General features: G+C 38.1%; 7 protein-coding genes across 10 annotated transcripts; 2 read left to right on the forward strand and 5 right to left on the reverse strand.

The window, feature by feature from the left end:
- Positions 1-265: 265 nt before the first annotated feature.
- On the reverse strand, positions 266-3,538 carry LOC111893712 (protein NPGR2). Its single transcript, XM_023889780.3, has 5 exons — positions 3,213-3,538; positions 2,710-2,945; positions 2,366-2,615; positions 927-2,252; positions 266-842 (listed from the first exon to the last, which is right to left on the reverse strand). Exons 2-5 carry the CDS (start codon positions 2,863-2,865, stop codon positions 535-537), a joined length of 2,040 nt encoding a protein of 679 aa, XP_023745548.1. The 5' UTR covers positions 2,866-2,945; positions 3,213-3,538; the 3' UTR covers positions 266-534.
- A 6,716-nt stretch (positions 3,539-10,254) lies between these two features.
- Positions 10,255-13,603, forward strand: LOC111893702 (succinate--CoA ligase [ADP-forming] subunit beta, mitochondrial). Of its 2 annotated transcripts, none has more exons than XM_023889769.3 (11): positions 10,255-10,400; positions 10,541-10,682; positions 11,513-11,623; positions 11,684-11,795; positions 11,885-11,949; positions 12,048-12,125; positions 12,244-12,318; positions 12,400-12,552; positions 12,630-13,052; positions 13,134-13,205; positions 13,289-13,603. In XM_023889769.3, the coding sequence occupies exons 2-11, from the start codon at positions 10,581-10,583 to the stop codon at positions 13,367-13,369; spliced, it is 1,272 nt and encodes a 423-aa protein (XP_023745537.1). In that variant the 5' UTR covers positions 10,255-10,400; positions 10,541-10,580; the 3' UTR covers positions 13,370-13,603. The 2 variants fall into 2 exon arrangements, with proteins under 2 accessions (XP_023745537.1, XP_023745538.1); XM_023889770.3 differs by having other exon boundaries at positions 10,257-10,400; positions 10,549-10,682.
- A 3,381-nt stretch (positions 13,604-16,984) lies between these two features.
- On the reverse strand, positions 16,985-20,073 carry LOC111893694 (glutathione gamma-glutamylcysteinyltransferase 1). 2 transcript variants are annotated; one of them, XM_023889758.3, is made up of 9 exons: positions 19,864-20,073; positions 19,356-19,512; positions 19,037-19,275; positions 18,797-18,960; positions 18,660-18,711; positions 18,283-18,510; positions 17,744-18,214; positions 17,600-17,653; positions 16,985-17,356 (listed from the first exon to the last, which is right to left on the reverse strand). In XM_023889758.3, the coding sequence occupies exons 1-9, from the start codon at positions 19,936-19,938 to the stop codon at positions 17,078-17,080; spliced, it is 1,719 nt and encodes a 572-aa protein (XP_023745526.1). In that variant the 5' UTR covers positions 19,939-20,073; the 3' UTR covers positions 16,985-17,077. The 2 variants fall into 2 exon arrangements, with proteins under 2 accessions (XP_023745526.1, XP_052622869.1); XM_052766909.1 differs by having other exon boundaries at positions 18,797-18,956; positions 19,033-19,275.
- Positions 20,074-25,593: 5,520 nt separating this feature from the next.
- LOC111893691 (CRIB domain-containing protein RIC6) lies at positions 25,594-27,053 on the reverse strand. Its single transcript, XM_052766923.1, has 4 exons — positions 26,860-27,053; positions 26,664-26,767; positions 26,399-26,465; positions 25,594-26,295 (listed from the first exon to the last, which is right to left on the reverse strand). Exons 1-4 carry the CDS (start codon positions 26,915-26,917, stop codon positions 25,985-25,987), a joined length of 540 nt encoding a protein of 179 aa, XP_052622883.1. The 5' UTR covers positions 26,918-27,053; the 3' UTR covers positions 25,594-25,984.
- Positions 27,054-27,735: 682 nt separating this feature from the next.
- LOC111893709 (60S ribosomal protein L14-2) lies at positions 27,736-29,190 on the reverse strand. The gene is made up of 5 exons (XM_023889778.3): positions 29,036-29,190; positions 28,840-28,941; positions 28,254-28,383; positions 28,064-28,176; positions 27,736-27,955 (listed from the first exon to the last, which is right to left on the reverse strand). Exons 1-5 carry the CDS (start codon positions 29,036-29,038, stop codon positions 27,899-27,901), a joined length of 405 nt encoding a protein of 134 aa, XP_023745546.1. The 5' UTR covers positions 29,039-29,190; the 3' UTR covers positions 27,736-27,898.
- Positions 29,191-58,185: 28,995 nt separating this feature from the next.
- On the forward strand, positions 58,186-61,492 carry LOC111893717 (vacuolar protein sorting-associated protein 2 homolog 3). The gene is made up of 11 exons (XM_052766941.1): positions 58,186-58,422; positions 58,720-58,764; positions 59,290-59,324; positions 59,507-59,557; positions 59,683-59,787; positions 59,881-59,952; positions 60,136-60,207; positions 60,630-60,710; positions 60,992-61,027; positions 61,111-61,166; positions 61,309-61,492. Exons 1-11 carry the CDS (start codon positions 58,389-58,391, stop codon positions 61,355-61,357), a joined length of 636 nt encoding a protein of 211 aa, XP_052622901.1. The 5' UTR covers positions 58,186-58,388; the 3' UTR covers positions 61,358-61,492.
- Positions 61,493-61,590: 98 nt separating this feature from the next.
- LOC111893716 (casein kinase 1-like protein 10) lies at positions 61,591-65,276 on the reverse strand. Of its 2 annotated transcripts, none has more exons than XM_023889788.3 (14): positions 64,599-65,276; positions 64,460-64,500; positions 64,310-64,379; positions 64,065-64,213; positions 63,885-63,980; positions 63,294-63,364; positions 63,114-63,175; positions 62,954-63,017; positions 62,780-62,864; positions 62,558-62,684; positions 62,401-62,474; positions 62,245-62,305; positions 62,076-62,173; positions 61,591-61,993 (listed from the first exon to the last, which is right to left on the reverse strand). In XM_023889788.3, exons 1-14 carry the CDS (start codon positions 64,672-64,674, stop codon positions 61,763-61,765), a joined length of 1,305 nt encoding a protein of 434 aa, XP_023745556.1. In that variant the 5' UTR covers positions 64,675-65,276; the 3' UTR covers positions 61,591-61,762. The 2 variants fall into 2 exon arrangements, with proteins under 2 accessions (XP_023745556.1, XP_023745555.1); XM_023889787.3 differs by having other exon boundaries at positions 61,591-61,996; positions 64,599-65,275.
- Between the last annotated feature and the right edge of the window lie 4,703 nt (positions 65,277-69,979).

A 69,979-nucleotide genomic window follows, 5' to 3' on the forward strand; every position in this document is an offset into this window, starting at 1 on the left:
GGGTTAAAGGGTGATGGGGTGAAGGTGGGTCCTAATTGTGGCGTTGCAAGTTATAGATTTTTTTTTTCGGTTTTGGGTGGCGGTTGGCGATGGCCGATGACCGGTGGTGGGAGCAGTCTTGAGTGCGAGCTGGGCTGCTGGGGTGGGATCATGAGTGGGAGTGCAAGTGGGCGTTAAATAAAAAATATTAAAAAGTAATAAAAAAAACTAAAAAAATAATATATTAAGGGCGTTAAATTCATTTAGATATGACAGGGATGAACCATGCAATAAAACGAAACCATAGGAGGTGTGCAAAAAAAAGATGTTAGGGACTATCTTTGTTAAAGTAAAAAAATTATATACAATTTTAAAACAAATTACATCTGTTATCTACAAATCTTACCCACTATTTCTTATGTATTACTTCTTCACTTGTTATTAACTTATTATATACCAAAAAGATCAAATTGTCGAAACAAATAAAATCGACCTACCTATATTTTGAAGTAACAAATATAAATATATATTAAATTATAACATAAGATTGTTTATTTATCTGAAGGGTTCGATGGGTTCTGTTTCTTTTAATACACCAGCAGCCTCAAAACAATCAGCAGCTTCCATCGGACTCTCATCTCTAAGATACAACCCCAAATTATACCAAACCGAAGACTTCATCCTGTCCACCCGCAGAGCTTCATTCAAAAAGCCCCGCCCCACCGCTCCAGCCCCGCCACCGACCTTCCTCAACACCACCGCCATGGAAACAAGACTCTCCACATCACCAGGATCCACATCTAACGCATGTTTATATGCTTTTAATGCTTGTCTGTTCAGACCCTGAGCTTCATACAACAATCCTGCAACAAAATCCATCTCAGATCTCAATTCGAGTAAGAATATGAGTAAAATTCAATTTAGGGTTTTTGTTTTGTAATCTGTACCAGTGGTATGTCGTGTAGAAGCCGAGTAGTTACAAATAGCCTTCGATTTCATCAAACACGCCTCAGCATCTTGCCATTGAGACAATCTTATGTACACCTTAGCAAGATCATTCCATGTTTCTAACTCCAACTTCCGATCATGGTTCTTCTTTGAGAATCCGAAGCTTTTAAACTGAACTTGAAGAACAGCAAGTAGCTGAGTATACGTCTGAATAGCACGTTTCACTTGACCCCGTGCGAGTTGTAACTTGGCTTTAGTTCTTAATAACTCGCCTTGATCCCATTTCACAGTCTGATCCAAAGCGGCATTGATCACACTTTCGCCATCTTTAAACCGTTTTTGAGCTGACAGGATTCGCGCCAATAGCATCCACCCTCTGACGTGGGACCCACCTTCCAAATGGATCAAACGATTCGCGTAACCAAAAGCAACGTCCAGCTTTCTTTGTTCAGCGCTTTCTAAACCTAGAAGATAAACGATTTGAGAGTCAACCATTTTGGTCAACCTCCCTGCTGTTTCTAAACACTGGAGTGATTCAGATTCAGATTTCGAATGAGATGAAACTGAAAGAGAAACACCCAAAAACGAATACGCGACACCCATCATTTCCTCACATTTGTCTTTCACTAAATGAATCGCTCTCTTTGAAGTCCTTACTCCTTGTGTAGAATTCGAGCTTTCTGAATGAATTTTTGAAGCGATTAATAAAGGCAACACGATATGTCGATCATCGGTTTCTTGTATAATTTTTATCAAATTCAAAGCGGATGAACAGTCGTTTTGTGCATAGTAACATAGGGCTAAAAGTAAACACCTTTCGTTGTTTTCAATTATCCCCGGAAGTAATTCTTCCAATTGTTTACCCAAAGAAACGAATCCACCGGATATGGATAACGCGTAAGAAAGATGATCTAAAATATCCGGGTCCCACTCGATTTTCTTTAAACAAACTTTTCTTAGTAGAATCATTAAAATTAGAATAGCTTCTTCTATGTTGTTTTTGGGTATGAATGACCCATCTGTTTGGAAACGGAAATTAGGAGGGTTTGCTTCTTCTGATCCACTGTAGAGAAGAAAAATTGCAAATTGTTTTTGAATTTTTGCTGTTGTTTCTTTGTCGAGGTTCCAGTGATGGAGTAGGGCTCTTCGGAATGATATGATTGCTTCCTGGTGTGACTCAGCGAGTTGATATAACTCAGGAAGTAACCCGACTGAGTTGGTTAGAGTCTCTTGTAATTTATGATCGGTTCCAAGGTTTTGAGGTAAGCCTAATGGGAATGATGATTCAATAACATCCAGAACAACTTTGCATGATTCAGCAGCTTCTGCAAAAGCGATAAGATATTTTCATTTGATTAATAAACAAATTAACGAAAGTATCTTCTATTTCTTACATATATGACAATGTTGTTGTGATCCTAACTTACAAAAGGAATACCTTTATACCTCCCAAAATTCTGCAAAGATTTTGACTTTAAATAAGCTGCTTCAAGGAGTAAACCAACAGTGTTTATAGAGAAAGGTGGAGCACCATAAGTAGATGAATGTCTTTGAGGTTTCCTTAATTCATTAAGGCTAATTTTCATCTTTGGAGTAGCTGCAGCCAGATCTATCCCTTCAAACACATGAAGAGCAGCTTCTATGTTTCCTTTTTGATATTCATATCTTCCTAGTAATGCTCTTGCTTCCTGTATAAATAAACATCATTTACAGTTTAAAAAAGTAGGGGAAAAACATGATTAGATGCATTTAATTTCATTGAAAAATGGTTAGATAATCCACCTCATAATTCAAAGAATTACTCTCCCGAAGAGATGATTCTGCTTCTTCAATATTACGGGTATCAGGTTTCTGATCAACTTCACTGATGGCTTGAGATGAAGAATCAGGATTTGCTGAAAAATATTTTGTAACTTGGGAATCTGATGATTCGATCATATTGGTCTAATCAGTGGGACCAGTTACTTTTCACAACCACAAGCTTAAATCATTCATGTTGTAAACCAATTCTCGAAGATCTTCAACCCACAAAAAAGGAATCAATCAGAAAACTTATATAACTACGAAGATATTGCTTGCATTTTGAAGGAATTAAGTAAGAAATTCGTATATGTCCAGAAGAAAATTTTCAGATTCACATTAGTAACGTATAAAATGAATCGGTGTGCCTTCAAAGTAATAACAAAATCGACCCAAAATAGGACAACAAAACCCACTCCAATCGTATAATTTATAACAATCACGATGAATTACTAGAAACGTAGATTTAAATGGAATTACATTACCTTTCTTCATGACAACTGAAATTAATGACAACTTGTATGCCGATCAAAACTCTACTCAAATTCCTCTGATCGACAGGGAATGAAACACATTATCATGTTTCAACGTTATCTGGCAAGGCTACATGAATCATTGCCTTTGCTTTAGTTGAGGAAATCGATGTCAAATAATAACTACACCCATTCGGCAAAGGAATTCTCGTGGTCGTTTAAAAGCTGAAACATGGAAAATGGGAAAAAAATCTTGAACCGGTTTTTAATGAAAATGGACTGAAAATTAATACAGTTATGCATTGGGGATAATTAGAGTGAATTGACTGAATTCAAAAATACAAAGGAATAAAACACTATATTGTATATAACTATTTATAATAATGTATGTGTAAAAAAAAGGACAAAATTATATTTTATTTATATTTAGAAAAACTCTTACATTTTTAGTTATATTTTACATTAATTCAAATATCATGGTTTTTAAAGAAATTGCCGATTTTTTTGCGACATGACATTTATCATTTTTGTTTTTAAATTAATAAGAAAACAAACATAAACAACGTTGCCTCTTGTCCAAAGTAAAATGCGAGAAATAGATTATTTACTCAACGACCATTTATTTAAGCAAAAATAAATGGCTTCGTTTATTTTTTTTCCACGTCAGCCTAAAAACGAACAAGATAAATGTTATGTCATAAAAAAAAAGTCCAGTAACTTCTTTAAATAATGAATATTTGGGTAAATATGAAAGATAAGTGAAACTGTAAGGTTTTTTCTGTATATAAACAAAATATAAAGGTTTTTCTAAATGTTGGTAGATAAAATGTTGTATTTTTCTGTAATTTGCCATGTAAAATATATCAATTTTCAACTTATGTAAATCATAAATATATTCTCAAAATTCATATCTAAGGTACAAACAAATTGAGTTATATTACAAGGTTAATAACAAATATGATCCCATGAATTTATAGAATTATAAATAACTAAGTTTTGTTCATTTAAGCTCCCTTATTTGAACCGAGTCATTTTGGAATTAATATATATATGATGGATACCCACTCGTTTATATCGATTTTCTATTTTTTTTTTAAATTTGACACTGCTTAATTTTCATTTAAATGCAACTGATTTCTCTGATTCTCGTCTTCTCGTCTTCTGCTTATGTGTTTTTCTGCTACTATCAATGTAATATTTGGTTTGGTTAAGTTTGAGTGGTCTCGAAGACTGTTTTAGATGTTGTGTCATAGTAAACAAACGTTCGATTGCAGTTGAATTTGTTTCAATGCAAACATTAACAACATTACGAGACTTTCTTTGTTTGTTCTTTCGTGCATTACCATATCTATCTTCCTACAATTTCAATGATATAATTGGTTGCAATTGAAAATCCCACGAGTTAAAAACATTATCTGTATTTTTGAATTTAAGGACAAAATTGTGAATTTGACTAAACTACAGGGATTGTTTATGTAATTTACTTTTAAATAAAAGAACAATACTAAGTTCTAAATCCACAACAATTATTTCTCATTGTATGTTTTTTATAATAAAGTAGTTTGCTTTTAGAAAGATGTATCTTACAGAGAGATATTCACTTATGATGTTTGGCTTTTAGAAGATATTTGGGTGGTGTGGTCATCCTAGAGAACACAAAACACGCTCCATCCATGACCATGAGGTCTACATGATGATGATTGATGATGATACTACAACTTCATTTGTTTATTTTTATAAAATGTCTTGATTTTCGTTTATTTTTTTATTATCTTATCTTTATAAATCCAAATTAGTTATTTTTAGAGGTGAGCATATTAACCGAAAAACTGAATCAAAACCAAATAAACCGAAATAACTAAATCACTTTAACTGAACCATTACTAAAAAAAGATGATGCGGTTCCTATTTTTAATTAACCAAATATATATGGTTTGGTTATGGTTTTCATCCAAAACCAAATCATTAAAAACCGAACCAAACCAATAATATGAATAAATATTTTAAATATAATACAATATTAAATATATAGTTTATAATTATATTTAGAATTGAAAATTTAAAAGATAATTGTTTGGAATTAAATGGATATCTAATCTTCTATCATACTGATTAGGTTAAAAACACCGAATTGTTAATTTTCTTAATAACATTGTACTTTATGTTTTTTTGTCATTTTTATAACAAAATGTTTTTTATTTTTATCTCATTTTCGACCATTATGATTAACCAATATTCACTATTGATCATAATTATTAACAGATAAAAACCGTTAACCAAAATCAATATTAAGTTATTAACCAATACCCAATGGCTACCAAATTGCATTAATCACTTATAATGGTTATGGTTCGGTTTTAGCTAAAAATTAAACCAAACCGTCTCATACACACTCATATTTATAAGATTCAACAGGGCTTAAAGTTAAAACCACCGGTGAAATTAAAGTTTGAGTTTGTCTTGTTGCGTAGACTAAGTTTGAATTTGATTTGACAGTTCAAAAATATTCATCAAATGCAATGAAACAAACTCAACTTGAGTTTCGCAGAAAATATTAACACATTATTTGTTATGAAACACTTCAAAATTGAATTGATTTATGTTTAATCGGACTGTTTATAGTTTTTGTTGAAGATTTATTGGAGTGGTAAAAGAAATTGTTGAGTGATCCGTAAATTGCTTTCAAGTTGAATTTTTGATCGATTAAGAACAAAGCAGCAAGAGTTGTTCATTCGCACTTAGGTGAGTTTTTTTAGAATTTTTTTTTGAGGAATTTGTCAATTTCACATTGAAGTAACAAAGGCAATCATTTTTTTTTATTTGTTAAATTGTGTTTTTACGGAGATTTGAATTGAAAATGGGATCCATATAAAAGAACGTTTGGATTGAAGTGGAGTTTCAAAGTAAGCACACCAAGTATTCAATAAAAGTTCTTCAAGAGGTTAAGTTGGTGCTTGTGAGGTTCAAGAACAAATGTTGGCTACCATTTAAAAATAGATTGGCTTCAGTTGGGTGGTGACCAGTTTGATTTTAATGTGTGTATTTTGATCACGAAAGTGATGTTTAGTTTATTATTAGGTAACGAATTTTTATGATTGACCGAAGGGGTGAATTGGAGGCAATTGGGTGTTGTTTTAATCGATTTTATTTACAAGGTTTGATTGTTTAAGACATAGACATTAAAGAACGAAATCACTAGATCTTAGGAGGAAATAAGTTGAGTTGTTTAGTGGAAGAATGTTGTAATATTCTTGTTGGTGATAACACAAAAGGTGGTTCTTCAAGTCGACATGTTATGGGGAAGATGGTTTATGAGGTGTCAAGATTTGGTTCAATGCATGTGCACTCCTAAAAGAGGCTTTGTGACATCCTACATTTTGTTTGGTTATCTTTAAAAGCAATTTATACTATAATTTTAAAACAATTCTCTTTATTTAAATAATTATCATTTCATACTCATGGGATGTCAACTCGTGTATATAAATTCATAAGTAAAAGCTTACCCGAACCAATCACAAGGGCTAAAAACCGAAACTCTCAAGCATTGCTTACTAATAGCCACTTGGGATACACATAAAAGTAATACGTTAAAATAGAAAGCCTGATAAGACACATAAGGCAAGGACTAATACACATATATAAGTTTCAACACAAAACATTATAATCATCACATCAAGAAAACAGTAAAATAAAACACAATTAAGCACAAACAAATTTTATTACATTAGTTGCCATTAGTCCTTAACACAAATTTACCGCCTTATGTCAATATTAAAGGCACAACTTGTTAGAAAAACGGGATATAGATAAACGTATTTGATTTTACTCTAATGTATTTATAATACTTTTATTATGATTTCCTTTTGGGATAATGTATTAAGGGTTTTGACTTATTTAACATGAAATTTTTACTTGAAAATTTTAGGACGCTAAAGAAACTTTTGCATTCCAAAAATGAATCCAAACAACTCTCAATATATAGCTCATAACAAATCACGTGCAAATGTTCGTCCGTTGGAGTCGTCGGTTTACCGACCACATATTGATCCGTCTACGATTTCTCCCTGACCCCAAACCCAACCCCAACCCCAACAATTTTACTACCAACAAATACCACACCAATATTACATGAAACCTCTTAGCCTAACCTCATTTCAAAAAAATTCACCCCCACCGAAAGTCAAATTTGTCCAAGAAACTCAACCCGATCCCGAAACCGGTAGTCGAGCCCGAACCCCAAATTGTTCGGGAAACCCAAACCAAACCATCCAACCCCAAAAGACGATGAAAAGGAAAAACACCGTTTCGAATAAAGAAGATAACCTCTCAACAATGACAACCAGATGAAGATATGGTTTTAGCGCAAGCATGGGTAGATATTTCGGAAGATTCCATAAAAGGTAACGTGTAAAAAGATGACCACTTTTGGCGACACATTAAAGAGTGATTTCTTATGGTAATGGATTGTGGCAAGTAACATGCTAAAGATCAGTGTATTTGCAAGTTTCACGAGATGAACAAATATGTCACAAAATTCAACGACAATTACAACAATTTGGTAACTCAATGGAAAAACGGGGAAGACAATGAACAAATTTAGAGACAACCCTTAAATTTTTTGTTGTTGATAATAATAATAAGTCGTTCAAATTTCTCTATATTTTGAGGTTTTTATCCAAGTCCCTCAAATGGATATAAGATATTGGTAGCGAAGAAGGTAGTTTGAAAAGAACCAAAGTTTCCGAGACGAGTTACACTACTTCATCGGATAAGTATTTTGGGGTTGATTTGAACAAAGTGGATGAGCTCGAGTTTGAAGAGGTAGTTCGACCGATGGGTCGGGATGGGGAGAAAAAAAGCCCATCATCGAATACATCGGGAACAGGAAGAAAAGATGAAATATAAAGTTGCTGGTAATTTGGAGATTTATAATTTGAATTTTAAAAGTCGTTTGAGTTTTGAAAATGAGAAGTTGGAGGAGAACAAAAAAGCAAGATAGGAGAAGTAATGAGCTCGAGAGGAGAAACAAATAAGTCGGGATATGAAATTTTTAACAAAACCTTTCGATCATTTCACTGGAAACAAGCTCGATATAGTTTCGATGGCTAGAATGGATATCATGAAAAAATATTAGAGGTAGTATTTTTATTTAAAAATTGTTGCTTTTTATGTAGTTTTATTTATTTATTTATCATTTTTAGGTATGTAATCGTTTTAATTAAATTAACTAAATGTTTTTCCTTTTATTAAATTATATTTTCTTTAATTAAAAAAAACATGGTTAAATGTGATATGATACCCACCGATTTTATGCGTTGAGAGAAAAAAAAATAACAAAGACTACATAAATATCATATGTGTGATATGAAACCCACCGGCACAAATATTGGATGGCTCGTTGTGACGACGATGATGGTAATGTACTTTATTGGTCATCACTGGTGGCTGCAATAGGGCTACGAGTCAAGTTTGTAAGTTATAAATAATCTTAAATCTATAAAAAAGAAAACAAATTGATTGCTATCGTTTATAAAAAGACAAAATTGCAAGAATGGTCCCTGTGGTGTGTCAAAACTAGCAAGTTTAGTCCAAAATGGGTTTGGCTCGCAAGGATGGTCCAATAGTTTTGTTTTGTTGCGAGTTTGGTCCAATTTGGTTTGAACTTTTTTATAAATACGATTTTACCCCTTATTATTTTATTTTTCATATTTATTTTATTACCAACATTTAAAAAATAATTAAAAATAAAACAAAAACAAATCTCTCTCTCTCTCTCACTCTCAGAAAAACAGAAAAAATCCTAAAAGTAGATAAACACACATTTAGATTCACAATAATCTTTTGTAAACTCACATACAATCGATTCACAATCACATTCATCTCCACTCTTGTTATGAATCTGCTTTATCCTCATGATCTTACCAACTATCTGATTGTAAATCCTAGCCCCAAATCGCTAATATGTTATTCTAAACACCAATTTCTTTAAATCCCTAATTATCATATGGAAGAACACCTGTTCGTTTAATTTCATCACCTCATAGACGCTGGTCACTCATGGAAGAACACCTTTATTGCTCCATCTAGTCATCGTCTTCTTCACCCACCTCCATAAAGTTCAATAATCGACATCCCATGTCGTTGTTTACTACACCAACAAAAAAAGAAGAATAAGAAGTCATATTCTTGTTTCACTGCATATCGATCAAGGAGAAGGATATGCATATCGGTCAGAGTTAAAATTGAGCAAGCTTTTAGCTCAGCCCTAGCCGCCGCCTCTCAAATCCACCAGAAAATCTATTCAGCAAAAAATCGATTCAAGACACACATACACACATGTTCTAGAGGTGAAGCAGATGATGGTTTCGGGATGAGATGGTGATGGTTTGAGTGTTGCGATGTTGATGATTATGTTAGGACGAGGGATAATGAACACATGTTCTTGAGGTGAAACAAGTCAAATCTGTTCTCCCAAACTCCTCAATCCATCACGTAACGATCGAAAATGCGATCCACGACAGAGCTCTGAACTCGATTCGTTTATCCTCTGTCTCCTTCATCGGTAAAATCGGAGGCGTTGGGGCGGGATCGAGAATCGCATGGATGAATTCACATCAAGTTTTGAATCATAAGAAACATATTGCCAAACCCTCCGCGATCTGATGACACAAATTGATGAAATTTTAGAACTTTTATTCTTAACTCTTGAATCCATGATCTGGAAGATCGTGGATGCGGGATTTGGGATGGGGATCATCATTAAGAGAGAGAGAGAGAGAGAGATTTTAAGAGAGAGAGAGAGAGAGATTTTATTTTTGTTTTATTTTTAATTGTTGGTAATAAAATAAAAATCAAAAATAAAATAATAAGGGGTAAAATCGTCTTTACAAAAAAGTTCAAGCCAAATTGGACCACACTCACAACAAAACGAAACTATTGGACCATTCTTGCGAGCTAAACCAATTTTGGACCAAACTTGCTAGTTTTGACATACCACAGGGACCATTCTTGCAATTTTGTCTTTATAAAAAACTATGCTTATTTTGATAAATAAAAAATATACAATTCATAATATTCTTCATTTAGGGCTTGTTTTTACCCTTTGCACTTTGCAATATTGCAAAAATATAAAACTAAAAACTAAAGGAAAAACATAAACTGCAAGAACGGGTTAATTGCTTTCCCAATTCCGGCGTGTAGGTCAGTACTATTCGCTTCCGGCTGCCCTTTTTGCATCTTTGATTTCATACACTATGATTCGCTCTCATCATTAGGTTATTTTGATTTATGCTCTATTGTCGTGAATCTTGATTCGATCTGTTGTCCCTGTTTAATTTAAGTGTTACAGATCGGGGGTATATTTGATCATTAGAAAAAAAAATGGTGAGAGGATTGTTGAACAAGCTCGCAACTAAATCGATCAATGTTGCCGGAAAATGGCAACAGCAGCAGCTCCGTCGCCTCAACATCCACGAGTATCAGGTTGTAGTCATTCTCCCTTCACCTGCAGTCTTATAAGTTTTACGAATACTATTTAGATGTGTGTTGTTTATTTATGAATATCATCTAGGTTCTGTTTTGGTCGCATCACAGATTGTTAAATTCATCCGTTGAATATGTCAGAAGGGAAAAGAAGAAGGAGATTTTGAACTTTGACTTTAATTTGGTCATACTATAGTTATTATGTTGTTTGAATTTTGACAAAGAACGCTGCATTGCTATACAAAACAAGGGCTTCAATCCTTAACTTTTGCAGTATCGAAAGTGAAATGAGAATCTACATCATAAATTCTGTGTATCTCAACTTCAAAAAACCATCAGTAATCAACTCTATGATGAAGTGATATTCTAGCTAAATCTGTTATTGTCCTCCATGGAACACCATATTCATTTTTAAAGAACACTATATGCATGTTTTTGACATCATAAAGATTGAATTTCTCCAATACCTCCTTGATGTTTTTCTTCTAGGAGTAACTTTAAAGTACCTTCCTTTGAGTATGTGGTGATGATCATACCAAGCATCAGCTTTGCATCACCCAAGTCTTTCATACCGAATTTTGTAGACATTTGTTTGTTTAATTTTGTAGACATTCCTTTGACCCTGAACACCCACTTATTTTGCAAGGCTTTCTTTCCTGCTACTCAATCTCATTTATCTTAGCAATTCATTTCTTCATTCATAGAATGTTCTAATTGTATGTACAATTCATCTTTTTGTTGCATATGCTACTTTAGTATGACAAATGCAAATACTCTAACTTTGTTATGCATTTTCTTTACTCATTGACTCATATGCATTCTGAAATCAGGGAGCTGAACTGATGGGCAAATATGGTATTAACGTTCCAAAAGGTGTTGCTGTTTCTTCTGTTGAGGAAGTTCGAAAGGCCATACAAACAACATTTCCTAACGAAAAGGAGGTAAGTTTTCACATAAATTCCTTTTGTTTATGTAATCAGCATTAATTTCTTGTTATCCAGTTGGTTGTTAAGAGCCAAATTCTTGCTGGTGGACGAGGTCTAGGAAAATTCACAAGTGGTCTTCAGGGTGGAGTTCACATTGTCAAAATCGACCAGGCTGAAGAGATAGCTGGTATGAGTTCACTAATTTTTTACTACTTTTTAATACAAAAAAAAGAAAAAGAAAAAAAAAATGTAATTTCTGTTTTATTGTTCCCATAGGAAAGATGCTTGGGCAGACTCTTGTCACTAAACAAACTGGCCCCCAAGGCAAAGTTGTCAGCAAGGTTTGCTTGCACCTTTATTAAATTGTTATCTGCTTTATGAAATATTAAATATTTTTTTTGTATGAAAAGTTATTAAACCTTGTTCTTTATTGATGCAGGTTTATTTATGTGAAAAAGTGTCACTTGTGAACGAAATGTACTTTGCAATCACTCTTGATCGTACAACTGCTGGTCCTGTAAGTTGTTGAAAATAATAATAATAATAATAATAATAAAAATACAAATCATATGATGATTGCAATCAATCTTTAATTCTTTATTTAAAATTAAATATTGAATCTTGTGTTGTTTAAGCTTATCATTGCATGCCGAGAGGGAGGAACCAGCATTGAAGACCTTGCAGAGAAATTCCCTGACATGATCATTAAAGTATGTCTTTTTTTATTTATTTGTTTATATCCTTAGGCATTGTTGGATGCAAAATGACAAATTTAACCTTTTCACACACAGGTGCCTATTGATGTTTTCAAAGGAATTACAGATGAAGATGCTGCCAAGGTTGTAGATGGTCTTGCTCCTAAGGTGGCTGACAGAGATGCTTCAATAGAACAGGTGAAGAAGCTGTACAACCTTTTCCATGAATCCGATTGCACACAGTTGGAGGTGAGAATTAATTACTTTTTTTTTCTTTTTTCTTGTTTTAAAAAATTTGGTTTTTAAGTTGAAACTTGGTTGTTCAGATCAATCCGATCGCAGAGACTTCTGATAACAAGCTGGTAGCTGCTGATGCGAAGCTAAACTTTGATGATAATGCTGCTTACCGTCAAAAAGACATATTTGCCCTTCGTGATCCGACACAGGAGGATCCTCGTGAGGTTGCAGCTGCAAAAGCGGATTTGAATTATATTGGTTTGGATGGAGAAATTGGATGCATGGTGAATGGTGCTGGATTGGCAATGGCAACCATGGATATCATAAAGTTACATGGAGGCACCCCTGCCAACTTTCTGGATGTAGGTGGGAATGCTTCCGAAGGACAGGTGGTTGAAGCATTCAAGATCTTGACATCAGATGAGAAAGTCAAAGCAATATTGGTCAACATTTTTGGAGGAATAATGAAATGCGATGTCATAGCCAGTGGAATTGTTAATGCTGCTAAACATGTCAGTATCCATCTGTGAGAATTGTATCATTTTGTAGCAGTGAAAAGATTTTTGATTTAATTAAATTTAATTTTTTTTCAGGTTTCATTGAAGGTGCCGGTTGTAGTTCGTCTTGAAGGCACAAATGTTGACCAAGGGAAGAGAATTCTCAAGGTATATTTTCTTTTTCATTTATTATTCTTAGAAAAGTTTGAAGAATATTTAAAAAAAAAAATGATTTATAATTATAAATACAGGAAAGCGGGATGGCATTGATTACAGCAGAGGATCTTGATGACGCAGCTGAAAAGGCGGTTAAAGCGCTTGGATCATCATAAAATATATTATAATATACAACCCAAGCCCAAGCCCAAACCCAATTTGAATTTGAATTTGTATGGAGGTGGGTTTCTACTCTACTTTCTAGTTTCTAAAATAAATACAGCAGGCATATTGGTTGGAAATGTAATCAAAATTTTCATTTGTTAGAATCACTTCTTTTCACAACATCATAACAAATGTTTCGACCATTGGTTAATTGAAAAGCTAAAACCATTTTGATTCTTTCTTCACTTAAGTTATGTGTCTAGGACCTAATGCTTAAATATTTGATTACTGCCAATGACATATAATCAAGAGTAAATTGCAAAAATGGTCCCTATGGTATGCAAAATTTTGGGGTTTTAGTCCAAACCACGAGTTTTTTGGATCCATGGTCCTTTTGGAGTGGTTTCTATGTGATTTTGGTCCCTGGACTTAACTGCCGTTAAATATGATCTGTTAATCCCCCTCATGTGCCTCACACGTGAGGGTAAATTCGTCATTTTATATGCAAGGGACCATTTTTGCATAATCCATTTTTTTGGCTTATTTGACCTTTGCCTCTCTCTCTCTCTCTCTCTCTCTCTCTCTCTCTCTCTCTCTCTCTCTCTCTCTCTGAATTTTCTTCCTGAAAATTAAAACACACGCACACAACTTCATCATCTTTTTCTTTGGTCACATTTCTTTCCCGTATCATCACCCTCCTCTATTGCCAAATCCATCTTTAATTTTAGAAACCCTAACTCCAATTTACCCCCACCCCCAAATTTATTCGTGTCAATCTGTACCTCCCGTTCGTCGGTGAAGCACTATGGTCCAATGGCCGCTGAAGATCTTGATCTAAATCTGGAAGATGGTGGTTGCATCTGAAAGAGGAGCAACACCTGAGAAGCTAAAAGGATTTTGTTAGTCGGGGTTCACATCAGACACAACAAGGCGAAAATAGGTTTGGAAGGAAACGACTGTGACGACAACGACGGTGGAAGGAAAGGGTGTTTGTTCGTCGGAGTTCACATCGGAAATAGCAAGGCAATTGTGGCGTTGAAAAGGAAAGATTGTGGCGACGAAGACAGTGGAAGGAAACAATATGATGTTGCGATGGTTGCTGGTACTTATCTAGGGCTTGATAGTGTATGAAATTGATGTGGTGAGAAATCTGATGGTCGATTGGTAGTTGGGTGTCCTATCACAGCTCTAATTTCTACCTACCTAATGGCTTCCGATAGTGAATGTGGTATCTGATGGTGGTTTAAACGGATGAGAGAGAGAGAGGGGGGGGGGGGGGGGGGGGAAAATAAATATACGACTTTCAGTTTTATTCTAATATGTAGCTACCTCAAAATCTATTTAATTTTTTGATTTATAGTTTGCATCTTGCAGTGGCACACTGTGAAGATCATCGCCTGCTTCCCAGATTTGTTCGCAAAGGGGTTTTTAGATGGTAACTCAAGAATTGGAACCCTAAATTTGAATCTAAACTGAAGTTATGCGTGTTTGTATGTATGAATCCCCACAAATGGAATCAGATATTGAGTTTTTGTTTTGTTTGTGTTTTTTTCATTTTCGAAATCGATTTGTGCATGTAATTTTGTTTTTGGAGAATGTGTGTGTTCTCATTTCTAGAAATCAATTTATTTGTGTGTGTTCTCACCATAGCAACTTTTCCACAAAAACATAGCACCATTTTTGTTGTAGCAGAGCTCAAGAAGAAGAAGGGTAGAAGAAAAGAGATGTTGGGGAACGGTGGGGAAGAAGATCACAGGAAGTGGGGGTATTTAAAAGGAATTAATCCAAAAAAACGTTTATGCAAAAATGGTCCCTAATATATGAAATGACGAAATTACCCTCACGTGTGAGGCACGTGAGGGGGCTTAACAGATCCAACTTAACGGGAGTTAAGTCCAGGGACCAAAACCACATAGAAACCACTCCAAAAGGACCATGGATCCAAAAAACTCGTGGTTTGGACTAAAACCCCAAAATTTTGCATACCACAGGGACCATTTTTGCAATTTTGTCTATAATCAATGGTATTTACAACAATAGCAACACACCCCGTGAATACCATTAAAATGGGGTGGGGCCGGGGAGGTAATTGTTGTCAGTAGTCATGCTTCTATAGAGGGAGGGTAGAGCGACTGTGTCACATAGATGACCAGAGGCATGGACCTGAGGCAAACAAGGGAAGAGAAAATCAAAGTCAATATAAAGCCATATAGAAGAGTAAATCATAACAAAAACATATATAAATCCAAAATTATGCTAATGATTAGCAGACGATGACTAGTAGGTGGATATGTGTGGTATACAAGAGAAAAAAAAAATCAGAATATAAGCATATGAGTAGGAAACAATAAAGTTCAGAAAACAAAACATACAGTAAGGCCTGACTACTCATCTACCTTGATATTTAGCCGCAACAACACCTTTTTATTCGAGGTCATGTTCTTGGAAAGAGCAAACTCTTTCATGCCTATCCGACTATCCTCACATTATATTCCTACATCCAGCTAGGAAGTCATTGATGTCTTTTTCTAGGCATGTCCATAAAACCTAAATTTCCATTCCCTTAATCTTGGTGGCCCGTGTCACTAAGAACAAATTTCTTTTAGCCATATTTGGTATCCTATCTAGCAAAGTTCTGTTGCAAATCCATCTCAACATCCTTCTTTTGGTCTAAACAATCGGGTGATTAGATAATCCAAATAAGATTTATATATTCTTATTTTATTGTATTGTAAGTGTTGTAGTATAGATAATAAACTATTCTATAAATGTCGTAGAATTATACGGGTTGCTTGTTCACCCACTACAACATCCTCAATTTGCAACGGGAGAAGGAACGGCTCGCCATAGGCGATAAGCTAATCAACTCGTGGGCACCTTGTTTGAAACCCTCATGATATGATTCAAACTCAGGTCATCTATAGGTAGCCGCTTAGAGAGGCTTACAAACTAAACCAACAAGTGATGGTTATAAGTGTCAATAGAATTAATTGTATACAAATTCCATGTCCCAAACAAATGACTATGGGCTAATATTTCAGTTTAGAGCAAAACAAATGTTGAACATTTTTTCCAATATATAATTAAAAAAATAAAGTAGCAAAATAATAATATGATCCTTTTAAATAAAAAAGATGTAGATGTTTGTAAGTATTTAAATACACCTTGAGTTGAGTCACATTTTTAGCCAAGTTTTTGCATCTTGCCCCATCCTAATTAAATATAACACTAAGTTTGTTTGATAGTAGTTGATTATTGATTAAGTCAGACTCGGCCTCTAATCAGGCCTGGTAAGAGACATAACAAATGCCATAAGACCAAATCACATGCTTTTAACGCCATGGTATCAAATTTGAATATGACCAAGCCAAAGCCAACCTCTTACTAATTACTAAATACAATAAGAGGCATATCAAACAACCCAGCAGTCAACAATTTTGCGTCCTCAATCCCATACCATACATATGAAATTGAAAAAGCGGACCCAAAAGGATTTAGTGGCTTGCTAAAAACATAAAGAAGTGTTGCAAGAATGAATGAATATATATATATATATATATATATATATATATATATATATATATATATATATATATATATATATTCTATTTACATGAGCTTAAGCATGAATGGGAGCTTTGGATGTAGCAAGTATATTGGCACAAAAGTGGCTAGGATCATATTCATAGGCCAATAACAATTAACTCTAACCCCCCTACCTAGCGATATAAATAATTAACAGAAAATATAGACCTTGAACCTATGTATGATGTATAAGCAATGGGTTTAGGCCATGTAATTATGCGCCTAATCCCACCCCCACCTGAAAGCCTATCTGTCCTTTCATATTTGTCTGCAAGCCTGCTACAACAATCAATGGCTCGTTGTTTTTGTTGTCCCAATAATGACAACTCACCTTCATTATGTAATTTTGACCCTTGTAACAACAATCTTGTCTCTCGTCTCCTCAACACATCACTCCTTTCTTCATACCTCACCTAAAACAGACAGGGGAGTAGATATAATAGTTCTATTTATTTATTTATTTATAAAATAAGTCATCATAACATAAGTTGTAACATTTATTTATTTCTTTATGTCAGCCTTTCTTTTAGTAGTTTAAGGAGTGAATAGCATACATTTATTGTATATTACAGGAAAGCAAAAATGGAGATACAAATGAAAGGGTGAAGTGAGGGTGGTAGAATTTAGACAGAGGGTGCAGAAAGATCTTCCTCTACCTCATCATCTTTGCATCGCTTCAGAACATGGAGCTGACCACGCAAGTGCATAATCTGTGCATTAATCATATTTTTAAATTATATTATTATATAATAAACAAAAAGAAAAGATAAGGTATGAGTGAGTGAGTGAGTTTATAGTACCTCTTCTTGAAGCAAAATTGGAAGGGTTTCTGTAGAAACAAGGCCATTGATTTGGTGCAAGAGGGCTTCATCTTTGATACCAGACCAGGTGTGTGGTGGCAAAGCCAGTAAAAGTGTGGTGAGGACATCATTGCTGGCTGGGTGCATTCCAATGGAAGGGATCAACATATCCACATGCTGTTCACTCATCCCATTCATCACCTTTCCAGACACTACTGTAACACCCATCTCTCCTTCATTCGATTTCAGACAATGTACTTTTGTTTCCCCACAACAAAATCCATTAGAAGAAGACTCCCTCTTTCCTTCCAAAATCCCTGCTCCTTGGCAACAAACACTCGCTGCAATATCACTCAAACTGCTCTCTTTACCCAAACACAGTGGCCCATTGCAACCTGATTTCTCACTTAACAGAAATTCGGTCACATGTCTATATAGTTCACTCTCCTGAACTTGTTTCAATATCTCCCCCTACATGTTAAAAAGTTACACACATTATTTAATCCAGATAACATTTAATGGGAAAGAAAAAAGGATACCTTGATGGCAAGTCTTTCTTGTTCTTCTGGACTTAAACTCTGATCACCTTCCTCTGTTCTCCTAACTTCTGCAACCCACTTGATGAATTCAAGAAACTTTGATGGAAGAGAATTGAAGACAATGGAGAGAACATCCTTCACGTCTTTCACATTTCTAGAACCCAATAATACTGGAACATCTTCCATCAAATACTTTGCAATATTCACCCAGCTCTCATGCTTGCAGCTCTGGAAACAAACATTATTGACAATCTCACATAAAAATAAAACCCAACAAATTCTTCTTGATTCTACAAAGAGATCAATTGAATCACTAAGTTTAGCTTTCAGGAAGTTAGTTATGTGTATGAAACAAGAAATGAACTACTTGAGGTTACCAGGGTATAAAGTAGTGCTGGTGGCCGTTGAAGCCTGGATATTAGCATGAAACTGAAGAAAAGGTGGAAAATAAATCAATCTATTTGAGGGTAGAACAAAATTTGAGAGAAAAAAAAAACAAAAAAACAAAACTTACCCTCTGCGAAATCCACTAGCATCATCTAATGTATCCATGGCTTCCCAAAGTAGTTTAAGTGGGACCCAATGAGGAGGATACTTGAAACGAGCAACATCTAAAATCAATGCCATGTCCCTTCCAGCATGATAACCACCAATAGGCGAAAAGTGGCCACTACCTGTCTGTAATAGAAAAACAACACAGACCACTCTGATAAGCTCCTTTGATCACCAAACCACCAAATGGCTTAAAACTTGCCTGTTTAAAAGTTGCTCTGTTATATGATGAGATCACATGACAATCATCAGAAGTAGAACATGCGATCACATGCTTACGAAACTCGTCAATATTACTTTGATTTGTGCGAAAAGCTTCAACTTTTGCTCCAGCACAATGAGCCAAACACACAACCTTCCCAAATGAAATGCCTTTGGCTTTAACCTTTTCCAAAGGCTCGCAACAGTCAAGCATAGATTCATCAAACCACCTCCAGGGACCTGAAAAGAATTAATGGCTTATGTAATCCTGAAGTTAAAACCTACTGGTAGATCTCATTGTAAGGGATTGTGAAAGATACCTTTCCATTTTCTACCCGGATCAATAGAAAGTGCATTCAGGACCATGGCTAGGGTAGCTAATCCACAATAGGCAGGTTCCGATTGTGTTTGGAAGTAAGAGATCAGCTTAAAGAAGCCTTCCATGGTTCCACCTTGAGTAGCTTCCATGAACAATTGCTGCAAATTCAGCACATATACATTACTACGTTGCAAGAAGCAGACAAAAACGTTGGTACAATGAATACGTATTTTACTTGGTTTGTGGTGATTTATATTACTCCCTCAACTACAGACAAATCGATATGGATATTGTTGCAGATTTAACACATATACACATATTTTGAGCATCATACAATGTACACAAACATCAACACAAAACCCACAAATCGATTCAACGGCAGTGATATAACAAAATCAAATTTTAACAAAACTTAATCCTAGTAAATCCAACCATAATTAGACAATTACTAAACTCAAGAAAAAGAAAACTAATTTCAAACACATCGAGATTCTGTGCAAAGAACTGACCTTCCCTTCCGAAGAAGCGAAATCAATAGCAGGAGGAGATGGAAGAACTCTTCTGTATATACTTGCCATCGCCATCGCAATTAAATTTTAGAGTTGAACTGGATTCAATTTTACTTTCCTGCGTTTCTAGGGTTCGTTGGAACAAAAGAACCCGCGGAAGCAAACGGTTTCAAAGTAACACAGCGTTGTGCGTACTGAAGGTCAACTGCATTGCCGACTTGGCGAGAGTCTTTAAATACCTTTTTTTTTTAAGTTGTAAATTCTAATAATTTTATTACAAAAACTATAAAAATTATTCTAATAATGTTATTTTTTACCTATTAAACAAATAAAATATAACATTCATATGGCTTATTAAATATATATTTGAAATTGTCAAACAAAATATATCTTTAAACTTTGTTAGAAAAGTTGTTAGATAAATAATAAAATATTAAATTTGGTTAATAGTATTTGTAACACCAAGTCTCATGTAAATATTTCTTTTATGTTTATGGTAATTAAAGACTTCAAGTGTAGATTTTGAGATGGCCACGACGTGGTAGTGGAAACACCACGACGTGACATTAGCTAAGAAAGGAACATGTGTCTTTTGGAAGCCACAACATGGCAAGGTCCGTGTCACGACGGCACAACGACTAACATAAAAACCTAATTGTTCGGGTCTTAAGTCATATTTAAGGGACGTGATGGCTAGGTTTTGCTCACCCTCAGCCTCCATTACCTCCCTTTCGACCTAAAGCAATCCTAGCCTCCATTGTCGACTTCTTGAAACTTTTTCGTGCTTTTTGGTGGTATTGAAGAAGAAGATGTTCTTGGTGCTTAGATCCAACAAACAAAACTCTCCGTCTCCTTCTTGCATACATTCTGGACTTTTGTAAGTCCTCAAGTTTCCACCTTTATGTGCACGATCATGCCTTCGCTTTCCCCCGTTCCTCAGAAGTACTTGAAATATTGAAATCCACAACTATAAGCCAAATCTCAGTGAGTTCCCCAAAGTACCACACACATAACAAATACAATTACAAAGCATGCAAGCATGAGCCTTCAGTCTGCCTGGACCACCTCGCAAGACCTAAAGTCCAAACTCACAAGTTGACTAAAAGTTAACTAAGTCAACAAGTCAACCCTCATGGTCAACGGTCAAGTCAACAACCCTAGAATCCTAATCAGCGAGTCGCCAGGTCGTGACAGTGTAAGGAAAAAACAGTCAGGTCCTTACCCAGTAGCCATGTCGTGGCAACGTAAAGGTCACACAGTAGGGACTAGTCTGAACAGCTTAACATATTAAGTTGTTTTCCAATAATTCCAAGAGCTCCAAAGCTCAGATCTGGTCTTTCCCACGGTCTTGATAGATAAAGTTTCCAACTTTATACATTAAGACATCTCAATAAGTTAAGATCTCAAACCCTAAGTCCTTAAAGGCAACTCAATTTATGCAAAACACCCATTAAGCACTTAATTATTAGAGTTAATCATCCAAGTTTCCAGAAGGCTTTCTTACACCCATCGGGCCATAAAAGTCGTAGCTTTATGGACACGCATGTCCAATGCATATCCCTTCCATTTTAGGTCAAAAACATGGCAAATATGTACTAAAAGCTTGTGCATAGGATCAAAACTCCAAGAATCCTCATATCTGGAGCATATAACACTAAGATGACCACAAGGATCCATAAAGTTAAAGTTGCCAATGTTATGGAATCCAACTTTCCAAACTTCCAAACCACGAAGATTAAGGGATAAAAGGACTAGATCTAGAAGAAAGTAACTAAAAGATTAGATCTTGGACACTTACAAAGATCTAGAGAATGCACAAGGGAAAGATGATGAGTCTTGCTTGCTAAATCCACACTCTAAAGCACCTTTTTCTTCTTCTCCAAGCTACCAAGAGCACCAAAATGACCCAGAATCACCAAGAGAGGCTAGGGTTAGGGTTTCTGAGTCTAGAGAGTGATGGAGGTTGGGGATGAGCAAACCCTAGTCACTTTCCTTTAAATATGGCTCAAACCCGAAAAATTAGGGTTTTAGTCATTAGGCAGTCGCCACGCCGTTGCCAAAATATCGCCACGTCGTAGGAACGAAAACAAGACACAGTTTAATATTGCTTGGGCATGTTGTGGTGGTGCCTCCACCATGTCGTGGCAACCCCAAAATCATAATTTACTTAATTAAAATATACATCAAAGTCTGGATGTTACACAATGAGGTCCCTTTGAGGTTTCATGTTTCATATTTGGAGTTTTATAGAGTTTTTGGTCCCATGCATGATGTTTTGATCTTATTTTCTCCATCTTTAGCCTAACTAGAGCCGAAGGCATGTATTGGACATGCATGTCCATAAAGAAAGGATTTTTATGAGATAATTGGGTGTAAGGAAGCCTTCTGGAAGAGATGAGTGAGTGGCTTAATGGATTAAGGGCTTAATCCATTAAGTTATCCAAAATAAGTTCACACGACGTGGCTTCATGCTCACCACGTTGTGGTCAGGGGGTTGATCGTGACTATTTTGTCATGAGGTTGTTACGACGTAGCATATGTTTGGCTATGACGTGGTGGTCAGCTGATTTGGTTTTTGACCAAGTTGACTTTTGGTCAACCTAAGGGTTTTAGATTGTAGGTTGAGGATATACCATTGATTTTTGTATATGTGGCTCATAGCACCCATCTTTGCTTTATGAGAGCTGTGTTGTTGTCTGCTAGTCTGCGATGTGAGTTTTCTCTCTATACTTTGTACTGAAATATGTATCATTTGTGTAGGGTGTTGATATGTTGTAGTGGTCTGTTAGATTGGTAGATCTGTAATGATTACTTGGGTTACTGGTTATTATTTTTTTGTTTATTCTTTTGCATACGTCGACATATTATGGTTGGGGTGACGCGATCATGCTCTATGTTATAGGCCAAGATACCCAGGCGGTCCATACCCGGGCGGTCCATGTAATATTGTAGGCCCAATGAGAGTGGTCCAACCCTATGTTGTAGGCTTAGGTGAGCGGTCTAGCGATATGTTGTAGGCTCAGGAGAGCGGTCCAGGTGTATTGTAGGTATTGGGAGGCAGTCCGATCAGATTGTAGGTTAACGTGTGTATGCATTGTATGTGTATTGTTGTGGGGTATTTTGGGAACTCACTAAGCTTTGACTTAAAATTGTAGATTTAAATGTTTCAGGTACTTCAGATGATCGGAGGAAGGCGAATGCTTGATTGTACACTTCATCCAGTGGTTGACATGTTTTTTAGAGATACTATGTTTTGATGCTCTGATTTTATGATATGGTTGTGAAATAATATTTTTATGATTTATGTTCTATGGGAAATGGTTTATCCCTTTTTTGAAATAAAGTCGATAACAAGGCAGAAAGCTCTCTTATCGAAATAAAGACGGTACAACATATCGAGAATAGTAACTCATTAACATCAGACAGAGGATGGATGACTACCCCCTTGCGTAATTGCATAACAAGTAATGACATATTAATGTGTGACATTATACACATTTGTACATTGACTCATAGACCAAAACATAACACCCTAAAAAGTATCCTTCGAGTCGGGGTAGGCTACTTACCTATTATTTCCCTACTTAATTTAGCTTTGTAGATTGTAGTGACAACCACTTCGTGTGTGTGTGTGTATATATATATATATATATATATATATATATATATATATATATATATATATATATATATAATAGTGACAACCACTTCGTATATATCCTCATGCTACAAAAATGGATATTACCCTGGATTCTATAATGCTCTACGTGTTCCAAACAAGTTCTACAAATTCCATACTCGTTCTTCGCATTTTGGAGTATTCCGGAAGAGGTTTGTCTAGGGTTATACTTATACTAATTGTTAGTAATACTAATATTAATCATACAAAACCCTAAGTGCCACCAAAATATAGTTGACACAAATAATTTCAAATAAAAAAAATTATTATCAACAAACAAAACTTTCTAATCAGATGCCACAGATCTATGAAGGACACATACTCACAGATGTCCAACCTCTCATCCTTTGATAATCCATTAGTCTGAAATGCGTGACCCTGCAAGTCCGAAACACTGTTTGGAGAGAAGGTGTAATCCAAAATGCCCATTCTAGAGAGTGGCCGAAATGATATAAATTGGACTCGGATGAACAACGTGGGTGGGTGACCCAATTAAAAATGGTTTTGGAATGCAGCATTCCATACTACGTTGTTATTTACAAAAATTAAAAATAGTTATTTTCTTTAAAAAAAATTAAGGATTAGTTTAATCAATTTTCATTTTTTTTTGTTATATGTTATAATATAGATTTCTTCGATATTATTGTTTGATGCTTAAATGAAAATTACATATGAATATATAGATAAACTCTAAACCCTAAAAGGCTTTGGGCCTAAACCCTAAAGCCCTCTAACATCCCCGCATTTTGATCAAGAGGACGATGAAACTAAAAAACAAAGAAAATAAAAACACATGAGTAGGAGACAAAAATAAAGGTAGGAGCTAGAGCTCTAGCAGGCAATGTGGCAATGGTGACTTTGGCGAAGATAACCTGATGTAGCGACGAGGGGAAGAACTGAATTCCGGTGAACTTGACGGCAGAGGTTGCTATGGTTCCGGTGAGATGGGGAGCTCCGACGAAGTCGTCGCCACAAACATGTTTCAATTTGCGTAGAAAACACTGGAAAACGTTTAAACTAATGCAGAAAAATCAACAATATTGACCTCATCTTGAATGGTAAAAACTTGATCTTGAAAGTCTTTCTATATAATTTTGATCTTGGAATGAACTCTTTGAATTTTGAACTTTGATCTATGTGTTGAAGTGTTGAAGAAAGGTAACGAAAAAAAAACATAAAGGACTTAAAAAAATATGAACTAAAAAAAAGTAGAATATAGAATGGGTAAGCAAGGAGACCATTTAGATCAAGAATAAGGGAGAGAGAATGAGAAGAATTATAATGGGAGATGAAATTTTCTCATAGTGAGGAAAATAGATAAATAATTCCAAGAAAATACATAAAATTGGTTTCTTTTGAGTAGGTAATAAGCATGAGATGAGGATGGATATTAGATTACATGAGAGACATTTATATGAAAGATTTGTGGTGAATATTTTGAGAGAGGTGATGAAAGAGCACGTAATGTTGTACTCTTTGTGTGGAATAGCTGAATAGGTGTTCTTGGGAGAGGAAAAGACAGAAAATTGTGGTTGTAATGTGGTCATATGAGTATGAGAAGGAGAAAAAAAATGATATGGATTTTAGAAGAGAGGAAATGGCAAAAATGTGTAATAGTCAGGGATGCGTAATAGTCACGGATGCAAAAGAGGGGCAAAGAAATGAAAAATGAGAGAATGCACCTCTGACGACGACTAGAAAGGAGGTGGTGGTCGGCGACAAATGGTTGTTGTGGTCAATAGAGTTTAACATAAAGCCTTGATACCATGTTGTTATATAGATTGTTTTGATATTATTGTTTATGTTCAAATGAAGATTACATACGAAAATAATAGATAAACTCTAAATCCTAAAATATAAATAAACTCTAAATCCTAAAAGGCTTTGGGCCTAAACCCTAAACCCGTAACATTATCTTTTGTCGGAAAGGTATCATGACAATATTAACAATCAAATTTGAACCAAAACTTTCAATAAAGACAAACAAAACAACAATATTATATTATTTATGGGTATGTATATGGATGAAATTGAAATAAGACACAAGAAGATGACTTCCAACCCGAATAAACCATCGAATTTATCATAGATTCATATTACAACAATAAAATTTGACCCCAAATCCTTGAAGAACACAAAAAAATGACCCTCAAAGAATCAATCTCTCATGGACATTACATGAAGTTGAAGTGCATACTTAGATAGGAAAAAAGAGGGGAACCGGAAATGAAACACAAATATTACCAAATCTTGGAGTCTTCGACTACTCCAAAAGTGACCCCACGTCTTACATCTACTTCTTCAGAAACTTAGTTTCAAGGGTGTTTTTGTAATTAGCCAACGCAGAAAAGCAAAAGGACTATGATACCCTTCAAAGTTCAAAGTGCCCTTATTTCCTCCCACTTTCCTTTGTTGTAGGATATGATCCTATCTAGTTTCGGTTTAAAGATCGGAAGGCGGTTCACTGCAGGAAGATACGGTATCCTGAGATTGTGTTGATTTCACCGACGCATCATCATCCTTTGGTTTCTTCCGTCGAGTCTTCTTGGGGATGTCCGGCAACCTTGACGACTCCTCCCCAGCTTTGTCCTTTGACCTTCGGATTCTGTGTCTCCTCGTCTGTTTTGTAGTCGATGATGATGATGCCGAATCAGAATCAGAATCTATTGACCGATGATGACGGTGTCTATGTGCTTTTGGCTTCTCCGGAATACTTAGTTCCTCGCTTCGAGAAATCCTATGGTTGTTTGTACCTATATATTAATTACACATCCATTAATAGATTCATCAATCTCAAGTCTCAACCAATTATCTTTTTCTTTAAAAGCTTTAGAATTTGAAAACATCGACAACCACCTTTTTTAACATGAGGCCTCTCTTCCAGTGGTCCTGACTGACTTTTCCCGCCATCAAACTCCTTCATCTGCATATATATGCATCCCCACACCAAAACAAATCAAAAAAACCAATTGTGAATTGTATATATACATATATATATATATATATATATATATATATATATATATATATATATATATATATATATATATATATATATATATATATATATATATATATATATATATATATATATAAAGAGATATGAGTTATGAATACCCACCCAGCTGGGAGATTCCATGGCGGGTCCATCAGCACCAATATGAGCAACATGCTTCACGTCCGTGGGCATACCGATCTGTATTTCTTCTTCTTTTTCTCCTTCATCTGATGACCCAGAATTAAAGTTGAGAAGAATTAATGCGTACATACATACATAAATATAACTAAATGAATTAAGACAGAGGGTAAAAAAGTACCGAAAATATTTGAGATGTTTTTGAGGCCTTTGAAAAAGCCTTTGACCTTGGTACCCATCGTCAAAAAATCAGTATGCTCCGCCGGACAATGAATGGCCGGGGTCAGTTGACCCCGTAATATAAAGTAACAACTCTAAAGAGAATAAATTAATTCCAACCAAACGGATTGATCAACCAGAAGACATCAGGTGGAGGTATACGGAGAAATGGATATAATAGATGAAACAGGAATGAAGAAAGACGTATCCTGTATCATGTATGTGAGGAAGAGAGATAATAGGAGGAATTAAGATGGTGATCACCATAATTAAACAGATTAAACCATCACCTTTGATTTCAGTTTCAGTTTTTACCAATTCAAACTAGTTGCTAAATATAAACCAGCGGTGTCAAATTACTTATTAGCGTCTTAACACTTTCACTTGTATTTGATGCATTACAAGACGTGCCTTCTATTTAAGGTAACTCGCAGTTGGTTTTTACCAATACTAACTTATATCAAAAAGGCCCTTTGACATTAGACGTTTAAACCTTCTTTTACCAAAATTCTTATATACTTGGCAAATCTTACCAAACTCTCTTAATCTTGATTGTTTTTACTTTCAACCTTAATAAAAATTCTCAAAAAAAAACCTCAAATTTTTAGGAGAAACTGTAAATTTGATATTACTCGGTGATTTTTGACAGCTTGTTAATAACATTAAAAACCATATTTTCAGGTTTTATCAGAAAATCACTTGTTTATTTTACGAAAGAAAGGGAGCAATTACTCTTTCGACTTCACATGTCTATGTTATGCCAAACAAACAAAAATAAATATTCACGGGGCATATTTTTAAAATTTTACCCACCTAAAATAGTTCAGACAGTTGGTAATTGCAGCGAAAACAAATGCTAAAATCTTGCAATAAGGTTTCTTTTAATAAAATACATTGAGAAAAAAAGGGGGAAAAAAACCACAAAGCTTTCTAAGCAACCAACAATGGCTTCCTCATACGTTCAACAAAATCTTTGATAATTAATAACAAAATCAAGATAATTAGGCAGTGGTTTCCTTCTTAAGCTTTGCTAGCTCTTGCCTTACAACTCCAGCTTTCTGCAAGATCACAATTTACAACACTCGGAATGAGTAAAATTGTCTGAACTAGTGCAAAAAATCATTAAGACTAAAATAATTAAATGTGCAAAATACAAGTTAAATTACCTTTATCTTTGCCAACATGATCTTAAACCTGTCAAAATCATTAAGTGAGGCTCTCTTCTTCTGGACAATAAGTTTTCTTCCCCAAGAACTGCTCTCCCACTTGTTCTTAACATCTGCAAATAATTAATACTCAAGATCATCTCACAAGCCAAAACAACAAAAAAGCACAACAAACAAAATGATAACTTACCAGCTGCCTCTAAAGCAGCAACAAGAGTTTTCTTCTTTGGGACTCTGTTGATGTCAATTTTGATGTCTGTGAGTGTTAATCTCTTGAAGTTCATTTGACCCCTAACCATGTCAGGTGCATCCACAAGAGCCTATCAATCAAAAATTCCAAAATGATTACAAGATTCATATTAACTAGATCAATTGTATTGAATATGTGTCTAGCAACATTAGTTGTTCCAACTTTAAAAACTTCTAGAAGTACATTCTAGATTTCTGCTGTTTTAGCCATGTTCTAATTTTTAAAAGAATACAACAAAATGATACCACTATTACGTGGCACTCAAAGATCATTGTTATAAGGCTGATGATTTACGAAATCCAAGATGAAGAAAACACCTAAGAACACTACAAGACTTCATTCATTTCAAATCCAATCCACAAGTACAACTAAACAAATACCTAATCGTATCTTGTTTTGAATAAAGCAGAGCATATTTACATGTTCAAATACATCGCCTAGCGATAAGGTATCAGCACATAATAGCACCAAATCAGAGAAAATATATCAAAGTCATAGCTAGAAAATCAACGCAGAAAGTAAGTACCCTGTTTTGATCAATGACATCGACGATAACAACGAGCCTTCCATAATCCTTTCCGTAGTTGACAAGGGCGATTCTTCCTATCTCAACGTACCTCTTGAACGGCTACAAAGACCAAAATTTGCACAGACATTTGTTAAGGTACACATGACACATTAGCATATACGTAAAGGGAGTGGAAATTAGGGTTTCCTTATACCATTGTTGCAGTTCTGGATGTGGAGCGCCGAGAAGAAGGGTTGAGGCAGTAGTGGTGCAGATAGTGGAAGTTAGGGTTTGCAACACGGGAGGCTTTTATAGTAAAGGTATCAGTTGGGCTTAGCTTTTAAGGTGAAATTCAACTTGGGCCTCTATCAAGTCTCATCTCTCGACTCTCGAGTCTCAATTCCAAAAGTTTTTGTTTGTGATTGGAAATTAAAATCAAGAGTTGTATATTTTCAGTTGATTTTTACTTTAATAATGTGATCTAAAACGAATATATATATATATATATATATATATATATATATATATATATATATATATATATATATATATATATATAGGCTATTAAATTTATAGAGGCTATTAGTTTTTTTAAAATTTACTCTAAACCTAATACTAATGTTCATAACCATATGAAAACCACCACAATCAAACATGATTTAGAAGTAACAATAATTTTCATGTTAAAAATTTAATTAACCTTTTTAGATTATATAATTAGTTACTGTTGTTCCAAATTATCCAAATCTTTAAATCTCGTAGGAAATTTATTTGAATTTTTGTAGGGGAAAAGACAAATCTAGCCAAAATCTTTAACTACTTATCAAAAAATAGCCAAAAAAACCACTTAGCCAAAAATAGTCCACAAAAGAGTAATCAACATACAGTTAATTACTCTTTTCCGCAATTAACTACTCTTTTCCCCTAAGATTACTCTTTTCTCCTAATGGGCTACTGTTTCATGGGTTCGTTTACTTTTTCGTGACCCATTAGCCCAAAGTATATAATGTAAAAAATTTCAGATTAGGTCATTTTTTCTTATTGTTTTGTTGGTTTGGCTATTTTTTTCTCTCAATGGAGCACCCGAAGAACAATCAGTTTTGTCTACTTTTCATCAAAAATTTACCGTGTTCATGATTAGAAGTAGGTTTTTGTATATATGGTTAACTTTTTTTTGAAAAAAATTGAAAAAAAATAAAAATAAAATCATAGGTTTCATATGAAACCTATGGTGTACAAGTAAACAATGCACAGATTGTGCATTGTCGACTTGTACACCTACGGTTTCGTATGAACCGTACGAAAATATATATTTTTTCGTTTTTTTTTTTTTTAATTTGATACTACATGATCGGAATTGTATATATGTAATATATTGATGATTTCTTTTCTTCATAAAACGCAAAAAAAAATAGCAAAACCGTAGGTTTTCTGGAAACCTATGGTATACAACAATTTAATGCATAGTTTGTGCATTAAAGGGTTGTACACCGTAGGTTTCCAAAAAACCTACGGATTTTTTGTCGGGTTTTTAATAAAAAAAAATTATAATTAACGATTCCGTGATTCTTTTTAGAAAAAATATATATAAACACTCTTTTTAATACTCTATATCACCAAAAAAAAAAAAAAAAAAAAAAAAAAAAAAAAAAAAAAAAACTTTTTTGACAAAACAGTAGACTTTAAAATATATATATATATATATATATATATATATATATATATATATATATATATATATATATATATATATATATATATTTCCCAAAACTGTAGGCTACAGTTTGGAAAACCGTAGTTAAACCGAAAGGAAATTGTATGTTTTAAAAAAACTTACGGTTTTGTATCTTAGAAATGAAAAAAAAAAAAAATCATACAAAACACGAAATAATAGACGGATTGACGAAACAGTAGACGAATATAGAAACCGTACCTATGGTTTCATGGGCTATATTTGGACATTTACTAATTTTTGGCTAAATATTGCTAATCACTTTCTTAATTTAACTAGATTAATAATTGACCCATTTTTCTAATATGCATAGTTTGGTTCTAATCATTTTTACTACATCAAAAACCAAACTAAAAAAAATTTACTTTTTTTCATTTATTGTAAGAACTAAATTACGGTTTCAATTTTTTGGTTTCTAGGTTTTTTTATTTTATTTTAATAATATTTATGACTATATGTGGTATCACTTTTTATTTGTATTTTTACCTTTACATATTACCAAAGTAAAATTCAAGAAAATTTGTAAAATGTTAGGAATAATAAACCGGTTAGTAAATTTTGGTTATAGATAAATTATAAAATGTAAATATGATTGACATTTACACATAACAAAACTATGTTTTTTATTTAGAATTTAATTCTATGAAAAATGTATGTTTCTAGTGATAGTTTTTTTTTGATAGTTGCTACTAATTATTTAAAATTTCAGAGTAAATTACACGAATGGTCCCTATGGTTTGGGGTAATTTGCACATTTGGTCCCTAACTTATTTTTTTAACCCGAAAGGTCCCTACTGTTTGTTTTTGTTACGCGTTTGGTCCCTTCTATTTGTTTTTGTTACGCGCTTGGTCCATGTCTTACCTAAAAAGATTATTATTTGAATAGAGAAAAATGATAGGATAGGTAGGGTAAGGTGAGGGGAGTGGGGTTGGGAGTGTGTTTATTTAAATAAATTAAAAAATCAAGGGCAAAATAGTCTTTTTAGGTAAGACAGAGACCAAGCGTGTAACAAAAACAAACAGTAAAGACCTTCTGAGTTAAAAAAACAAGTTAGGGATCAAACGTGCAAATTACCCTAAACCATAGGGACCATTCGTGTAATTTACTCATAATTTTATAAACAGGAAGACGCCTAATATGGAATCGAAGCATTCTTAATGTGTAGCATCCAAAAATTTCAAGCTAAATTTGAACTTTTAAAAACATTTCAAACCATTAAAATCATTACAACTTTGTTTTCCAAAATGTATAATATCAGAGTTTTCACAGAAACATAAACAACATGAGGAGTTGTACGATCATGCATTCGCCTTGTCGCAATCCCCTGATGTACCTGAAACAATAAACTGAAACTGTAAGTCCGAAAGCTTAATGAGTTCCCCCAAAATACTCATACCCACAACAATACATAAAGAATCATAAACATCGTATTACAGGTTCAGTCAACCATCGGGTTGGAATAACCCAGGCCCACAACCAACAAGTTGGAATGCCCAGGTCTATTGGCCTCCACACAAAGCAGATAAGCCTCAACCGCCAAACAAACATGTGCACATATATATAACAGATAATCACATAACAATCTATAGACAACAACTGATCTAACGGATCATACCACATAGCACATAATACCATCCTATCTACCATGATACAGATCTAACATATCATACCACATACTACATAATATTATCCTACCCTTTAGGATACCGATCTAACAGATCATACCACATACCACATAATATTATCCTACCCTCTAGGATACCGATCTAACAAATCATACTAGCATAACATAACCAGATAATAATTCAAAGGGCTGGCCTTGGTGCATTAGACCCTTGAGTATTGTGAGGATAACTCACCTCACAAGTAGTACTGAAGTACTGCAAGTCTCTAACTGTTGTCTCACCGGAAATCTCACACTATCACACAATAAATACTAAGTTAATACCCCTCATGACCTTCTTGACTAAATGTCCCCACCATGCTCATAAATTCCCAAATTGCCCCAGAAGTCCAATAGTCAACCATTGGTCAAAGTCAAAGTCAATTATCAAGGTCAACAGTCCATGTTGACTTCAACTTGTCGAGTACCCTCAGCTATCCGTCGAGTTCCCTACATAACTCGCCAACTCGCTGAGTCACTTGAGTGACTCATCGAGTTCCTAGTGTCAGTGGCCGCAAACTCCTTGGCCAACTCGTCGAGTTTTCCCTTTACAACTCGCCGAGTTCATACATGTCCAAAGGTTGGGAAAACCCTAGCCGACTCACCGAGTCGCTCATCCGACTCGCTGAGCCCACGGCAATCTCCATCGGACTTACCGAGTCGACTATGCGACTCACCGAGTCCCTTCAGTCCCTCATCCATACAGACGCTTTTTAAGCCATGCTATGGCTACAAATTGCAAATCCAACTCCCTAAGTCATGTTTATCACGTAAAGTTGCAAACTTTACATGCATGCAAAGCCCTAAAGTCTTAAAATGACAAAACTAAGGTTGTAAAGAAGTCTCACACTCGAGGGAAGGTTCATGCTTGACAAAGCTAGTAACTTTATGGATTTAGAGGCCAAAGAGAGTCCATATATGAAGTTGTAACTTCAGATCTTGGCTCAAACACAAGAAACCTTTCCTAAAACTCACCCAAAAGAGATTTAAGATGAAATGAGCCAAGGTAACAGCCTAATACCTTCAAGAGGGTGTCAACTAAAATAGATCTTTGATTCCCACGAGTTCCTTGCTTCAATTTACTTATTTTCCCCAAGTTTTTCCTCACCAAGATCCCTCTTCCAAGCTTAAACACACCAAAGAGCACACACACACACACGAATTAGGGTTTAAGAGAGTCAAGGAGATGTAAATGGGAGGCCAATGATCCTTTAAATAGGGTGCAAAACCCCAAAATTTAGGGTTTCATCTGCCAGCTCCTACTCGTCGAGTCCCTTCTTGGACCCGACAAGTAGGTCACTAAAGCACGTGGACCAACCCGCTGCTACTCAACGAGTAGGGAAACCAACTCGTCGAGTAGACCTTGAAATCAAGAAAATTATTATATAAAAATCAATAACTAAGAATCGGGGCATTACAATTCTCCCCCACTTGAACTAGACTTCGTCCTCGAAGTCTGCCGCGGCGAACAACTTCGGATAGTCCTCCCACGTCTCTGCCTCCAGCTCCCACGTCCACTCGGACCCCTTCCGATGCTCCCATTGTACCTTCACCAAAGGTATCTCCTTGTTCCGCAGAACTTTCACTTCCCCTCCGGTATGGCCACAAGCCTTTCCACGTAATTCAGGCGCTCATCAACCTGAATATAATCCAACGAAACCACTGTCTCCTGATCCATAACGCACTTTCGAAACTGCGAGACGTGGAAAGTGATGTGGATCCGACTAAGCTCCTCCGGTAGCTCTAGCCTGTATGCCACCTTGCCAACCCTTGCAATAATCCTGAATGGCCCAATGTAACGGGGACCCAATTTTCCCCTCTTCCTGAAGCGGATCACACTCTTCCAGGGTGAGAACTTAAGGAGTACCATATCACCCACCTGAAACTCTAACTCAGATAGGTGTCTGTCGGTGTAACTCTTCTGCCAACTTTGAGCAGTCTGCAGTCACTACCTAATCTGTTGAATCTTATCGGTAGTCTACAAGACTACCTCCATCCGTCCTATCACCATGTGTCCACCCTCACCCCAACAAACCGGGGTGCGACATCTCCGCCCATACAACAACTCGAAAGGTGGGACGCCAATGCTGGAATGATAGTTGTTGTTGTAGGCGAACTCTGCAAGCGGTAGGCGGGAATCCCAGCTCCCACCGAATTCAATGACACATGCCCTCAACATGTCTTTGAGGGTCTGAATGGTCCGCTCGCTCTAACCGTCTGTCTAGGGATGAAATGTTGTGCTGAAGTGCAACCCCGTGCCCAGTTCCTCGTGGAACTTTTGCCATAAACGGGAGGTAAACCTAACATCCCGGTCAGAGACAATGGAGACCGGAACCCCATGGCGAGCCACGATCTCGCAGACGTACATTTCGGCCAACTTCTCGGCCGACGAACTCTCCCGAATTGCCAATAAATGGGCATTCTTGGTCAATCGATCTACGATAACCCATATAGCATTAAATCCCTTCACCGTCCTCGACAACTTGGTAATGAAGTGCATCATGATTTGTTCCCATTTCAACATAGGAATCTTTACAGGCTGCAACATACCATGCAACCTCTGATGCTCGACCTTGACCATCCTGCAGGTCAAACACCTCTCGACATACCACGCGATTTCTTGCTTCATACATGGCCACTAATAACTCAAACTCAGGTCTCGGTACCCATATCCATATCCGATCGCATCGGGTCAATAATCCCCCATGACTCTCTTTCTGACCCCACCAGACATCGGAACCAATATCCGACCGCATCGGGTCAATAATCTCCGAGTTTCATGCACAAAACGGGTGTTCTCACCCTTGATCCTCTTTATCTTCCAGTTCTCTAGTCAAATGCCCTCAACCTGAGCATCCTTGATCAAGCTCACAAGCGGAGAATCCACCGATATCCTCATACATACCGCTGGGGTGGAAGACCCAACTGATTTGCAGCTCAAAGCATCTGCCACTACGTTCACTTTACCTGGGTGGTAAAGGATCTCACAATCGTAGTCCTTGACCACACCCAGCCACTTGCGTTGCCTCATGTTCAGGTTCGGTTGATCCATGATGTGTCTCAAGCTCTTGTGATCCGTGTATATGGTACAACAGATCCCATTTAGGTAATGTAACAGCCCGGAATTGCCAGGTATTTATTTAAATTATTTTTGGGTATTTTTAAAGGGGGACTCGGCGAGTAGGTGCATGACTCGCCGAGTAGGGTCATAGTCTTGGTCGCAGTCGCAGATACGCGACTGGACTCGACGAGTCCAAATAAGGACTCGGCGAGTCGACGCCGTTTCAGCTGAACCCTAGCCGTTTCACTCTGGTCGTATATAACGACCTTATGGCCGTCAGGTCACCTCTTTTGGCCGGTTGAAGAACTGCTGCGATTGTGTTAACGTCAGAGGCAAGAGAGAAGACTTGGAGAGGATTGAAGAAGGGTTAGACGAGAAGAAGCAAGTTAGTGATCAAGGGAATTCAGTACTGGAGGCTTGGGGACACAAGGAACACGTTCCAGGTATTATTCGGATCGAAAATCTGTAGTTTTACGTGGAATACATGATTAGGGTTAGGAAACCCATTTAAGGGTTTGATATATTATGTTGTTGTTTAGGCGTTTAAAGAACCCTGTAATAGTATGTATGAAAGCCAGGAAGTCCCATACCTATATGCTGCGTAATCATGTGAAGTGCAGGAGGCGGTGGATTGACTGCATGGCTAGAACTCGCCGAGTTGTTCTTCAGACTCGGCGAGTAGCTTGAAGATGTACTAGAACTCGCCGAGTTGTTCTTCAGACTCGGCGAGTATCTTGAAGGTTCACTAGAGCTCGTCGAGTCGTTCTTCAGACTCGGCGAGTAGTGTCAGGGTGCCTATACTCGTCGAGTCACCCTTTGTACTCGACGAGTCCGGTCAAGATTGACCGTTGACCTGTATACAAATTAGTAGGGTCAGTTGTCCTGTTTGATGAGTCATTAATAAAGGATGTGGTATTATAGGGAACCTGCGGAGTAGCGGATCGTGTGCGAGTAGCTCGAAGCGTTTATAGAGTTCATATTACAAGGTGAGTCTTCTCACTATACTTCACCCGGAAGGGTTTGATTGTTAGACTGGAAGGTCGTATGTGTCATATTCATGATATGTCTAGAGATGGCAAATGCTTTACGTGTGATGTGTGCTTATATGTGATGTGTGCTTATACGGGCCGGAAGGCGAGACTTAATGTGATAGAAAGGTTGATGTGATGTATGATTTATGTGCTATGTGTATTATGTTACTTGGGTTATGTTTATTCTATCATGGGCCGGAAGGCAAAGTACTATGGGCCGGAAGGCAATCTATTATGGGCCGGAAGGCGATATATATTATGGGCCGGAAGGCGATTATATTACGGGCCGGAAGGCAATGTTTGTGGACCGAATGGTCCGGGCCGGAAGGCGTATGTGGGTAAGTCGTATACTGGGGAACTCACTAAGCATTTATGCTTACCAGTTGTGTTTTATATTTTTACAGGTACTAGTGATGACCGTGGGAAGGCGCCGGCATGACACGTACACACTGCCACTGTTGAAGATCCTGGAGTTTTATTATTTATATTTTTAAAATGACTTGGAATAAACCCCTTTTGTCGTATAAAGATGTTTTACTTTTAATGAAAAAGTTGTTTGAAAATTTGAGCTGTTACAATTGGTATCAGAGCTTTGGTTTGAGGGATTCGGGTGTACTTTCGGGTGCAACTGAACTCAGACCGAGGATTTGAGGAAAAACTTTTCTTAAAATAATAAGGACAAAGCGGTAAAAACAAGGGTGGAACAGTGTGTACGAGCAGCCAGCGTCCGAACGGTGAAGATCCCCAGAATACCTTACCATGTTTATGTTATGCACTGGATTATGATTTGTTATGCATGCTAGGAGACTAGGTATACATGATAGGACTAGAATTTGCCTGTTTTGTGATGCCTTAGTCTAGAGGATTGCTTATATGAGATATTTGGTAGCATGCAAGTAGATAGTGCATAATAGAGGTAGAGTACCCACTATTCGGGATTTGGGGAGGAAGATTTGGGACGGATGCTGATACGGTGTGGTCGGTAGTATTGGGCCCGTACTACCGAAGACACCGGATCAGGGGAAGGCTCAAATAAGAATCCCTGGAAATCGAAGACGGGGTAGGGCGCGTATCGAGTACGATTGTACTTAGTGGAGTCTCTGACGAATTATTATTGTATTACAGAGACATCATGGTTATCACACGCAATGGGGCGGGTACGAGCGGTGGAAGTGACGAGGATATTCGTCAGATTATCCAGGAGGAGGTAGCTGCGGCGGTTCGGGCCGAAATCCCGGAGATGTTTGGGTCTATCAAGACCACACTGATGGAGGAGTTGGAGGCGCGGTACGCCGCACTCACGGAGACTGCAGTTGCTGCCGCTACCGCAGCTGTGGCCGCTGCCAGGCCACAAGGGGGTGATTCATTACTATTCAGGGAGTTCAGCAACACGAAACCCCCTGAATTTGACGGGACGCAGGATCCGATAGCGGCTATGAGGTGGATCGCCGACATCGAAGGGTGTTTCTATACTTGCTCATGCCCGGAGCACTTGAGGGTACGGTTCGCCTTGAACCAGCTCCGTCTGGGAGCGAAGGATTGGTGGAAGTTCGTGACGGCGAACTTCACTCAGGCAGAGATTACGGCGGTGACCTGGGACAGGTTCACGGAGATGTTCAGGGACGAGTACGTTCCCCCGGTGGAGAGGGAGCGACTGATTCAGGAGTTCTTGACCCTTAAGCAGGGTACTGATTCCGTGGCAGTGATCACACGGAAGTTTCATGAGAGGGCAATGTTCTGCCCCGAGCTGGTATCCACGGAGCAGTCACGTATGAGTCGCTATCTGGGTGTGTTGAAGAGGGAGATCCGGGAGTTTGTGTCAAACTCCACCTACCGTACGTTCACTGAGCTTCAGGCGAATGCCAGGAAGCGCGAGATTGAGTTGGAGACTCAAGCGAGGGAGGAGACTGAGGCTCGACCGGTGGATCGACGACCGGCTCAGTCTCAACCGGCAGCCAAGCGGACTAAGTTCGCTGATTCGAGGATGGGAGGTTCGAAGGGTCGCACTTGCGCAAAGTGCGGCAAGAGTCACGAGGGGGCGTGTCGAGCTGGTGGGTGCTACAAGTGTGGCAAGGAGGGACACATTGCCAGGGATTGCCCTAAGGGGTTTATGGTTTGCTTTCACTGCAACCAGACGGGCCATCGGAAGGCCGAGTGCCCGCAACTTCGTCAGGGAGCTGCACCTGCTACCCGGACTACTGAGACCCGACCGGCGAAGGTCGAGGCCCCGAGGGCTCGCGGGAGAGCCTTTCAGCTGACTGCGGAGGAGGTCCGCGCTGCGCCCGATGTTGTGGCAGGTATGTTATCATTCATGTATTTAATTAAAGGTCGAAATGTTATGCTTATGTTAATGTATGTGTAGGTACTTTTCTTGTGAACTCTATGCCTGCTCTAGTATTATTTGATTCGGGTGCGAGTAGATCGTTTGTATCTCTAACTTTTAGTCAGCACATCAGCGTTAGCCGTGAGCCGTTAAGTCGGCCTTTGAGTGTTTCTATTGCGGCTGAGAGGGTGGTTTGTGCTACGGAGGTTCTTCGGGGATGTGTATTAGAGATCTTCGGGGTCGCGTTTCCAATTGATTTAATCCCTATTGCGATGGGTGATGTCTGTGTCATCATAGGCATGGACTGGTTGAGCCGATTCAGCGCTGTCATCGACTGCGAGCGTCAGCTGGTGACTATACGAGACCCTAGTGGGGGAGTTCTTACGGTATACGGCGAGGGTACTCGTTCGAAATCAGCTTTTTGTTCGGCCGCTAGGGCGAGGCAATGCCTACAGCAGGGATGTAACGGTTTTGTGGCGTATGTGATGGATACGCGGAAGAGTACCGAGAGACCGAAGACATTGGAGGAGGTTCCAGTGGTGCGCGAGTTTCCAGATGTTTTTCCCGAGGATTTGCCGGGAATACCTCCTGCGAGACAAGTGGAGTTTGGTATCGATCTGGTGCCAGGGGCGGCGCCTATTGCGAAGGTGCCTTATCGTCTTGCACCTCCAGAGATGCAAGAATTATCCTCGCAACTTCAAGAGTTGTTGGGAAAGGGATTTATTCGGCCGAGTAGCTCGCCATGGGGAGCACCGATTCTGTTCGTCAAGAAGAAGGATGGTTCACACCGGATGTGTATCGATTACCGGGAGCTGAACAAGGTGACAGTTAAGAACCGCTATCCGTTACCGAGGATCGACGATCTATTCGATCAGTTGCAGGGGGCATCTTGGTTTTCCAAGATTGATTTGAGATCAGGGTACCATCAGGTAAGAGTACGAGATGAGGACGTCCAGAAGACAGCTTTCAGGACGCGGTATGGGCATTACGAGTTCGTGGTGATGCCTTTCGGGCTCACCAATGCCCCAGCAGTGTTCATGGATCTCATGAACAGAGTATGCAGGCCGATGCTGGATCGGTCTGTAATTGTGTTTATCGACGACATTCTGGTGTATTCGCGGTCTAGGGAGCAGCATGAGGGACATTTGAGGGAGGTCCTTGAGGTACTGAGGTCGGAGAAGTTATATGCGAAATTCTCCAAATGTGACTTCTGGTTACGGGAAGTGCAATTTCTGGGGCACATTGTGAATCAGGCAGGAATATTGGTCGATCCGGCCAAGGTGGAAGCGGTGATGAGATGGGAGGCACCAAAGTCACCTTCGGAGATCAGGAGTTTTCTTGGATTGGCGGGATATTATCGAAGGTTCATTAGAGACTTCTCCAAGATCGCGGTGCCACTTACCAAATTGACCCGAAAGGGTGTTACGTTCTCTTGGGGATCTGAGCAGCAGACTTCTTTCGAGACACTCCGTCAGAGACTGTGCGAAGCGCCAGTATTAGCTCTTCCGGAAGGAATGGAGGACTTTGTCGTATATTGCGACGCATCGATTTCAGGATTGGGTGCAGTATTGATGCAAAGGGGCCACGTGATAGCCTATGCATCGAGGCAGCTAAAGCCTCACGAAGCGAGGTATCCCACGCATGACTTAGAGTTGGGGGCAGTAGTGTTCGCCCTCAAAATTTGGCGCCACTACCTGTACGGGGTTCGTTGTACCATATACACGGACCATAAGAGTTTGAAGTATCTAACGGATCAACCCAATCTAAACATGCGTCAGAGGAGATGGTTAGACGTGGTTAAGGATTACGACTGTGAGATCCTATACCACCCAGGCAAGGCCAATGTGGTAGCTGACGCATTGAGTCGTAGGGCGGAGAGTACCCCATTGCGGAACGTGTGCTTGAGATTGACGGTGATGACTCCGGTCTTAGATGCTATTCGTGGGGCACAGGCCGAGGTTGTAAAGTCTGGGATGCAGAAACAGGAGCGGGTAGTCGGGTTGATTTCGGAGTTCGTTACGGATGGGCGGGGACTTCTGACATTTCAGGGTCGGATCTGGGTGCCATTCGTGGGCGGTACGCGAGTTATTTTGATGGAGGAGGCACACAGATCGAAATTCTCGATCCATCCCGGTGCTACGAAGATGTATCTGGATCTGAAAAAGGAGTACTGGTGGCCTTGCATGAAGAGAGACGTTGCTTGGTTCGTGGAGAGGTGTTTGACCTGCCGTAAGGTTAAAGCCGAACACCAGAGACCGCACGGTAAGTTGCAACCTTTGGAGATCCCTGAGTGGAAGTGGGATCAGATCACGATGGACTTCATCACCAAATTGCCGAAAACTGCCAGGGGAGTCGATGCGATTTGGGTGATTGTGGATAGGCTAACGAAGAGTGCACATTTCCTTGCCATTAGTGAAAGTTCATCGGCAGAGAAGTTGGCAGAGCTGTACGTGAGGGAGATAGTATCTCGGCATGGCGTGCCGACCTCGATTGTTTCAGATCGCGATGTACGCTTCACTTCCAGGTTCTGGAAGAAGTTTCATGAGGAGTTGGGTACTAAACTGCATTTTAGTACCGCATACCATCCCCAGACCGACGGGCAGAGCGAGCGGACGATTCAGACGTTGGAAGACATGCTTAGAGCATGTGTGTTAGATTTCGGGGGTAGCTGGGACGCGCATCTGCCGTTGGTTGAGTTTTCCTACAACAACAGCCATCATTCGAGCATTGGTATGCCACCTTTTGAGTTGTTGTATGGTAGGAGGTGTCGGACTCCCATTTGCTGGGGAGAAGTGGGCCAGAGAGTGATGGGCAGCACAGAGATTGTACTTCAGACGACCGAGCAGATTCAGCGAGTGAGACAGAGGTTATTGACCGCCCAGAGCCGACAGAAGAGTTATGCGGACAGACGTCGGTCCGAGCTCGAATTCCAGGTCGGCGACTTCGTTCTCCTAAAGGTTTCCCCTTGGAAAGGGGTGATTCGGTTCAGGAAGAGGGGCAAATTGGGGCCCCGGTTCATAGGTCCATTCCGGGTAATTGCAAGGGTAGGTCGGGTAGCTTATCGGTTGGAGTTGCCAGAGGAGCTGAGTCAGATTCACAATACCTTCCACGTGTCGCAACTGAGGAAGTGTATAGCCGATGAAACAGCAGTGGTTCCTTTAGAAGATATTCAGGTGGATGCGAGCCTGAATTACGCCGAGAGACCAGTAGCTATCAGGGATCGGAAGATCAAGGTTCTACGAAACAAGGAGATACCTCTGGTGTTGGTTCAGTGGCAACATCGGAAAGGATCGGAGATGACTTGGGAACCGGAAAGAGAAATGCGGGAGCAGCATCCAGAGTTATTCGCAGAATGAGAGACTTCGAGGGCGAAGTCTAGTTCTAGTGGGGGAGAGTTGTAACAGCCCGGAATTGCCAGGTATTTATTTAAATTATTTTTGGGTATTTTTAAAGGGGGACTCGGCGAGTAGGTGCATGACTCGCCGAGTAGGGTCATAGTCTTGGTCGCAGTCGCAGATACGCGACTGGACTCGACGAGTCCAAATAAGGACTCGGCGAGTCGACGCCGTTTCAGCTGAACCCTAGCCGTTTCACTCTGGTCGTATATAACGACCTTATGGCCGTCAGGTCACCTCTTTTGGCCGGTTGAAGAACTGCTGCGATTGTGTTAACGTCAGAGGCAAGAGAGAAGACTTGGAGAGGATTGAAGAAGGGTTAGACGAGAAGAAGCAAGTTAGTGATCAAGGGAATTCAGTACTGGAGGCTTGGGGACACAAGGAACACGTTCCAGGTATTATTCGGATCGAAAATCTGTAGTTTTACGTGGAATACATGATTAGGGTTAGGAAACCCATTTAAGGGTTTGATATATTATGTTGTTGTTTAGGCGTTTAAAGAACCCTGTAATAGTATGTATGAAAGCCAGGAAGTCCCATACCTATATGCTGCGTAATCATGTGAAGTGCAGGAGGCGGTGGATTGACTGCATGGCTAGAACTCGCCGAGTTGTTCTTCAGACTCGGCGAGTAGCTTGAAGATGTACTAGAACTCGCCGAGTTGTTCTTCAGACTCGGCGAGTATCTTGAAGGTTCACTAGAGCTCGTCGAGTCGTTCTTCAGACTCGGCGAGTAGTGTCAGGGTGCCTATACTCGTCGAGTCACCCTTTGTACTCGACGAGTCCGGTCAAGATTGACCGTTGACCTGTATACAAATTAGTAGGGTCAGTTGTCCTGTTTGATGAGTCATTAATAAAGGATGTGGTATTATAGGGAACCTGCGGAGTAGCGGATCGTGTGCGAGTAGCTCGAAGCGTTTATAGAGTTCATATTACAAGGTGAGTCTTCTCACTATACTTCACCCGGAAGGGTTTGATTGTTAGACTGGAAGGTCGTATGTGTCATATTCATGATATGTCTAGAGATGGCAAATGCTTTACGTGTGATGTGTGCTTATATGTGATGTGTGCTTATACGGGCCGGAAGGCGAGACTTAATGTGATAGAAAGGTTGATGTGATGTATGATTTATGTGCTATGTGTATTATGTTACTTGGGTTATGTTTATTCTATCATGGGCCGGAAGGCAAAGTACTATGGGCCGGAAGGCAATCTATTATGGGCCGGAAGGCGATATATATTATGGGCCGGAAGGCGATTATATTACGGGCCGGAAGGCAATGTTTGTGGACCGAATGGTCCGGGCCGGAAGGCGTATGTGGGTAAGTCGTATACTGGGGAACTCACTAAGCATTTATGCTTACCAGTTGTGTTTTATATTTTTACAGGTACTAGTGATGACCGTGGGAAGGCGCCGGCATGACACGTACACACTGCCACTGTTGAAGATCCTGGAGTTTTATTATTTATATTTTTAAAATGACTTGGAATAAACCCCTTTTGTCGTATAAAGATGTTTTACTTTTAATGAAAAAGTTGTTTGAAAATTTGAGCTGTTACAGGTAATGTCTCCATATCTTAAGAGCGAACACAACCGCTCCCAACTCTAAATCATGAGTAGGATATCTCGTCTCATGCAGCTGACGCGACGCGTAGGCTATCACCTATCCTCTCTGCATGAGGACCGCCCCCAAACCTGTGATGGATGCATCACAGAACACTACAAAATCTTCCACTCCCTCCGGGAGTGTCAAGACTGAAGCCTCGCACAAAAACTGACGGAGAGTCTCAAACGCCCTCTACTGCTCAGGGCCCTACTGAAAATCCACCCCTTCCTCATAAGACGAGTGAGGGGTACTGCTATCTTAGAGAAATCCTGAATAAATCTCCGGTAGTACCCTACTAATCCCAAAAAACTCTTTATATCCAATGGAGACCTCGGCACCACCCACTGCATGACTGCCTTGACTTTGGCCGGGTCGACCAAAATTCCCTCCTGGTTAACGAGATGTATGAGGAATTGGACCTCTCGCAACCAAAACTCACACTTCAAGAACTTAACATACAACTGTTCTCGTCTCAGAACTCCCAACAACTCCATGAGGTGGGCATCGTGCTGCTCTCGGGTCTTGGAATACACCAAGATATCATCTATGAACACGATGAACGAGTGATCAAGCATCGATCTGCATACCCGATTCATCAGGTCCATGAGTATTATTGACGCGTTGGTGAGCCCAAATGGCATCACCACGAACTCGTAATGACCATAACGAGTACGAAACGCGGTCTTCTCCACGTCTTCCTCTCTGACTTGGACTTGATGATATCCCCACCTGTGACAACCCAAGTTGTTCCGTTACATTTCCCCGTTACCGTTAACGGAATATTCCAGTTTATAAAAATTCCATTAATAAGGGGTCGTCAAATAAATAAATGTTTCATTTATTTATGTCGTTAAGTCGTGATAAGAGAAATAAAAACTCAAAATACACATTTCCATTTAGTTGGAAAAGTTAGTTTTTATTATTACGACCACTAAATCGGGTGCAACCAAAAGCCCCGTATAACGACAGTATCGGGTAGAATCCCACTGAGCCCCAACTCCAACCCCTATATAAGGGTGAGTGGAGTCCATTGGAGACTTTTTACACTCTCCCCTCTCTCTCTCTCTCTCTACAACTTAAATTCGAGCCAAAAATCGTCCGTTTCGAGCCCCAAACGAGTAGGTAAACTATCCTAACTCGTTGTATAACTTATCTAGTGTACAAATTCGAGTTTAAAACATAAAATAGGGGCAACATCATGAGTTTACGGCCCAAGAACACTCTTGGGCCGTGAACACCAATTAATGGGGTTTTTAAGCCCCAAAACCCCTCCAAATTGTCCCTAAGGCTTAGATATGGCTTGTAGGCTCATGGAATCGGACTTAGAACACCTTGAACTAGCATTTGGAAGAGTAAACAAGAGTTTACTGCCCAAGAACATGCTTGGGCCGTAAACTCCTCTTCATGGGGAGTAAACTCATTTTTGTGTGTTAAAAATGCCCTTAAACACACCAATGGCCTTAGATTAAATTCTAGAATTGACCAACAACAAGCTAGGGACCTTAAATGCAATTAAAACAACTCCATAAGGAGTTTACGGCAGTAAACCCCTCATGGAAGGGTACCTGGGCCGTAAACTCCCACAAAGGGGTTATTTGGTGCCCTAAACTCCCCATTTGACTTGGAAAAATGCTTAGGAATTTACCCACTACCACTTAAGCCCTTAAAACACCAAAAGAAAGAGGGTATAGGAGCTTACGGCCATAAGATCCCTTGCTTATGGCCATAAACTCCTCAAAGGGGCCATTTCATGCTTAAACTCATTCACACTTTATGGTTTTGGACTTAGGATAATTCCATGAGTAAGTAGAAGCCTTAAAACACCCTAGGACACCCTCATCATGAGTTTACGGCCGTAAACTCATGGGGAGTAGTCCCTGGGCCGTAAACTAAGTGTTAAGGGTTTACTCTCGGAGAGTAAACTCCATCCCTAAGCCATACACACCTTTAGACGCTACCCGAGACACCCAAACACTTATCCAAAGTGTTTTCCGCTCCTTTGAGCGCGTATATTTGTTTAATTAGTATTAAATATACTAATTGTATGTGAACATATGTTATCATATGTTAAATAGGTCAGTGTGTGTGTGTTCAAGTCCTTGCGTGACACCGAACGCCCAAACGACACCTTCGTCGGACCTACTTACACCAGGTGAGTTCATACCCCTGAATGAACCTTTTATATGTTTTTACATGTTTTATAGGGGGGATACAAGTTAAAAATGCCAGTTGTCATATCAATCACATGTGATTGATAACCCGCATGCTCAAGATTTTACCACACTGTACACTGTTTTACCGAGTAGGACACTATGATGGTTTTCAAAAGGGATTTCAATTGTTTCAAAACTCTTACTTATGCTGTTATATCTAAATTCATTTTAAACTGGTTTATAAAGGTTCCAAAGATTTTAAAGGCTTTCAAACTTATTTTACCAAGAACACCAAATGCGATTTTCCTAAATATAAAGGTTTCCAAGGTTTTCATCAAAGTTCCTTTCATGATGTATACTTTTACATGTTTGTTACTGCTGCTTCGCTTTTACTTATCTAAAACTCCTACATGATAACGCAATTCTTCGTTGAGATGTGGTCTGGTGGGATCGGATGTCCATCCGAAGGTCGTTTGATTCATTACTTATATATTATGTACACAAGCATAGACATACGGGTTTTCTTCAGTCAATTCAGTTAAGAGTCTCTACCTCTAGGTCAGCACTTACATTAGAAACCCACTACTCACTGTTTGGAAGTCATTACCCACTGTTTGGGATGCATCTTCGGGACACGGCCTTCTCCGTCGTCTAGTTGGTAACCAGAGTCTCCTGTAGGGAGAGCGGACATTGTGTGTATAGATCTATACAGGATTGACACCCCCGCACCCTGACTGCTAGCTACAGTCCACGACTCACCAAGCCAAGGGGTGACAAATGTCACATTATATAGACGCTTTTAGGGCGTCTGGTAGTCTAGTGTCGGTTAGTATGGTTACGAGTATCCCGGGTTACCTTATAATTCATGGCCTTAAGGTAACAGTATTCACCGGCAATTTACACTGTATGCTGGTAACTCATTTTCAGAGTCACACTGTTTTGACCTTGCAAGATGTATCTTTCATTTGATACTGTCTGCGGTCTATATTCTCTGTTTTGACCTTGCAAGATGTATCTTTCATTTGATACTATCTGCGGTCTGTATTCTCTGTTTTGACCTTGCAAGATGTATCTTTCATTTGATACTGTCTGCGGTCTGTATTCTCTGTTTTGACCTTGCAAGATGTATCTTTCATTTGATACTGTCTGCGGTCTGTATTCTCTGTTTTGACCTTGCAAGATGTATCTTTCATTTGATATTGTCTGCGGTCTGTATTCACTGTTTTAGACCTTACCAGTTGTACCTTTCATTTGGTACCTTCTGGGGTCTGTGTCTTCTTTTGTTAGACTGAACCAGGCGTGTCGTTCGTTCGATACCCTCCTGGAGTCTATGATTCTTTTGCCTTAGTCAGCAGTCCTCACTGCTGAGGCATATGTTATTTCTTTGACTTCTCTTGCTTTCTTTAATAATCAAATTCAATATTTTGATAATGATAGCGATTAAGGGAAAACTACTTTTACCACATAACTCTGTCCAGTCTTGGTAGAAGGCTACTTTTATTAAAGAAAATATAGGATTTTCTGGAAAGAACTCTAATACACTGAAATATCTTAAACTACTTCATTATAAGGTTATTTGAATAAAATGTCACTAAATGCTTATGAACTCACCAACATTTGTAAAAATGCTGATACTCGCTTTTCAAATAACTTGTATTCTCAGGTTAGCATTAGACAGGTACATCTCGGAGCTGTTGATGAAGATAGCTTAGTATCATGTTGTATCTATTCTATTACTTGTATTACTTTGATTTGATGTATTAATGTAACCATGTAAAATTATTACTATTAATGCAATGTCTTGTTGTACTTTGATTACTATAATGCATGTGTTGTGATACTTGACATGACGTCATCCACCCCAGAACGTTTCTGCCGTTCCGGTTTTGGGGTGTGAAACCACCTCAAATCAATCTTGGAGAACCAAGATGCACCCTGCGACTGATCAAAGAGATCATCTATCCTAGGGAGTGGATAACGGTTCTTCATCGTTAACTTGTTCAACTCCCTATAATCAATGCACATACGGTGCGAACCGTCCTTCTTCCTGACAAAAAAGACCAGTGCTCCCCATGGAGAACTGCTAGGTCGAATGAACTGCTTGCCCAATAGTTCCTGCAACTGTGAACACAACTCCTGCATCTCGGGTGGTGCCAACCGGTACGGCACCTTGGCGATAGGAGCAGCACCCGGCACCAGGTCGATCCGGAACTCGACATGACTCTCCGTAAGTATCCCTGGCAACTCCTCCGGGAACACATCGGTAAACTCCCTAACCACTGGAGCCTCTGAAACTGAAATCTTATCCCTGGCCCACGTATCCACCATATACGCTAGATAACCCGCACACCTGTGTTGAATATACTGCCGAACCCTGACAGCTGAACAAAACCCTACTCCCACTCTGGTGCCCTTACCATATACAAGCAGTTCTACCCTACTTGGGGTTGGAACTACCACTCGCTGGCCCTCACAGTCAATCATGGCACCGAATCGACTAAGTCAATCCATCCCTACAATCACACACACCTCCCCCATGAGGATCAGAATCAAATCTATCGGAAAGGACACCCCAAAAATCTCCTACTCATACTCTCGGTAAACCGAAGAAGCAGAAACCCCGTGTTCGTTTGCGATAGAGACTCGCAACAGACACTCTAACTCGCTCACTGGCACGCTGAACTCCCTACTAAACGATTGAGATACGAAAGACCGACTCGCCCCTGAGTCAAAGAAAACCAATGCAGGAAAAGAATTCACTAAAAACGTACCTAATCACAGGTGCAAGGGATAAGCATAAAACAGATATAATAAATGAGATAAAGGATAGAAACATACCAGCAACCACATCCGGTGTTGCCCTGGCCTCCTCCGCTGTAAGTAGGGGTGGAAATCCTCGACCCAACCCGTAACTCGACATTGACCCAACACGAAAATAAAACGGGTTTGGGTTGAGATTTTTGACTCGCCAACCCACCAACCTGTTTATTTCATGGGCTGGGTTTGGTTACCTGTTTGGGTTCGCAGGTCAACCCGCCAACCCGATTATATATATATATATATATATATATATATATATATATATATATTATGTTTAAAAAATATATTTAATTGAATATTTGATTATCGTTTAATCATTTTCTGAATTCCAAAATCACAAAACATTTTTGATTCGACTTAGCGTCCCCTAGCCCCTAATAAAAAAGAAATTCAGTCTTCAGTCTCCAAACTCACGACTCTGTGTTAGGGATGGCAAAAAAACCCGAACCCGACGAGAATACCCGAACCCCGAAGATTTTGGGGCGGGTCGGGTCACTCTTATCGGGTTTCGGGTCGGGTTTCGGGTCATTATCGGGTTTTTAGTTCGGGTTCGGGTCAGGGAGTGGGGTATGCATGCCCCGACCCGCCCCGACCCGAAAAATTATATATATATATATATATATATATATATATATATATATATATATATATATATATATATATATATATATATAATGAGATTTCATCCCTCTTACCCATTTCAGCCACCCGAAGACTTTAACCTTCAATCCCATCACGTATTCCCAATTTCTCACTATTGTGATGAATTTAGTTACGATATTAGACTTTAGTAATTTCTATTTGGTTCACTTATGTTAAGAACTTATTTGTATTTTAAGCATTTGTAAGGTTTTAATTTCTCAATTGTTTCATTGTAGTTTTCCTAATTTTTTCTGCCACCATTTTCGGGTCGGGTTTCGGGTCTATATCGGGTTTCGGGTCGGGTTCGGGGATATTTTTAGCCCCGACGGGGCGCCCCGATAAGAAACCCGTCGGGTTTCGGGTCGGGTTCGGGGACAAATATAAATATCGGGTTCGGGTATGGGATATGCCGCCCCGCCCCGAACCCGCCCCGTTGCCATTCCTACTCTGTGTATCCCGTCTCCGTCGATTGAGGCATCGAGTCATCGACTATCATAGTGTCGCATGCACACCACTCGTCTTCTTGTCCTCTGGCTGTCGCACACCACTCGTCGTCGTCAATCCTATTTATGACTTTATGTTTATGAATTTATGTTGAATATTTAAGATTTTATGACTTCATTTTATTTGTATTTTTTAATTTCATTTTAAAATGTGTTGCTTATTAAATGGGTTATACGGGTTAGGTCCGACCCAATGACCCACAATCCCATATACTTATACGGGTTATATGGGTTGGGTTGGGTTGATGTTTTCAACCCGTTAACCCGTGACCCGCCAACCCACCAACCCACCAACCCATATATTATATGTGTTGGGTTGGGTCAATGTATTCTGACCCGCCAACCCGAACCCAACCCAATTGGCAGTCCTAGTTGTAAGCTGGAAGGCACGCCCCTGAGCCTTTGGAGGCTCTGCCTTAACTGGCCTCCCATGTGCAATCCTCAATGTAGTCGGTGTTGGAGCCTGCGCCGACTTGGCGGCTAGCAGAGGATATTGGGCCTTCACATGGCCCACCTGATCACAATGGTAACAAAGTCTGACTCCGGAAGCCGGAGTCGACTGCCTGCAATCCCTAGCTAGATGGACCTGCTTGCCACATCGGTGACATCCACTCCCTAATCAACACGTCCCTGGATGAGCCTTCCCGCACTCCCCACAAGTGCGACCTGGATGTCCCCCAATCTTGGTATCAGCAGTCTTGGACCGTTTCAGCTTCGACTGCGACTGCGTCGGGGCCTGCCGCTGTTCCCTCAACTGTAGCTCGATCTTTAACTCACGCCGCCTAACGGCCTCCTGCAACTCCAGAAGAGTATCACATCGCTGGGTAGACACAAACTTCCTTATTGCCCAAGAAAATCCCAAAAGGACATCTAGAATTCATCCCCCTCATAGGTAGGTTCTAGAATTGGTCAACGTTCAACTTTTAAACCTTGTCACCTTTAGTCCTTCCCCTTTTAATTAATTCAATTAATCCCAAAATTAATTTCGATTAATTTTTTTATTAATTCTTAATTAAATAATACTATTTCTAATTAATATATTATTGTCATAATATATTAAAAAATCAATTATTTTGATTTCTAATTGATTTATTAACTGTATAATAAATTAATAAACCAGTATCTCTCTCCAAAAAAGCATTACAGTCAATTACTAGGTTTTAGGGCAACCCAAAAGGACTTTACTGATAATTCAAGGTTATACTAATTTAGTTATTGGCTTAGACACCTAATCCAATAGTAACACCCTATTTTGTATGTTCCTTGACTTAGGGATTATGGATTGCAATTCAATCATGTGAAGACGTTGAACTTTGAGGAAATAAATTTGGACCTTATTAAAGGTTGATAACATTTTTTATGAGATGTAAGCCCTTGATTTGTATGCTGAACCCAAAGGGGATGAAAGGGAAAATTTATAGATCAGGATTTTTGTGTGAACTATGGTTTTAGTTTGGTATGTGATAAGCCAAAGGTAACTAGATAATATTGTGGGTCTTGTCAATACCTTTATGTCCATATAAGAACGCCGAATACGAAGTTGGAACGAAGAAGTTATGTTTGTTTAAAGTTGAGTATAAAGTGTGATTTTTGCACTAACCAGTGCATACTCTAAGTATACAGGATGTAGTTGTTGCTGAGGGACACGTCTTTAGTGAGCTATGCAGGGTGTAGCTTATGTTACGCAGGGCTTAATTGCACATAGTAAAAACCCTAGTTTTGGGGTTATGAGCCCTATTTAAGGACTCCAACCTCTTGGGGTCCTTCTTATCATCAACCTCCACCCTTTTGAGCATCCACCTCGAAACCCTAGCCATCTTGTGAGGATTTTGAAACATTTGAGTGTTTCCTTGTGTGTGTGTTGTGAATAAGGATGTCATTGAAGGTGTACTTGAGGAGTCCAAGGCTTGTAGATCCAAACCTTACTATTCTTCAACATCCTCCATGAGGTATAAACCCTTGGTCAAGGCTCGATTGGGTAGGTTAACTTGGGTGAGAAGACCGCTCAGACATTCGAGGATATGCATAGGGCAGTCAGTGCATGACTCTTGAGGGTGAAACCCGGTAGAAATTAGTTTGGTGAAGGTGTTGGATCACGCTTAGATATGATGACTTTGTGATCAATGGACCGAATGCATGTGGTAGTTAGGCTATGGTATCCTTTATCAGTTAGACTCTTGGACGGAGTCTCGTGGTGGGACTAAGGTGAGGTTGTCAGTCTCAGTGGACGTTTAAGGATTCTATATCGCGGCTTGGTAAAAGGTCATTTCGGCAACAACGAGTAGTCAGGAGTTCTATTTTCCGCGGGTGTTAGCAACATAAATCAGGATCAAAAGAGTTTCGTTTGGTTTGGGTTGCAAAATGGAGTCATTGGACTGTGTCTCATAGTGGTTTTGTATGTCGGGAAGTCAGATAAGGTATTGGACATCTGGATTTTGGACAGAGTAGAGATGGTTATTCTTTATTGATTTAATTGAGTGGGTCAATGATTCGTTTTTCGTCAGGGTATGTGAGTTCTGTTAAGTTTGGGTTTCGATTGTAGCATTGGATGGCCTCCGCATGTATGAGACGACATTTATCCCAAAGAGGGGTTCGGGAAGTATTGACTGGATCGGCTGGGCGCCTAGAAAGTAGCAAGGAGTGATTTCGAGGACGAAATCCAGTTTAAGTGGGGGAGAGTTGTAACATCAGGGTTCGAGAAGCTTCCTATTTCAGAAATTATGGGCATTAAAGGGACTAAGTTAGGGCCCTAGACTTCAAGGGCTTGGGTTTTAGACCTAATTGGGAGTGGATTATATAGGTTATGTGATCCAGGCTTTTGGTTTGTGCTTTGGAGTCCAAGGGTATAATAGTGGAAGTGATGCTTAAGACATTTTCTTGAATTAAGGTTTATAGTTCAGAAGGTTTTTATTCAAATGAGACTTGATGGGATTATAGGGCTTTTCATTACCTCTCCGAGCATATAAAAAACGTCGAAAACGAAGTTGGGAGGATTAATTTATGGCCATTGGAAGTTTAAATGGGAAAGGGTTTGGCATGTATGTTGGGTGTACAAGGTATGTACTTTGGGCGTACTTGGCTTAATTGATCGCAAAAGTTCTTCCTAGTACGCTAGGCGTACACTAGGCATGATCAAAACCTAATTTTTGGGTCTTGGACCCTATTTAAAGACATTAACTTATTGGAAACCCTTCTTATCTTCAGCCTCCATCCTCTAAAGCAAAGTATCTCGAAAACCCTAGCCCTATTTGTGAGATTCTTGAGCCTTTGAGTGTTTTGGAGTGTTCTTGGTGCATCTTAGAGAATAAGGAGCTCATAGGAGGTGTGTTGGTTGACTTGGAGCTTGTAGATCCAGACCTTATTCACCTTGATCTTTCTTTTGGAGGTATAAAGTTTAAAACTTGATGGTTCTTTGATGTAGATATAGCCTTAGGTTATGTTATGAGCATCTTTTGGTCCCATGGTTTGGATCTTGTGAGTATAAGTTACTCCAGAACCTTTTGAGCCCCATTTCTAGTCATTTTGAGGCCATTAAGTCATAAAAATCGAATATTGATGGGTATATCTCTTCTATGTATGAGTTAGTGGTCCTTTGGCGAAGTTATGAAGTTAGGGCTTTGGTTTGGACACCATTAAGCCATGAAAAGCCATAATGTTTGGAACTTTATGACTTAAGACGTCCCTTAGATTCAGATCCGGGAGTTAAACTTTAAGTCTTAAGGTATTAAAAACTTGGAGTGGAGTTTGGGCAACATAGACGTATGGTATGTTGCGCGTAACGAGTTTTAGCCCATTTTCTTCGAGCATGTAGTATGTTAAATGTACAATGGTGGTACGCGGGGAGTACTCTTCAGAAACCATTTTGGGCTTTGGGATCATGTTGGGTTTGGGCTATGATTTGTTGGGCCAAGTATGGGAAGGGTAAAATAATCTTTTACCCATTAGCATGATAGAATGTGATTAGACCTTTGATTACGAGTTATTACCCTAATTATTGATTAGGATTGATCTTGGATAGGTTCAGTGTGAGAAGTTGTGATAGCAGCAGCGCGTGTGTGATTTAGTTATCTTCGGACGGGAAGGTAGGGCAGGAGCCCCAACGGAGAGGAGTCGGATTTTACATTGTCAGGCAGGGGAGGTCAGGACTCCAGCAGTCGATGTTTTGGGTATGTATCTTTAGCATTCTTTCATTTTTATCTACATTTTTGTTGATTGGAATCTTGCATCGGTTTGGGTAAGTGTATTTCTGGTTTATCCTTTGCTTATGTTTGGGTTATATCTTCGAGTAATATTATATGCCATTGGCATGCCGTGAATTATTAGTGGTTAGTGAAGGGTTGTTTCTCTTATAGCGAGTGTGGAGTGTTATGTGTTATCTTGGTGGTAGTGGGGATCAGTTCGGGGGCATTGTGTGGAAGGTTAATGCCCAGGATTCAGCGGGTTAGTCGTACAGTGTCGACAGGATCTAGTGTTTTTTTTTCCATTTGGTTGGATTGGTTTTTGGAGGTGCAGAGGGAAGTGCTTTGTTATTGAGGCTTAGGTCGGAGCATCTGTCCTTCGAACTTTAATATTTAAGTGTGATGTTATTATTTTTAGCATCTGGGATTATCAGTAATACTGGGATACGGGAAGTGTCTAGCTAGTCTTCGGAGGATGTACAGTCTTTTGAGTTAGCTAGTAATGGATCACTAGCAAGGTTGTCATTGGTTGTCAGCGGATCGATTATTGGAAAGTAATAATGATTGGGGAATCCTTCAATTCTCGTGTGCTTTGAGAATTTAGTCGATTCAAAGTGAGGGAGAATCGTCCAGGGATTTAGGAGCAGAAGCGGGTTTGAAACTAAGATGAGTTTCGCATCTCCGTCGGGGAGGAAGGCGACCCAAATGGCTATTTGGATTAAGGATTGTGTGAGTTGGAAGTTCAGGAAATTTACCAACATTGATATCGTGTTCTCTTGGTGCTTGATAGCAGGCTTTGGGGAACCAGTTCGGGGTTCCAGGCATGGCTCGAGTTCAGCTTGAGCGTTCGGTCGAGTGTGTGCTCGACTTTGGGTCTATTCGATTTGATGGATTAGAGGTAAGGCTTTGGGGTGCGATTATTATAAGTGGAAGTGTTGTAAAACTGCAGGTGGCTCGTAGCATTCACTATTTAACAGTTAGTGTAGAAGTGTTGTAAGACTGCAGGATGACCCGTAGCATTCACTAGTGGTCAGTTGGTGTGGGAGTGTTGTAAGACTGCAGGGTGGCCCATAGCATTCACCAGTCCGTATTCAGTGGTGAGATTGTGGCAAACCTTTGTTTTTCTCGCGATTTTCTTCGGATGGTTTAAGTTAGGGTAGGTCGGTTCGCAAGGCTGTAGGAGGGCCACAATATGTTTGGAATCATGTTATGGTAGGTCGTGGGAGACCAGGTATGAGGAAAGACTGCAGTTGGTCCTGTAGTGTTCAGTTTAGTGTCGAGATGGTTGGGGTAGTTATTGCTTGTGAGGCTTTCTGTCAGAAGTTGCGATGGGCGATTGTGTGGGAGTCTTTTGGATCAACAACCGAGCTGGAACCCGATATTTCAGATGACTGGCTGATGAATTGGGACCAGGGAGGTCTCGATGGATTTTGGAAAACAACCAAGAGGCAGCATGCTGTTTCGGGCAGTTTCAATGTTTCAGGCAGTTTCAGTATTTCGGGCTTAGTTTTGGGAAACCCTAATTTCGGGGTTTTGCACCCTATTTAAACAACTTAACCCCAATTCCTAGCCTCATTTCTAGCCACCATTGTCCTAAACCCTAACCTCGAAACCCTAAGGCATTTTTGAGTGTTGTGAGCCATTTTGAGTGCTTTTGTGGAGTGTTTAAATCCATTGGGAGGAAGGGAAGCTTGGTGAGAGCTGGTGATACAAGAAAATGCTACTAGATCTCGAATCCTTGCTTCATTTTCAATACTTTTCTGGTAAAAAGTCTCAACCTTGCTTTGTGAATTCATATATCTCCTTCTTAGGGTTTTTTTTTTTTTTTTTTTTTTTTTTTTTTTGCATATTTTGGTCCAAATGGAGTGGTTGTTGTGAGTTAGACGTCTCATTTGGATAAACCCTTTCAAATCTAGGGTCCTAGAGAGCTCTTTTGGCACAAAGGTGCCTACTTTATGGTCTTAAAGGCTCAATGCATCCATTAAGCCTTTTTTCTAGCTTATTTTGAGCTTTTGAGCTTCTTTTAGCCTTGCATACGAGTAAAGTTGGAGACTTTACTCATCAATACAACCTTAAGGGACCAGATCTGCAATTTAAAGCCTTATCTTGATGATTAAGTGGCTTAATAGATTAAGTGGGTTTGCTGACTGAAGAACTCGACGAGTTCATAGGAGAAATCGGGCGAGCTTATTTGGGATTGTCCCGATTCTAATGAAAATGAGCGGAAAACTCGACAAGTTGATGGGAACTCGGCGAGTTAGATTGATTATTCGCGATTCTGCAGTTTGATAAGAACTCGACGAGTTGGGTCACCTGGATCGTTGACTTTGACTTTTGACTTATGCTTTTGACCAAGTTTGTCCCAAGGGGTGTTTGAGGTAACGTGAATTATATTCGAGGAAAATATGGGCTTAGGATAAGACCTATATGGGATTGGGCCCAATTTGGAAAATTAGGCCATTAGTGGGCTTTCATGGATTTTGTGGTTTTGGATCTTGTTGGTTTCGAGGTTTGGTCTTTAGTTATGAATCTTATTGAGCCCAGGGTAAAATGGTCATATTACCCCAAGTATGGATTTTGGATCATGGTCTGGAACACAATTGCTAATTGGGTGATATTTTGGTATTGTTAGCTCGATGAGTTGGTAGGGCAGCAATTAGGGATTTCTTGCAGTGAGATTCAACATTTGAGGTGAGTTTCCTCATCGGGTTTAGCGGGTCGAAGGCACCAATGCCGACCCATGTTTATGTTATGTTGTTAGTATGCTAGCTGTCTTTGTGACTCTTGCATGTACCTGTGTTTATATGTTTTCCGGGCTAAGGCCCGATGTCGGGTTGGCCCTGATGAATATTTATATGCTATGTATCTATGTGATTATTGCATATGTATGTGTTTATTTGATATATGTTATTGTATGTTGGGCGGAGCCCGTTTTACTGAGCTCAACTCGATGTCGGGCGGGGCCCGATGCCTGATGGGGTCCGAAGTCGGGCGGGGCCCACTATATGTTTATTATATGTTTGGTATGTGGTATATTGGGTAACTCCCTAAGCTTCATGCTTACGGTTTTCAGTTTATATTTCAGGTACTTCGACTTTCCAATGAAGAGCTCGGGACGATCGCAGTGCATACACCCGTGTTTTCCGCAATATGTGATCTTTAGGTTTGAACTCTGATAATTGTGTTAATTGAAATACTTTTTAATGTTTAGAACAAAGCTACATTAGTGTTTTGATTATAATAAAAATGAAATTTTTAACCTTGATTTTTGAGATGTTATACACACTATTACATCAACACCACATCAACATTTTTTCTCTACTTTCACTTTTATCTTTTTCAATCCACAACAAATGAAAACTTATTTTTCCTAACTCACTTAATTAAAAACATACAAATCAATATAAGGTACAACTTCTTAAGCCTAGTGTACACGAGAAAAAGGAAGGAAGATAGTAGAGAAAGGGATTATATGGAGGCTCATCAAACCATTAAAAAGTGTAAATAAATAAATGGTACCTTATGATAAGGATTAATGATTTTGGAGGTACATTTTCCTCTAACCCAAAAAGAAAAAAAGTGTGACTCCATCCTCTAAAGCTTGAAATTGATTGTGGCAAAAAAAAGGGATATTGATAAAAAAATTTGTTAAGGGAATGTAGTTAACTAAAAAAGACAGAAACAATATAAATGATAAGTGATCCGTACACGTATATAATAATGTATGTTTTATAAAATTATATCCTCCTTAATAAATAAAGGTTTTTTTTTGCCACATGTCATCTTCTCCTTCATTTGGACACATGACATTTTCTAGATTTTTTGAATTTTCTATTTTCCACTTGTCATTTTATTGTAATTTTCATTTTATTAAATTAAAATTCTACATTTAATATGTAAGGTATTTATTAGAAATGATTTATATATGTAATGTATTCAATGTATTAAAGTCTCATTAATTTTAATAATTTAAATTTTTTCTCATTTTTCTTATAAATTCAAACTTCTCAAATTGTTAAAATTTCATATTTAATTTTTTTTTAAATAAACCCATGTAATATATGAGTCCCACACCTAATAATATAATATTTTAAAATACAAATAGTTGTACACATAAATCACAGCTCCAAAGATTAATAGTTACCCTAGACTTTTTCATTGTGCCCCTTTTATTTATTTTTGGCATAATTTGTGTTGGCATACCAAGTATTTGATGTCAACTGCTAAAACAATTAAGGTCAACGAGGTTTCCAACATTTATATATTAAAAGAAAAAGCAAACGGTTTTCTGGGGGTTTTCCGTTTTCCCGAATTGATCCTTATCAAACCCTTGATCGGAAAACCGGATTTTTGGGTTGGATTTATCATCCGATTGGTATTTGCGTATATATTCGACCAATCATCAAGATCTTAGCGTACAGTTGTCCACTCCCTCAATCGGATCAGTCATCAATCAATCATGAACATATTCAAGAAGAAACCCACCCCTAAAGGTACGTCTTATGTGCCCTAATTCCTTGTTTTGTGATTGAAATTGATTGTCTGTACACGATTCTTAGTTCAATTACTTCACCTATTTGTGTTTAATTGCGGAAATTATGTTTTTAAACTTGTTAATTCCGTTTTCGTGGCCGGGTTCAAGCTTGAACAAGTCTAATCACTTTAATGATAAGTTTTTTTGGGGGTGTTTTTGACTGCCTATTCCCAAATTCTTTATTGGTCGTATTCATTGCAATATAGTTTCCTTCTAAATCGTTTTCTAATATGTTTTTCTTTCTTATATGATCCAGAAGCACTTCGAGAGAGTAAACGAGAGATGTCCAATGCTACTAGAGGTAAGCTTTATCTTATGGTTAATTGAGTTTGTCTATTAAGTTTTAAGCATTTATTGAATTGCAACATTGTATATACTTTGTAATTTGATAATCATCACTCGATCAACAGTAATCTCCATGCTCTTTTCCTACATTGATATGAGTTTAGACCATGCTGGCATACTCAATCGTTGTATGTATGGGCTGCTGAAAGTTGCTGTACTGAATAGCATATCATCAAATTTGATAATTTAATATATGCAAGTGCTTTACTAATCACTGGGATTAAAAAATCACATAACAACATGCTACAACATTGATACAAGAGCATGCTTATTAATTAGAATCCAGCATTTCCATTTTGTTCCACACCTGGTTTTCTTCCATCCCATCTTCAAACTAAATGGCATTCTCGAGGCGAACTACAGAAGCATCTTGCTTGATCACATGTTGATTTTTCACTCAAAGTGTAATCCATTCATCATATAATGCATGGAAGCTAGATGATGCTAGTTTTGAACCATATGCCTGTTTTCTATGATTCAGGTATAGAGAGGGAAATCACAGCATTGCAGTTAGAGGTAAGCTTTTAGCTTCAAACCCCTGAAATATGTAAAACATCAATGCAATCTTGGTCTTGAGACAGCAAATACTCTAATTACCACATTGGATTTGATGTATATTTAACTTGCATGTATCCAAATACTAGCACTTTGCTCCTTTAAAAAAGAATGCTAGCATCTTACACATATAACTCGAGCAGGAAAAGAAGCTTGTTGCTGAGATAAAGAGAACTGCTAAAACAGGAAATGAGGTTAGTTGCTTACTTTTAAGTTTAAACTCACATAGCTGATAGCATATATATAAGTAAAAGTATATACTTTGTTGATTATTTATATGAAGATGAAATTTTTGTGCACTGATATCTGGTTTGTGCAGGCAGCAACAAAGATTTTAGCACGCCAATTGGTGAGGCTTAGACAACAAATAGCCAACCTACAAAGTAGTCGGGCTCAAATGAGGGGCATAGCAACACATACACAGGTAAAGTTTCAAATGGCAACTTTTTTTATTTTTTTTGTCATAAATAAATTATTCGCCTTATGATTGAGTTTCTATGGTTTTAACTTCTCCCAGGCATTAGCTGCACACTCTTCTGTGGCTGTTGGGATGAAAGGTGCTACCAAGGCAATGGCAGCAATGAATAAGGTTGTTATACAGCAATATATATATATATATATATATATATATATATATATATAATACTTTTTTGTTTTCCTCAACATCTTTATGAAATTGCTATTTGTGGCCTAATTTTCACTGGTAAACGAAGAATAAATAAATAGTCTGTATATTGGTGAATAACTTATGATGTGAATGTGTTGTTTGTAGGAAATGGCTCCTGCAAAGCAAATGAAAGTGATGCAAGATTTCCAGAAGCAGTCTGCACAAATGGATATGACTGTAAGATAGTGCATGCCCTTACGATATATATATATATATATATATATATATATATATATATATATTAAAAGATAGAAAACATTTCCATTAAATAAATTTAATTATCATCGTACGACAAGTGAGATGGCAAACGGGCAACAAGCTGCGCCGCTACGCCTTTTTGTATAGCAAAGCTCAATCTTTTAGAGACTACATTCATAGAACTAGGGGATATACCATTGCAATGCATGATCCGTTGTACTCTATTAAGAAGCTCTACCACATCCGGTGCGAGGAAACCAAACGTATATATAAAAAAAAAGAGTTATTTTTCATGCATGGTTTGTGATGAAGCACATGGGATTCATTTATTTAGTCCAATTCCTGCTTCCATGGTGTGAGGGAAAAAGGAACATAATACTCTGATTATTTTTTTTGTGCAGACTGAAATGATGTCAGATGCGATAGATGATGTTCTTGATGATGATGAAGCTGAGGATGAAACTGATGATCTCACCAACCAGGTAAACTCTATGTTGCATAGTTTTGTGTTGTTTGGATAAATGATGTATGAAATATATTAAAGAAAAAAAATTGGATGAGGGCAGATTTATAAAAAGTTAGGGCTTAATGGGAAAGGTCTCTTGTGATTTTTTTTTTTTTTATTGTTTTTCTGCATCTTGTTAAAAAGAAACACTCATATATAGCTTATGGAATCAAGTCCATTAAGTAAAAAGAAAAACACCACATTTTTCGCCCAGCATTATTTGTTTACCCTTTCATATATAAATGTTTGAAATTGCAGGTGCTAGATGAGATTGGTGTGGATGTGGCTTCACAGGTTTGTGGATATAATTATTACATTGTACTCTTGTTAATCAACATGTTTTTGTATAATTTAAGTTTTTGTTGAACTTTTTGCAGTTATCCTCAGCTCCCAAAGGAAAAATTGCTGGGAAAAATACCGAGGATGCTAGCAGGTAAAAAATATTTATATCTTTTTGCTAACATAGAGCCATTCATCCTAAAATATTTATTGTCCCTAAACTTACAAAAACCAGAATTATTATTATTTTTTGTTAATATCTTCATCTTAGTGATTATGATCTTCTTTGTTTGTAGTTCCGGGATAGATGAACTTGAGAAAAGATTGGCAGCCCTACGAGGTTGATATCAAATATCATACCATTATCATTCATCAATGGAGAGCTTTCCGCAACTTTGTTTTTTGTACATGTTCCATCATATTTCATGTTTTCATGTTGATGTTACTCACAATTCATCTTAAATCAATGTTTTGTTTTTATTTGTTGTCGTAATTGTGTTGAAGATTAATCCATTTTATCTGAGGTTTTGATGTGTGTATATATCGTTACAACCAAATTGACCAAGATTTTCAGAACATTGATCACCAAAATATATATATTATGGAAAACAACAAACAACATAACATATATATTATCCATGTTTCGTCATCACCTTACCTTACATTGCAGTGTAAAACACAAACTCTCGTTTTTTACATATAATTATTATAGTATTTTTTTTTTTAGTTTTTATTTGATGTCTGTTATTATTACTTCCTGATTTGGAGAAACTCAAAGCTTCGAAGAGGATCTTCACGACCAGGCTTTGAAGTAGTGGGTTGGGCTCCTCTTTGAGTGGTTGATAAACGGGACCCACTACTCGAAATCACTCGGCTCGATCTGCCATCTGTCGCTTCAGCTGAAGATCCAGGTCTGCTGCTGCTTAGGTGTTTCGACAAATTCCCATTTCGAGAGGACCGCACTTTCTCTGAATCAGTTTGCTGCTGTTGCATCAAAAATACCAAAAATTAGAAACATGAGAGAGAGAGAGAGAGAGAGAGAGAGAGAGAGAGAGAGAGAGACGTTTTCTGAAATTCTGGTTCTGGAATGTTCCGGGCGGGTGCCACCTGGCGGATTTCTTCTAGAGTATGGTGCGTCACCATGGAGTCTATCTTGTCCACCTACATCACAAAAAGTAAGGCACACTAGTTTTCTTTTGGAAGCATAGTTTTTAAGTGAGATAGATAGATACCTGAGGGTCTTCCTGTTTTTTCTGCGGATGTTTGACCACCAGCAGCATTCCCAGTTTGTGGCTACAAAAACAAAAACAAAAACAAAAAGATACAAGATGAGTGTATTTATTTACTATTACTGTTATTGCTGTCTTAAAAAATAATGTTACACTAACTCGTTCTCGTGAGCTGGCTCCGATTTGTGGATACTTCAATATTGTCCAATCGAAAACATAGTCGAATTGATAGCCTGAAAAAATAACTCAAACCTCAAATCACTAAAAATATCATCTCAAGATTCAAGACTTGTTTAGTCTATAATTCAGTATTCACCTTCACGAATAAACAAGTCGCGGAAAAGCCTTTTCAAATATGAATAATCTGGCTTGTCTTCAAATCTCAATGATCGACAATAATGAAAGTAGGATGTGAACTCTGGTGGATATGATTTGCACAGCACCTGTTGAATAATATAATCAAGTTTTTTTTTTAAAATTATTTATAGAATAATAGAATATGTATATAAATGGACAACACATATATACATATACCTACCTCTATTGGAGTCAACATCTTCTTTTCACTTATCCTGTCATATTTCTGTTTTTTGGTTCCCGCTTTCAGTCCCTGCCATGGAAGGCTAATGCAAAAACACACATACATGTAATGTAAATCATCAATACTAAAAACTAAAATAAAACAAAAATATACACACTGCTGCCTGCATACCTTCCTCTTAAGAAATACATAAGAACATAACCAAGAGATTCCAAATCATCCCGCCTACTTTGTTCTACATAACTCACACATATATTAAATTAAAAATATTTTATATTTATTACCTCAAAATAAAAATAAATGAAGATTTTGCAAGACACAAATCACTTACCAACCCCAAGGTGTGTGTTGACACTAGCATAACGAGCCGTGCCAGTCAGATTCTTGTTTTCCCTACGAGTCAAAAGTTGTACAATTACAATAAATGGAAATACCTTATATTATAATATTAACACCCCCCAAATCATCAGTTATTACCAAAAAAACTATTTAACAATATAATTCGAGTTACCTGTAAGGTATGTGTCTATGAGTTTGAAGATCCCTATACTTTTTTGCAAGCCCAAAATCAATGACGTACACCTGTCATAACAAAATGAGACGCACCATTATTACAAGTTACAACTTCTTTTTTTACCATGCAAAATACTACAATTATTTAGCTTCTGTTTCTTTTATACTTAATGATCTTAATGGGTTAAGCACTTAATCTGGACAGCTATACATGGCTGTTTCATTTTGACTTCATCCAGACAGAATGGACTTATTGGGTTAAGCCAAAAACATGGCTTAATGTATTAAAGACAATCATCAATCATTTGCCTAGTTGCCCTTTTAATTCCTCTCACATCAAAATTGATGAATATTGTTAACACTGATCAATAGTATGTACCCATAAGGGTAAAATGGTCATTTAGTCTCATACCAACAAGATTTATTCAGTCTAGAAAAGAAACAGACAGACATCATTACTCATGACTGAAGAGGGGAAAAAAGGAAACAGCCCCTAAGATTCAATCACATTGAAACTGTATATACAAATAAACCTAAAAAGATAAGCATATAGTGTCCCAATGGATCAACAAATTAGACAATCAATCACCTGATTTGCTTTGCGGCCCAGGCCCATTAAAAAATTGTCAGGCTTTAGGTCACGGTGAAGAAAACTCCTTGCATGCATGAACTCAACTCTATTAATCTGAAATATAAGTAAGTTGCATAAATAAATGAGAAACGGTTTTTAAAGTATAAAAAAGGGCAATCACTATTCACCAGCACTTACTAGTTGATCTGCAAGCATTAGAACAGTCTTCAAGGTAAATTTTCTATTGCAATAGTTGAAAAGATCTTCCAGACTTGGTCCAAGGAGGTCAATCACCATGATATTGTACTCACCCTCAATTCCAAACCACTTAAGACTAGGTACACCCGCTTCATAAACAAGATAAACAAATCATTTTATTTCTAAATTTTGTATTTACTTTTTGCCCCAATTAGATTTTGAGCATTTGAGTGAGAAAGACTCACTTCCTCCCTGGAGAAGCATATATACTTTTGATTCATAATGAAGTTGAGGATGTTTTGTCTTCGTGGGTTCCTGGGAATGAAGCAACAACAGGCCTGTTAATGGATTAATCAAGCAATCATTACATCCAAAGCTAATAGTCAATCAAATACCAGTTTAACGCCAACTTCTTCCCCACTTTGAATATTAACACCTACATATCATCAAACAAAGAACGAAGATGAATGGATATAAAATACTAAGAGCACACAGATATAATACCTGAAAATGATGCTTAAAACTGGAACATACCTAAATAAAGCTCACCAAATGATCCGCTCCCAATCTTCCTCCCAAGCTTAAACTTTCCACCAACAATATGATCCATGATTATTGCTTCAATTAACTCCAGCTGTAAACATGAACTGCTAAACTATACTCGGATCTATATATACCTAATTACACCTAGACTAGGGTTTGTAAAAAAAACTCAACCCAACTTGATAATAATCATATCGACCCTCGATTTCTACCAAAAACGATCCAAATTAACAATCGATTCCGGTACAGTATCTACAGACTATACAAAATCAAAGCATCCTGATAAAAATCAGAACCCTTTTCACGGGACGCATCAAACCCTAATTTCAACAAGCAAAACATCAGCCTCTTGACAATAACATAATTGAGAATAATACGAACCACAATTCTTCAACACCGACTAAAATTCAAAAACATCATCGAAGCGCATTGATCGACATATGCATGCAGATTGACCCTTCGCTTTATTTGATTGCAGGGGGCGAGTGAACGAGGATCGGTGAACCCCGGATGACAAAACGAGGAACAGATTGCGATGAATTTGTGCTAGGAAACAGAATCCGATAAAGAGACAGAAATGGAAGAGGAGGATATGATATGTAACGAAGGATGGATATGCGAAGGGGAAAATGAAGAAAACAAAGAGAGAAGGCAGGTGTCGTTATTCTTCGTTTTCTGTATTTATTTATATTTTAGAGTAATAAATAATTATTTATCGAAAATTTATTTTTGTGGTTTAACTGAACTAAAATATGTTATAAAACTCATTTAAGTTTTATAAAATTCCTATATCAAGTATTGTAATTATTTATAGCAGGTTAAAGTTATAATAATAAAGTATTGTAAAATATTTAGTATTGTAATTTTTAAAATTTATTTTTTATACCAAGTATTATATATATATATATATATATATATATATATATATATATATATATATATATATATATATATATATATATATATATATATATATATATATATATATATCCAAATTGAGTGGCATTGGTAAAAAAATTATTAAAATTGTGTTCATCAAACTTTGACAAAAAAAATATACATACCACTTTAACCATCTATATCATATTAAAAGACTTATTACAATAAAAAAAATCAAACTTAAATTATTTTATGATATATTTTGATTCATAATAATAAAATTATAAAAATAAAAAATAACAAAGACATTCTTAGGTATGTTGTCCTTTATTAAATATAACATTTAATTCGATGCATAATCAATAAAATATTTGATTATCAACCAAAAATCTATATTATCAATATAACCCTATATTTCCATTAACTTTTTTTGAAAAAAGCTATTGTTATAAATTCATTTAAATGGTAAACATCTTAAAAAGTATTTTTTTTAGAAATTAAACTAATTTATTTTTATTTTTCTCATATGTTATATAAATTATCCTCATATGATTTTTTATTTTTTAAACTATTTTATATTTTAAAAAATAACATAAATGGTATTAATATTTTAATAAAGAAATTAAATAACATATTATATAATGTTTTTTAATCTTTGATATTTACATCGTTTTGAAAAGGGCAAATGACATTAAAACTCTTCAATTTGGCAAAAATGTGTATATTTACCATATTGTGTATTTTAGGTTTATTACAGCCAAAGATTTGCATTTTTTTTTCAATTTTACTCATTTGCGTATTTCTGGTTCATTAAAGTTTTTATGTTTGGCAGAAATATTTGACTTTATCATTTTTTCTGGTTTTTTAAAGCCTTTAATTTTGAGAAAAATATTTGATTTTACCATATTTCTGGTTTATTAAAGCCCTTAATTTTACTCTCTTGCATATTTTGGTTCATTAAAGCCCTTAAGTTTACCTTATTTTTACTCATAAAATTACAATAATATTGTAAATTATCTTATCATAAAGTTATAACAAAATAAACTATTCGTATATAATGAGTTTGGATTAATATTAATTTAATCAAAAAATTACCAAATAAAATCATATTTATAAGACGATTTTAAATAAATATTATACATGTATTTTATAGCAAAATTAAACATACATTTAAATAAACTAACACATATTTATGCAATGGCATAAGTTTCCCATAATGATAACCTAACACATTTTGTAGGATGGAGTGAGTTCATTTTATTTTATTTTATTTTATTTATCGAGTAAGAAATTATTGGAAATTACTGTCTTCATCCATCGTCATTTCCACCTCTATCGGTGACACTTATTTTGCAGCTTTAATTGGTATGTGTTGTATTTCCAAATATGGTAACGTTTGTAACAACCCAAATTTCCAAATAAAATTTTCATTTTTAATTAATCAAAGAATTCCTAAAAAATATGAAATCTCAATGACAGTTGTTTTCAAAATCCATAACATCAACATTTTATTTCAAATATCAGAGTGTCCCCAAGCGTAATGCCAAAGAGTGCATGACGCACCATCAAAACCTTGCCCTTGCCCTTAGGCTTTGAAATACCTGAAACAAATCAACAAACTGTAAGCTAATGTTTAGTGAGTTCCCCAGAGCATACCTCACATAAACCACATAATTACATAATCCATAATAGCTCTATAAGCTACACATAATACATAAGTCATGCATACAAACATATAAGGATGTTATGGAACCTTCCAAGGTCTTATACCAAGTGTCACTGGAAACCCCACGTGGTCTTAACTATCTGTTATGGGAGCCCCCCTCATGGTCTTAGCTAACTGCCACTAGAACCCCCACGTGGTCTTGGCTACCTGCCGTGGGAACCTCCACACAGTTTTCATCAATCGTAGAAATAACATACAAGTTAAACATGTAAACATACTAGGAAGCCGTGGAAACCCTCCAAGGACTTATACAAAATGCCATAGGAACCTCCTCATGGTCTTAATCTCCTGCCACGGGAACCCCCCAGGGACTTCCATACGAATGTCATACCATTATATAACATAATCAACTAACAATCCATATATCGTATAATGGGTCGACCTTAGTGCCTTGGACCCATTGGTATGGTGAGAAGACTCACTTCTCAAGAAATGTTGAACTAATAAGATACCCAACTCGTAGCTCCAACTCAGCTGTCTACAACCACCATGTGATTAACTTGTCAAAATCCCGAAATACCAAAAATACCCTTAAAGTCAAACTTGGTCAACCCTAGTCAAAGTCAACAGTCCATGCTGACCCCAACTCGTCGAGTGCATATAGCAACTCGTCGAGTTCCTTCAGAGTCCAAAAAACCGAAAACCCGAGTAAAATCGCTGAGTTACCTGAGTAGCTCGTCGAGTTCTTTAGTGTCAAAGAGACCAAAAACTCTAATCAACTCGCTGAGTCATCTCACTCACTCACCAAGTTCTCTCAGAATCTAGAAGATGGGTAAACCCTGCCCAACTCGTCGAGTTCCTTCAACCCTTTTCATGTTCAGTCCTTTCCAGTTGAATCCAAGGCTCCAAACTATAGATCCAGCCCCTTAGGGTGTAGTTACCACGTAAATTTGCCAACTTTACGTGCATGCAAGGCCTCAAGAGGTTAAAACACTCAAAACTAAGCTTAGGAAGAGGTTTAGGGCATGTAGAAGGGCCAAGACTAGATAAAGTCAACAATTTTATGTCCATGGGGCCTAGAGGAGTCCATATCTGAGACCATGTCCTCATGACAAGCTCAAACCCGGGATTGACTCCATTTTGCACTAGAAATTACTATATGCTTGCATAAGGGAAGATCTAAGAATGGAAAGCCAAGGTAAAGACTTTTTACCTCCAAAAGGCTGCTAACACCGAGTAGATGTTGGATCTATTGCCTCTTCTTTTGCTCCAACCTCTTCAAGCTCCAAATTCCTTCACAACCACACCAAAATCACTCTCCAAGGCTCTCACACACACTCAAGAAGGTGTAAAGCTCGGACTAGGATTTCTCTGGGCTGTCAAGACGATGAGGGAGGCCACAATGAAACATAAGTTCTTTATATAGGGTGCAAAACCCGAAAAAATTAGGGGTTTCCTTTCTAGCGTTTACTCGTTGAGTTGGTCCTTTCAACTCGTCGAGTAGACTCTTCATTCCGCATCCAAAATAATCCATACTCAGCGAGTTTCAGCTCTCCAATTCATCGAGTCCCGGTCCAAAACCCTAAAATGTTAGAAGGATAAATGATACTTGAAACAAGCGTTACAAATCTCCCCCACTTGAACTAGACCTCATCCCCAAAGTCCTCAGATGCAAACAAATCAGGGTAATGTTCCCGCATTTCATCCTCCGGGTCCCAAGTCCATTCGGAGCCTCTTCGGCGCTGTCATTACACCTTCATCGGCTTCACCTCCTTGTTACGAAGAACCTTAGTCTTCCTATCTAGAACCGTAATGGGTCTCTCAATGTAGTTCAGGCTCTCATCAACCTGAATGTCGTCCAACGAAATAATTGTGACCTCTTCAGTGATACACTTCCGGAGCTGAGACATGTGGAAGGTGTTGTGAATTTGACTAAGCTCGTCTAGCAGATCCAAACGGTAAGCCACCTTGCCCACCCGGGCGGCAATCCTGAATGGACAAATATACTGAGGTCCTAACTTGATCCTTTTCCGAAACCGAATGACACCCTTCCATGGTGACACTTTTAGCAATACTAAGTCTCCCACCTAGAACTCAAGATCCGAGCGACGCTGGTCAACATAGCTCTTGTGATGGCTCTGTGTTACCCGCAGCCTGTCGCGCACCTATTGGATCAACTCGGTAGTCTTAAGCACCACCTCAGTGCTTCCCATGACTCAGTGCCCAACTTCACCCCAACAAACTGGGGTCCGAGACCACCAACACTGGCACTCCGTGCCTGACCACGACCTATCGCACATAGATATCTGTTAACTTCTCAGCAAAAATACTCTCAGAGATCGGAATAAAATGGGCTCTCTTCTTCAATCTGTCCACGATGATTCATATGACATCCACACCCCTCGCTGTCCTTAGTAACTTCGTGATGAATTCCATGGTGATCTCTTCCCACTTCCACATAGGAATGGGTAGCGGCTGAACCTTGCCATGAGGCCGCTGATGTTCGGCCTTGACCTTCCTACAGGTCAAGCACCGCTCCACAAACCAGGCGATCTCTCGCTTCATACAGGGCCACCAGTAACTCAACCTCAGATCTTTGTACATCTTTTTAGGCCCTGGATATATAGAGAACTTGGAATTATGTGCCTTCTCCAATATCTTTTGTCTCACTCCCCCAGTCACCGGTACCCACACCTGGTCACACTGTATCAAGAGTCCCCGACTATCCCGTACAAACAAGGGAAACTAGCCCCGAATTCGCTCTATCTTCCAGTTCTCTTTCTTCAGACCCTCTACTTGAGCCTTCTTAATCATATCTAATAGTGGT

Source organism: Lactuca sativa, chromosome 8 (genome assembly GCF_002870075.4).
Source record: "Lactuca sativa cultivar Salinas chromosome 8, Lsat_Salinas_v11, whole genome shotgun sequence".
Taxonomy (NCBI): domain Eukaryota; kingdom Viridiplantae; phylum Streptophyta; class Magnoliopsida; order Asterales; family Asteraceae; genus Lactuca; species Lactuca sativa.

Excerpts from the sequence above, each read along its gene's own strand:
- LOC111893712 (XM_023889780.3), bottom strand. The coding sequence starts at position 2,865 with ATGATCGAATCATCAGATTCCCAAGTTACAAAATATTTTTCAGCAAAT. Across the intron at positions 2,616-2,709 it reads GTAATTCTTTGAATTATGAG|GAAGCAAGAGCATTACTAGG; the intron begins GTGGATTATCTA and ends TTATTTATACAG. Across the intron at positions 843-926 it reads TTCTACACGACATACCACTG|GATTGTTGTATGAAGCTCAG; the intron begins GTACAGATTACA and ends ATTTTGTTGCAG.
- LOC111893702 (XM_023889769.3), top strand. The coding sequence starts at position 10,581 with ATGGTGAGAGGATTGTTGAACAAGCTCGCAACTAAATCGATCAATGTT. Across the intron at positions 11,796-11,884 it reads CCAGGCTGAAGAGATAGCTG|GAAAGATGCTTGGGCAGACT; the intron begins GTATGAGTTCAC and ends TTGTTCCCATAG. Across the intron at positions 12,319-12,399 it reads TCCCTGACATGATCATTAAA|GTGCCTATTGATGTTTTCAA; the intron begins GTATGTCTTTTT and ends TTTCACACACAG.
- LOC111893694 (XM_023889758.3), bottom strand. The coding sequence starts at position 19,938 with ATGGCGATGGCAAGTATATACAGAAGAGTTCTTCCATCTCCTCCTGCT. Across the intron at positions 18,511-18,659 it reads CAGCACTACTTTATACCCTG|AGCTGCAAGCATGAGAGCTG; the intron begins GTAACCTCAAGT and ends GTTTGTTTCCAG. Across the intron at positions 17,654-17,743 it reads CAATTTTGCTTCAAGAAGAG|ATTATGCACTTGCGTGGTCA; the intron begins GTACTATAAACT and ends ATTAATGCACAG.
- LOC111893691 (XM_052766923.1), bottom strand. The coding sequence starts at position 26,917 with ATGGGTACCAAGGTCAAAGGCTTTTTCAAAGGCCTCAAAAACATCTCA. Across the intron at positions 26,768-26,859 it reads AAACATCTCAAATATTTTCG|ATGAAGGAGAAAAAGAAGAA; the intron begins GTACTTTTTTAC and ends CTGGGTCATCAG. Across the intron at positions 26,296-26,398 it reads GAGGCCTCATGTTAAAAAAG|GTACAAACAACCATAGGATT; the intron begins GTGGTTGTCGAT and ends ATTAATATATAG.
- LOC111893709 (XM_023889778.3), bottom strand. Across the intron at positions 28,384-28,839 it reads ATGTCATTGATCAAAACAGG|GCTCTTGTGGATGCACCTGA; the intron begins GTACTTACTTTC and ends TTTGATTGATAG. Across the intron at positions 28,177-28,253 it reads TGCTGCTTTAGAGGCAGCTG|ATGTTAAGAACAAGTGGGAG; the intron begins GTAAGTTATCAT and ends AATTATTTGCAG.
- LOC111893717 (XM_052766941.1), top strand. The coding sequence starts at position 58,389 with ATGAACATATTCAAGAAGAAACCCACCCCTAAAG. Across the intron at positions 58,423-58,719 it reads GAAGAAACCCACCCCTAAAG|AAGCACTTCGAGAGAGTAAA; the intron begins GTACGTCTTATG and ends TATATGATCCAG. Across the intron at positions 59,788-59,880 it reads GCATAGCAACACATACACAG|GCATTAGCTGCACACTCTTC; the intron begins GTAAAGTTTCAA and ends AACTTCTCCCAG.
- LOC111893716 (XM_023889787.3), bottom strand. The coding sequence starts at position 64,674 with ATGGATCATATTGTTGGTGGAAAGTTTAAGCTTGGGAGGAAGATTGGG. Across the intron at positions 64,501-64,598 it reads ATTTGGTGAGCTTTATTTAG|GTGTTAATATTCAAAGTGGG; the intron begins GTATGTTCCAGT and ends GATGATATGTAG. Across the intron at positions 62,174-62,244 it reads AAAAACAGGAAGACCCTCAG|GTGGACAAGATAGACTCCAT; the intron begins GTATCTATCTAT and ends TTTGTGATGTAG.